Raw genomic sequence first — 72089 nt, 5'->3', positions numbered from 1 at the left:
TGAGATAAGCTGGATACCCAATGCCATTGCATCCTCTATTATCAAAGGATGTTTGAGTTATCCAAGCGATGGGGACTGAGCGCTACTCTGTCCGAGATCTAGCCATTGAAATGGTTCTAGTTATAGAACATAGGACAAGGAACACCGCAATATTAGAACTGGCCCTATGGCCCACGATGTCTGTGTCAAACATGATGCCAAGACCATTGCTTATAGACTTGTACATAACCCATATTCCTCCATTCCCTGCGCATTCCAGGCACTCACCACGCTCTGTGTAAAAATCTTGCCCCGCTCATCTCCATTATACTTTGCCCCTTTCACGTTAAGCTATGCCCTCTAGTATTTGATTTTTCCATCCTCGAAATAAGATTCTGACTGTTTATACCTCATAATTAGGTATACTTCTTAGGTATACTTTCATAATTAGGTATACTATCAGGTCTCTTTATAACCTCCAACATTTCAGTGAAAACAATTCAAATCTGTCCGACCTCTCTCCATAGCTAATACCCCTTAATCCAGGTATAATTCTGGTAAACTTCCCCGGCACCCTTTCCAAAGCCTCCACATGCTTCCTGTAATGGGGCAACCTGAACTGCACACAATTCCCCAAAAGCAGCCTAATCAAACTCCTATAAAGTTGCACCATGACTACTTGGAACCTTCTCTACCTCATGGCTGGCTGTTGCTTGGAGAATCAGCTCACCTGGAGAAGGTGAGTCTGAAGAAGGGTCTCGACCCGAAACGTCACCTATTTCCTTCGCTCCATAGATGCTGCCTCACCCGCTGAGTTTCTCCAGTATTTTTGTCCACCTTCACCTGGCCAAGGTGAGTTTGAGAGGCAGCAAGTCCAGTTGACATGCTGGTCCCGCCATACTATGTAGCCAAACGTATTAGTTGCCCAGTTGTTCTCTTGGAAATGTGAAAGATTAGAGAGCATAGCTTTAAGGTGAGAGGGGCAAAGTTTAACAAAGATATTTGGGGCAGGTTTTTTTATGCAGTGGTGGGTGACTGGAACTTGCTGCTGGGGGTGATGCAATTATGGAATTTATGAGCCATTTACATAGGCATGTTGATATGCAGGGAATGGAGGGGCATGGATCACATGCAGGTAAAGACGATTAGTATAACTTACAGTAGCATCGTGTTCAGCAAGGACTTTGCGGTTCTTTTGCTGTACTGTTCTATGTTCTATGTTTCTTCTCTGTCTCTCCAAAAATGCTACCAGACCGGCTAAGCATTTCCTGTTCTAATGTCAGAATTTCAGCCGCTGCATTATTTTGGATTTACTCATTGTTTTCACAGTTTAAATGTTAAATGATTCACAGAAGATTCACAAAGTCATAAAGCCCTTGGCTGCTTCCTTGGAATCAATTGTGGCACAACATCAGTACCGCACTGCTGTGCTGTTCCTCAGAGTTAATAATTAGTGCCTTCACAATCATTTTTTCCACCGACATTATTGTGCAATTTCGTTTTCTCAATATATCCAAATATTCAACTCTTTTGCAAAAAAAGCCCTAGGCATTTGTTATAATGAAAGTTTGGTTTAAAAAAAATATCATTCATTAGAAGAGCATGCTCCCATCTTTACCCAATTAAAATAATATCTCGTTTAAAACTCAGCAATGAATTTCATTTCAAAATTAAATATTAATTCAAAATTAGTACATCTGCAGAGTATACGGTAAAATATTTTTGAATATAATTTTCAGCTCTATGGGGTATTTAGCGTGAGAATGTTTAATCATTTGCTTTTTCTGCTCTGAGGGTGAGAACAAGGGAATTAATAGGAGAAAGCTGCACGGTACTTGAATCTGTTCCACTGCTCAATAAGGTCTCATCTGATCCTTTCCCTCCTCCAGATTCTCACCCAGTCCCCACAGCACTTGATTCCATTAGTCTCCAAACATATATTACTGGCAATTTCATTCCTAACTTTACTCACACACCATTCCTCTAGGACACCCAGTTCCACAGATAAACCCTCCCCAAGCCAAGACATTCCATCTTTGCTGACCACTTTTTCCAAGAGCATGTTCCTCTTGTTCTAGACTCCGCAACCTCTCAGCCTCTACTCTATCAACCATCTCCCTGAATACCAATCAAAGTGGGCCAGTCTTGTTCAATATTTCTCATGAAGACAATCCCTTATCACAGGATTTGTGGGAAGGAACTGCAGATGCTGGTTTATACCAAAGATAGACACAAATGCTGGAGTAACTTAGCGGGTCAGGCAGCATATAACCATATAACCGTATAATAATTACAGCACGGAAACAGGCCATACTCGGCCCTACAAGTCCGTGCCGACCAAATTATTATTTTTATTTCTTTTTTCTTTTCATCTCTGCAAAAAAAGGATGGGTGACTTTTCTGGTCGAGATTTGTCTGAAGAAGGATCCTGACCCAAAACGTCACCTATCCTTTTACTCCAGAGATGCTGCCTGACCCACTGAGTTACTCCAGCACTTTGTGTCTATCTCCCTCATCACAGGAACCAGTCAATGGTGTACAGTGTCCATAGTGAATACTATGTTAAATCTTAAGGATAGAAACTAAAACAGCACACAGTGCTCAGTGTATGACCTCCCCAGAACCTAGGTCATTCCTTTCTTTTCCCATTTCAGCTTTGAATCGATTTGATGTTTCCTACATTTAAAAAATAAGATCTACGGACACCTGGAATTTAAAGTGAAAGAAACAATGACACTATATAATTCACCTATCTATGGTTGACTTAAATGTTCAGTGATAGTAAACAAAACAATAAGGTGACATCTCCTTTTGTTCGTAATTTGAACTCTACAATCAGATATACTTATTGAGCAAGTGTTAGTCTTTCACCAGTGTTCAGACTGTTCGAAGACATCACTGGCTTTGCCGCCTTGGGTAATGTGTGAATGAGCACAGCCTATTTGAAGGCCAATGCTGGTCACAGATGAATTGCGGGGTGGGTTGGTTGTATCTGGGTAGAATTGAATTGAATTGAATGAAACTTCTTTAGTTGTCATTCAAAAACAAGTTTGAACGAAATTTTGTTGCCATGCAGTCATAATAGTAAAAAAGCAACAAAAAACAAAATTAAACATAATGTAACACAAACATCCATCACAGAGTCTCTCCTCCAGGCACCTCCTCACTGTGATGGAAGGTAAAAAAAGTCTTATCTCTTCCTTGCTTCTTCTCCCGCGGTCAGGCAGTCAAACTGCTGCATCGAGGCAATCGAGGCTCCCGATACTGAAGCCCCCGCCGGGCGATGGAAGATCCTGCGGCCGATTTTAAGCTGTGCCGTGTGTTGAAAGGCCCTGCGAACGGGCCGATCCAAGCCTCACGATTCGGGGCGGATGAAGCTGCTGTTGCTGGAGCTTCCGAAAATCGGTCGCCAAGCAGGGACCCGCGAGCTCCCGCTGCCACCGTTCACAGGGCCCGAGGCCGAAGACTCTGAAGTCGGGTCGCAGCTGCAGTGCCACTGAAGTTAGCCAGCTTCACAATGGTAAGTCCACAGGCTCTGTGACCAGAGCCCTGAAGGTCGATTCCAGTTGGAGGCCGCCACCTCCTCGTTGTTAGGCTGCAGAGCTACAGAGAGGATGAGGTAGAAAACTAGGTTTGAACTAAAAAGAAAAATGACATCAAAACCAAACGTTATGTTGACTTTTTTATGTTCGTTTAAGCAATGACCATAGATGACAATATTTGCCAAACCTCTGGAACAGAGTCTGGGTGGACAGCATGAATTAATTGATTTAATGTCAGTAGGTAATCAGTCTCACAGCGGGGGCTCAACACTCAACGTCTCTCTGCCATTTTTATGGCTCTGAACCATTGCCTAGACACCATCAGAACCATCCCCTTCATCAATATTCACCTAATTGAAACCGCCAAAAAGTAGGAATACACAAATAAATAATGATAGCTTTCAGGTTGTAACAAGGGGTTAGTAACAGTTAAATGCTTAAGCAGATATATATGCACAGTCAAGAGGATCCCACCGCGTTAGACACGATGACACATGACAACCTGGAACTGAAGTCCCCCAACCAATGTGTGCTTTGTTTAAAACTTAAATCAGGCAAACGTGGTTTAAGTTGGTGCAGAGAATCGTGGCGCCACCCGCTGGTGTCAATACGCCAGTGTATAACAATGGGATTTTATTTTTGGAATTGCTGAGGAACACAAGTTTCTTTTTATAGTGTCAGAATGAAATGTGAAAACAACACTTACTTTCCCAGCCTGTGAGCCATTTGATGATTTGTGGGGTTTATGTTCACTGAAATTGACAAAATGCGGGGTTGATTGTAGCCATTTGTTGCTAGAAAGAACATTGATTAAAACCGAGTCAACTTAAAAATGACTAACCTATTTTGATCCATCATTGCAGTACTCTTGACGGCCCAGCCCTTGTAATTTTCATGGTCAGATATACTGCGGTGTAATAATTGCCACAGTGGTCACAACGGTATTGTCACAGGCTCCATGCAGGCTGTGTCAACAGTTTGTCATTCTGATAACTTTAGAGAAATTTTCAAATGGGAGTGAATAATCCTGAAAAATCCACAAGATATTAAGCAACAAATGAAATGCTTGATATAATTGTCACACTGCTTAATAGACTGGTACAGCAAACGTATCAGAAATATATACCGCACACAATACAAGTAATCTTTTTCCTAAACAATTAATGTAGTAAATTGCCAAAGAACAAATATTTGCTATTGCATTTCTGCAGAAATGAAATTAATATTAAACGTAGTTTTCAGAAATTAATAATCCCGTCTTTCCTCAAAAGGGGGAAGAGAGACTTCATTTCTATAATTAAACTGAGTAAATGTTCCATTTAACTTTAGTTAAATATTTTATACTTTTTAAATGACGTGCTTTATGCAATTAATCATATGTAACTGAGATATGCTCATTTACCTTTCTAACCTAACATAAAAAGTACCAATCTGTACAGAGGGATTGTTAAATATGTGTGGCTCTATGAGCAGCAACAATAAGTTGTATTTAAGAGATGCTTCTGACTTAATATAAATGCTCCCAAGTGATTCTTTTGGATCTAATCAAATGGTATTTGACACTGAGCCACATTAGAAAATTCAATGACCAGAATATTGGAACCTTAAATAATGTTTGAGAAGTAGAGGTAAGTTTAGGCAAGGACTTCCAGAGTTTAGACCTTTGGAGCAAAAGGTCAATGTTTCTGAAGTTGAGTTTCTGCTCGTCCAATACTAGATGATGGACAAGCATTTGACAATCTGGTGGTAGTGCTTCGAGAAATGTTTTGGTGAAGTGGAGATGAATATCATCAATTATATGTGGAATGTGTTGGATGATATAGAAAGGGACCAAGCATAGTAGAGTTATAGGGCCATCGAATCAAACAGCATAGAAATGGGCCACCACATCGATGCTGACCATTTTGTCATCCACACAAATCCCATTTGTCCACAGCAGATACGTATCGCTCAGTGCCTGTCTAAATGTCTCTTAAATGTAGTGATTGTATCTGATTTCACCACCTCTTCTGGCAGCCAATTCCAGATATCAACTGTGCCCTTTAAAAAAAAACCTCTTCTTCAAAACTCCTCAAAAATTATAGATCCATTGACAGAGTGGCACCAGAAGAGAATATAAAGCAAATGATTCTTTGGCTGTGACAGAATGAGCAAATTGCAGTCCCGTCCAGTTGGATGACAGTGAAGTGATGCTTGAGGAGAGTAGTGTGGTCAATAACCACCAATAGTCAAGCCAACTGGTGGGAGATACATTACTTTTGCCACAATTTCATTGAACACCATTTATGATTTTGGTTAAATGTTTCAATACAATGCCAGATCGGTAATCTGATCAGAGACATTCAGACAATGGGTCCAGGTAAAGAAATGCATAAATTTGAGTCTACAACATATTCAACGACATTGGATAGAAATGGAAATTCAAACAGGCTGAAAATCAACCTGAAAATCTAACTCTGATTCTCTTTCCAAGATGTTGCCTGACCTGCTGAATGCTTCCAGCATTCTGTTTTTACTGTCATATTGGAGGGTTGTCTTCTTGAGGAGAGGGGCAGTGATGGCAGCATCTAACAGTATCAATCAGCATGGGACTCAGGAAGAGAAATTTGGAGGCAAGCAGTTTTGTTAAAATGTTGTCAGACAAGCCAGAAAACTTGCCATGGCAAAGATAAGCTTAATGAGATAGCCGTGGAACTAGATAAAATGTAAATGTGAATCTAGCTGAATAGGCCTTAGGTGTTTTAGCTTGGAGAAAGACAAGCAGCAGAGCCAGGAGGCTGCAGCGTCAGTCTTAATGACATTACATTTCATAAGCTCTTCATACATATCACAGAGGGGCAGAGGAGACTGTTTTGTGGCAGAGAAAGATTGTTTGTGGCAGAGAAAGGAAAGATTCTACAATGAGCAGCTTGACATGTGACTGTATAATTTGATTAAGATATCCAAGGTAGTGGTTAGGTCAACTAGATTTGACTGTAAATAGTTAAATTGTTGGTCTACTTTATGCATTTATATCTGCATCCTTAAGGTCATGGGGATGTGTACCATCCCTAACATGGGAGCCAAGGGGATGTGAATTAATGATTTTATTAGGAAGAAATGCAGAGGCAAGCTTACAATTGAGAAGATCAGTAATTGCAGAAATGATGTGGCGTGGAGGACCAATTATGAAAGATAATGGAAGTGAGTGTTTTAAGTGAAGTCAGAGCAAACACCTTCCAGAGAGGGCACAAGAAGAAATGGGATGGAGAGGAGGAAGGAAGATGTGCAGAGAGTGACATAAAATGTGATTACCAATCCTCCTGCCTGTGAATGAATGGTAGCAATTTTGACACAAGATTCTTTAGTCAGAGTGTGGTGAATCGGTGTGATTCATTGCCTCAGAAGGCTGTGGAGGCTGTCGATGGATATTTTTAAGGCAGAGATAGGTAGATTATTGATTAGTACGGGTGTCGGGGGTTATGGGGAGAATGCAGGAGTATGGGGTTGAGAGGGCAAGATAGATCAGCCAAGATTGAATGGCGGAGTAGACTTACTTGATGGGCCTATTGGCCTCATCCTGCTCCTATCAGTTATGAACATGAAGATTCAGCCCCCACCACTTGCCTTCTCCCTCCCCCTCCCCCTCCACACCAGCCTAAAAATGAAACTATTCCAGTTTCTCCCATTTCTCAGCTCCTGATCACCATCGTTGTAGATTATGCCTTTTTCAGCAGTTCATGCAGGAGCCTTTTCAATGTTTTAAGGAGTTTCCTCTCCACACAACATCAGCAGTGACTTGCATTTGTATTATGCCTTTACGGTGAATAAAAATGTTTCATCTCTCTAACCAAATGTAATCTATGTTTTCCGGTCACTCTAACAACCTGAAAACAACATCTCTCTGTTCATCCTGTCTGGGCAACTCAGAATTTTATACAGCTCAAATCAATCCCTCGCCAGTCTGCTTGGTTTCAATGGAAAAAAAACACCACTTACTCAAACTCTCCTCATAACTATAAGTCTTCAAACCTGGCAACATCCTCACAAGGTCAAAGGAATGGCCTTGAAAATGTACTGGGGAATTTAAACGATACTAATGCGTCCTATTGTGATATTGATTGTGCATCAGCATTTAATGGTGATTAGCGACATTCTATTAACGTCCTGAGTTAGAGCTGACGGGTTTTCATGAACCCGTCGCAATGATTCCACCCCCAATAGGTCATTCATCCAGCTTTACACCGCACTGTTTTCACGCTGCTGTATCATGATCATGGTAAGTTCATACACACCGCTTTCAAAAGAATCAGAGATTCTCCATTTTCCAATAGCATTTAAACAGATTCTTTCAAGGTTCGTCAATACATGTCCCTGATATCAGGTCATTGGGCACGGGACTAACCTTTCGATTTGCGGAATTGGTGCCAGAGCAGGATCTGGTTTGATTTCTCATTAAGAGAAGGATTGCGAGTAAGATATTGATGACATATATTAAGTGTTTGGCAAATGTCTGGGTATCCGTTTCCATTCCTCCTGATCAATAAATTGGACAGATCGAGCGAGGTAGAGAGAGCGTGCGTTTGAGGCCAAGCCCTTCTTGCTTGTAGCCTTTCTTTCAACATTCTTTTCTTTCCAACCCAGAATAACACTTTACACACATATTTTCAGGCCACTTTAAAGCGAATTCAAAGCGCAAATGCAACAAAAGAGGGAGAGAGGGATATGAGAAAACAACAATGTCGTTCCACTATATAAATTGCTGTCCTGTCATGGGTGATTCTATTGCAATCAGAAAATGAACATTACATAATTATATGTTAATACAACAGCCGTTGTCACGAACCGTGCATCGTAGCTGTAGCGTTTGAGAGAAAATGTCTCGGTTCATCAACACTGAGTAAACAAGTCATTTCAGAGAACGGACATCTTACTTACTGCTAAGTTAGTTTGTGTTATGGTGTAAACTACCCCATAACAATGAAAGGAAAACCCCAACCTCTGTCAAATGGTTGATGCCAATGGAACTGACCGGGCCTGAGGAATAATATCGAAGTTAACATTCGCCCACTGACTCAATGCTTTCACTCCGGACATTCATCATAGCTGAGCAAGATAATGAAATAATATTTAATAATTCACATGGACTGAAAACTGTTTTGGTCGGATATTGCCTTTTGCGGATAAAGGAATTATGACATTGTTATCGACAGCATTTTGAACCTCTCCTAATTATGATGATAAATATTATAAACTTGGAATTCAGAGTTAACTGTGCAAACGCTGACATTATTATTGACAAAACATGTCATATCATTTCTGCCGTGTCTGCCAAGACGTGTAACCACCATATCAGCCACATTGTGCATTATCCCCTGTGCAAATAAAGCAGAGAATCAGGAGACATCAAGATTTCTATCGCTATGTGAATGGCTTAATATTAGCATGACCGCTGAAACTGTTGAATAGCTTATCTATCTCAAACCCATTTAGCAAACTACTTAAATGCCGCTGTCATATTCATTGGGAATGAGGACTGATGTGACAAGACCATACCGAGTTGCCCGCGTCCGGTTGGCCTACAAAAATAAATAGCGTTTTCAAACGTTAACTCTTGGAAGTTAAACGGTATTAAGGACTGTATTTAACAATAATATGTATGTAGTAAGCTCATCGGAGTGTAAATCTGTCCAGTGGGTAAGATATACACAGCATGGTGTCTACTAAAATAGAATGATTTTGCTTGCATCCCAGATTGGTTGCTGTTCCTTCCAATACTTCTTGCTTATCTTTGAGATCTGCATTTCTCTTGCTTTTTCTAACATTATTTATGGTTTGATTTGCAACAACTTCATCTAACCCACACAATGGGAATGAGTCGGCCGGCGCTCCTTTTCTCTTTCACGAACAGCTTCTTAATAGCAGACTCGTGCGAGCAAACGCATCTCTAGTCTATATTGGTTTCACATAAATGGTTGGTTTAATAAAAGGGGGGCGACCGTATCTTCCCAAAGCGCGCTGAACAGTCTGAGCTTTGATATGTCCTTTCATTCAGTCCACACAAACCAGAGAGCTGTCAATATATTCGAAATAATAGCTCCAAGGCAGGATGCAATTCATTCCCTTGCTATTTAACCCCCCGTTTCAGTATTTTAATGCAAATGTCGCTTGCTTTACATTCTTATCGGTATCTTGAGCGATGAATCGAGGTTTCCAGGGTTAAATCAGAAACAACGTGGTTTTTCCAAACAATGTCTGGGTATCTGCTGAAAAGCGACATATCTAGATGGCAAGGCATCGTGTTTAAAGAATTATAAGTTGAAGAATTCATCCCTCCTTCCTTTAATTCTATTTTTTAATTAGCCTTGTAATAATTCACAAGTTAATAATACCGACCTCATTTTCGTCGATCTATAATACTGAGTTGGAAGCAGAATTGCAATTTCAGTCATAATCTTCTCCAAGTGCTTTAATTGTTATCGTCAACTCGCATATATTGCGTTAATAATCTATTAGAATTTTGTTCTCTTTTTACATCAGTCTTGATTTAGTTTGATTTGAGGTTTCAGGAATTTACTCAAAAGTGATGTCAAGGTTTAGATCTCATTTTCAAACTCAAGAGACTGGCAACTGTACTATCTAGTAGCGGTTTGTATATATATATATATATATATATATATATCTATATTACTAAAAGTCTGTTCTTGACCGGTTTTGGCGATCTGTGCTGCGATTTCTGAGAAAACGCCGCCGCCACCTACGGCCATCATTTTTGGCCACCTTGCTCAGAGCCCCCCTCCGCCGCATGTGCGCTGAGGATTTTTCCCGTCGATGAAAAATGACGGAGATATTTATGTTTTTACAAAATTCCCCATTCTCTCTGCTGCCCCTGCTGGCGGCAGGGGGGAGGGACTATAACACCAGGAAGTGGTGTGCCTCAATCAGTGTCTGCAAGCTGGAGGAAGGCAGAGCGTCACGTTTCTCTGAGCTGTGAATAACACTGAACACATGTCTACTCAAATGTAAGTGTCCTTAGTGGTTCTAAAACGCTTGCAGAATGTGTCTATTGGTTCTAAAATGTTTGCAAAAAGTGTTTATTGGTTCTAAAATGTTTGCAAAAAGTGTCTCTTTTGGTTCTACAATGCTTGCAGAATGTGTCTTTCTTGGTTCTAAAATGTTTTTTAGGTTCTCCCCGCCTTTCCTCTCCCCCCCCTCTCCACCCCTCTCTCCCCCCTCTCCTCTCCCTGCCCTCTTCTCTCCCCCACTCCTCCCCCTCCTCTCCTCTCCCCCCCCCCTCCACACACCCCCTACCCCCTTCCCTCCACCCTCCCTGCTCCCCACCTTTCCCTCCCCTCTCAGCACAGCCTCTCCCCCCTTCTCTCCCCCCCTCCCCCCTCCCTCCCTCCCCTAAACCCCCTCCCCCCTAAACCCCCCCCCCTCTTCCCTCCCTACCTCCCTCCCCCCCACCCTCCCCCCCCCCCAGCACCCCCCCTCTCTCTCCCCTCTCTCTCTCTCCTCCCCCCCACCTTTCCCCCCTCACCACCCACCCTCCCTCTTATCCTCCTCTCCATCCCCTATCCCTCTTGCCTCTCTCTCTCTCTCTCTCTCTCTCTCCAACTGCAGTAGGGCCTTCTTGCTCTTGAACTCAAATCCTCTCGCAATGGAGGCGTGCTTACTTTCAGTGACTGATGTACAAGCATGTCCAGCTCTCTTTTCACTTCCCCTTTTTCAAATCTGACACCATTCAGTCTGAAGAAGGGTCTCGACCCGAAGCGTCACCCATTCCTTCTCTCCAGAGATGCTGCCTGGCTTGCTGACTTACTCCAGCATTTTCTATCTACCTTCGATTTAAACCATCATCTGCAGTTCTTTACTACACCATTCAGATAATAACCTGTCTTCCTGTTCTTGCCACCAAAGTGGATAAACTCACATTTATCCACATTATACTGCGTCGGCCATGTATCTGCCCACTCAGCCAACCTATCCAAGTCACCATGCAACCTCATCGCGCCTCACACTGCCACCCAGCTTTGTGTCATCCGCAAACTTGGAGACCTCTTTCTCTCTCTCTCTCTCTCTCTCAAATATATATATATTATAGAGCTATATACTGTATATATAAACAGCCATTGTGGAAATACATAAACCTGTTTAGTATCCGTTATTATTTTCAGTATTTTGTTAGCAAATCAATACCCCCATTGATTTGCGTCAGGTTACAAAACAAAATACATGAAGGTACGTGGTGATCACCTGTAATTGAAGAGATTGCGATGCAATAAATATATGTCGACAGGGGGTGCTGTATAGAAAGCATCCAGAGCATCCTAATTTGGATTTCGCTCAGTCCCATTATAAATTTATTTTCTGATTGCTGTGTTCAGCTTTCATGACAATGCTTTCATTCACCATATTAGAAAAGTTAAGCGATGACATTAACCCTGAGAACTATTAACCCAACCCCCCCCCCCCCCCTCCCCCCCCCCCCCCCCCCCCCCCCCCCCCCCCCCCCCCCCCCCCCCCAAACCGCCCACCTCCCCAAACCGCCATTCTGCCGACCAGTTGTTACTCAATGTACCCATCTCGCATGTCTACTAGGATTGTTACCCAATCCTAGTAGACATGTATAAACAAAACGAAGAGAGCTTCTCAGAGACAGCTAAACAGAGCGGTGAAGAATAATGGCATTCAGAGGTAGGCTTTCACTGCGGCAGGTAAAAGGTTAATTTCCACTCGCTTCTGTCCCTGCGCCCCTCCTGTGCCGCGGCGTCGCCTCTTTAAAAGGAAACTTTTTAAAAAAATGCGGAGGGATAAAGGATCATCCCCTAAACGATATAAGTCTTCAGCGTTCAGAGGCAACACCTAAAGTATCAAGCAGCTCGTTTATCTCTTGTTGCGAGACTTCATATTACAAAGGAGCTCCCTGATGATAAGTATCTGCCGTCAGCGAGATTGACTGCCCTGATGGACATGTTCGCGGTTTCTGATGTTTTCTCCTCAGGGGTTGTTTTATGACCTCGAAATGTGTACCTCTCTGATCTGTCTTCTTATAACCTAAAGGGAAATAATTAGCAAAACAAAAAAAAAAAGAAAATCAGTTTGTAACAAGGGAAAGGGCGAACCTGATCTCAAAGGAGCGTCAGAGTGACAATGCATTCCTTTAGTGAAAGTCATGTCTTTAATAAGTTAATGACTGCTTAAAAAAATATTCGTCCAATTTGGACTAGTAACGTGATTTTTAGATGCTTATTGCCACACATGAAAGCGTCAAATTAAAGTCGTTTTATGATGCTTTTAAACATAGTTTATCGTATTGTTAGGGTGACTTTCCCAGCATATATGTAGCGCTTAATAATATAGGGTTCGATTCATGAATTTACATCCGGATAGCAAATTAAAGGCAAAACAAACGAAACTTAAAATTTCCCCTTTATAACGGGATAATGGCGACCGTAAGATTGTGGATTAACTGGACGCCTGGATCCTTGCTCTTGAAGGAATGATCCAGGGGTGATTTGAGAATTTTGCGTTGTGTGTCTGAATACAAACACCAAGCCGGTCGTGGTGGGGTGACGGGGGACAAATTGTTTTTACAACTGCATATAATAGTGCTGACAACTGAACCATTGAAATGAGGACAAGAGTACTGGTGATTTAAAACAGAAATGTCAGGCTGTTATACATGACCACTTTATAGCAGCCTTTAGTTCAAACATCATTGCACAGCAATGTCGGAAAAATAAGTTCTATAAAGCAATTCCAAACTTTTACACCCTTTGAACCACTTTAGGTTGGAAGAATGTAACCAGTGTGAGCTACATGAGTACGCTCAAAAACTTTAAAATAATCCTTACTTTTTACGAAAATAACATTTTTAGAGCTACTTAAATGTAAAATCTAGAGTGGGTTTTTCGACTAATCTGCAGCAATCTGAGTTCATAGCACTCTCTTTCCTTTAGATTACTCAACAGTTGTCCATTTCACACCCTTCCATGCAAATATATGAATGCTAATATAACAGATATAGATTTTTCTTATCATGATGATAATCATATTCACCCAGATTGCAAAATGAATATGAAATCGTTTCCAAATGATAGTAATTGCTGAATTATTCCCAAACTCATGCACTGGCGACCACACGAACTGAGATTAATATTTTGAGGTTATTTTCGGTACTTCTATCACGAACCGGGATGTGAACGATGATGAAACTCTTTGCTTTCAACAGTGCTGTCCGACGCTTGGAATTTGGAGAAGCAGCATTCAGACTAAATTTCCTTACATATCAACGTGTTATTAAGTGTGGGGGGTAAGGAAGAAATGCAATATTTCAGATCTGAAATCTTTTTTGGATCACCCTTCTATCAGGGTGTTCATTGGGCTTCTATCTAAAGTTTAAACAATTCACAATCGTGGAAAACTTCGAAAGGAACCTGGTCTCGATGTTTAATTTGCCCCTTAATTCATATTAAACACTTAACCATTCATTGAGCGAGTGGCTTTAAATAACTGACTCTAGCCTGATTCCCCCTCCCCCGCGCCGTATGTAATCTCACAAACAACTGAAGTCAGTCTCTTTCAGTTCGGCAGGCAAATTTGTGCAACTGTAGAACAAAAGAGCTTTATAGCGTCGTAGTAATGGGCCTCGAACTTTAGAAGCAACTCCACTCCCCTTCATGATGAAAATAAACACGACATTGTCCTTTTGTGCGTTCAGGTGATTCTCTTTTTGAAAGATAAATTAATTACAGATGCAAATCATGAATTATTCCGGAACCTGTGGGGAAGTGCATTGTAGTTATCATTATCCTCACAGTAACTACCTCTTTCTGCCCTGTGTATCGTTAACTTGTATTTTTCTATCCAAAGTTATGACTCATTTCCCCCAATAGATTTGAATAATTATGTTGTTTTTGGATGTCACAGAACGTAGTGTTGTTTAATGCGAGTCGACGAGAATGGATAATAATGCAATTGTAATATGAACCGAAAGATGTTACGTAGCCTGTGATTGAGATGTGGACACCGATAATCATCTTGTTAAAAGAGTCAACTTTATGTACCTGGCTCATTAGCCTGATCGTTTAGAAGAAGATAGAAGCTAGCACCCGCTGGAATAACACGAAGGTGTGAGTGTTGTCACTCAATTGAATGAAACGGAAGATTACATTGGATAAACAGCAAAGGTCAAAGGTAACAACTAAGATGCGTGTTTCAATTTCCATGGCACACTCATCCAACTATGTTGACAGGTTCCTAGTGGCATAAATTATCTGCATTATAGTTAAGAGCTGGACTGTTGCAATCATTGCCTATTATGTACTGTAGGACAAAACAGCAAATTGACGACCGGTCTGATTACAATTCTGCTAAATTATGTAAATAACTAAACAATGCCCGTGATGTGCTGTGTTCAGTACAATGTAATGAAGCATATTAGCAAAGTGCAGATAAAGATAAACTTAAATGGAAACCTTAATTAAATCTTTCAAAACAAATTTGCTCTGTTGAGGCTTTTACTAAACTGTGCGGGCGAATCTGTGAAATAAACGGTTTGTTTTGAGATTGCCGCAGTTTAAATCTGGTGGGGGAGGGAGGGAGGGAATGGGAAAAATATCAGTCCTTGCCCACCATTTACCGAAGTGATATGAGTACATCCAACGTGTTAGTGCAACACTAAACAGCTTTGTTTCGCAGCCTTATTTCCTGAATTGTGGCTCTTCTAAATTAGCTCTCCAGTAGGTGTTCAACTTGTATTGCCTGTATTATTGTTGATGGTATATAAAACCGCAGTTTAATATATTAGGTATGTTTATGTTTTTCTTTCATAAATCATAAGTGCTCCATGGCTTCACGACTTTCGCGGGGGGGGGGGGGGGGGGGGGGGGGTGGGGGGATGGGAATGGGGCGATGTCGGTGAAATCCATCAGGCAAAAAGTGAAAATGGTTCGTCTCTATTAAACGAACTCATGAGAAATACAGTACAACATTAAAATGACATATGCGAAATCCCGCTTGAATCGGAGGTCACAGCATATCCGTTCTACATATAAATCTTCATATACAAATTGGGCTTGCTTCCATAATAAAATTATTGCTATTTCTTGCGGTGCTACACTTCATAAAATCGCGTTTTAATGTGCAATATATCCCTGGCATATAATACTTTATCAGGAAAACCTCACAAATTGAACGTCTCTGTTTAAAATCGCATGGAACATTGCAGACGTCTCTTTTCGCACCTGGCTGTTTCATACACGGGTAAGTTTTATTTTCTCTGCGCACCTACCAGCCGAGCTGGAAACTGGACTTTAAAAAAAAAGCCAAATCTGTAAAATAATACATTTATAGAAACAAGGCTGTTTGTTTTCACATTTTAAAGTGAATGTTTCCTCAACGGGCAACCAGTGTTGGGGCGCTCAAAATGACAGAGGAGCAAGAGGCTCTGCGCTTTAAACAAATTCCCCCCACAGATGGAAATGAAATAGCGTTTTGTGCCAATGGACAAGAGTAAGTCATTTGCTTACTGGTCGTCTAGTGGTGGTTTGCAGGACGGGTTTCTTTTGTGGTATTAGTCTCGTCCTCATTTGCTGCCTAATTGGACTATATAAAGCCAATAACAGGCGAGCTCTTATAGCCTTAAGCGAAGCGCAAAGTATAGGGAGGTGGACTGCCATCCTTTTTTCCCCTTCGGTAATCCCATTTGCCATTGTGCGTGCCCAATCGCCGTATACTTTCTGCATTTAACTTGTATGACATTTTTATTTCATCATTATCATCTGCCGCCAGATTGACGCTGAATGCCTCCTACTTTGTTCCAGATTGCCGTGGATTTCCACTGTACCCATATGCGAAAGTTTGGGGCGTTTCTCTGAACTCGCGGGATTCTGGCCAACACCACTGTTTTCCTACGAAGCTTCGCGCCGTTCGTGCTGTTTATGATCGGAGTCGGGCCACCATGCCCGAGACAGCAGCTCAGGAGAACCCCACTCCGCCCAAAGAATCATCCTTCTCCATCAAAAACCTGCTGAACTGTGATCGAAAGCCTTCCAAGCCCAAGACTTTGCTTTCGGCGGTGAAGGGGGTGGTTGAAGGCGCTGCTTTTTCCTTACCTCACTGCAGGGAGCCCGGCTTCCCGAGGTTTGAAATCCCGGCGCAGAGGTTTGCGCTCCCAGCGCACTATCTGGAGAGGTCACCAGCCTGGTGGTATCCCTGCACGCTGTCACCGGGTGTCCATCTCCCGAGGACAGAAGGTAAGGCATCTTTAAAGCACCGTTGTCCTTTCTTGTGCACGCCGGTCTGACCGTTTTAAGCTCTGCAACACTTCTAATGTGAATCTTTTTGTTTTAATTGTTCCCACCCCAGCTATTGATAAGAGCAGTCTGTGTGCCAGAGACTCTTCACCGGACAGAGACTCCCCGGACTCCCCGGCGCTCAAAATCGAGGCAGACCGCAAAGGGAAGGAAGATGCCAAAAGTCTGGAAGAGATCGTGCTGGAGGAATCTAGTGACGCCGAGGAACAAAAGAAGGACGACAGTAATAACGAGGACTGGGAAAAAAGGGCAGAAAGTCCGGAAAGGAAGCCGTGCAGGAAGAAGAAAACTCGCACGGTTTTCTCCAGGAGTCAGGTTTTCCAGCTGGAGTCGACCTTCGACATGAAGCGCTACCTGAGCAGCTCGGAGAGAGCGGGGCTCGCCGCCTCTCTCCATCTGACTGAGACGCAGGTTAAAATATGGTTCCAAAACCGCCGGAATAAGTGGAAGAGACAACTGGCCGCCGAGCTGGAAGCAGCCAATCTGAGCCACGCGGCTCAAAGGATAGTCCGAGTGCCCATTTTGTACCATGAGAGCTCGGCTTCGGAATCTGGGAGCCCGGGTAACGCTCCGGTCACCCAGCCTTTACTAACATTCCCACATCCAGCCTATTACTCGCATCCTGTAGTCACATCCGTGCCCCTCCTGCGGCCAGTCTGATTTTATTTTAACCTTAATCTTGCATTAGTTTTTATTGTAAGGCGAGACCTTGTAGTTTTTAAATAACGACCCACAAGACCAGCTGTAAATTTCCAGGTTGCCCCACATCCACTAACCTCATCTGTACCCCCGTCTAGGTTTATCATTTTATTTATTTTTCTCCTTTGTTTTGTGGGATCGACCCATGTAGATTGGAGGAATCGTGCCTACAGGAGGACCCGCTGTAAATGTTTCATTTTATGTTTGTAAGTACTTAAAAGGGGTGGTGAAAATGTTGTTCCTTATTATGGTTTCACGTGCCTGTGCAATATTGTACTATAGAAGTTAAAGCACTGTTTAGAGGAAAATCATCCTGGCCGGACTAACGTGACGAATAGCACTGGCGAGAGTGAACATTATCCGGGTTCTGAAGGCAAGGCGCTTTAACTGAAGGACAATCAGAAAAAAAATAAGATTTGGTTTCTTTATTTATTTAAGAAATGTACCGTTTATGTGGTGACGTATTTTGATTTACCTGGATTGTAAATTTATTGACGAAGGTCGTAAGCTTTAGGTTCTAATATTTTTGCCAGACAATACTCTGTGTTTATTATTTCTGATGGTTTCCCCAGATGTAAAATAGTTATTTACTGCGAAAATAATGGTGTTCTGTATGTTTTAGCTAAAAAATAAATAAAATATTGGCGTTTTTTGATATTGTAATGCTGAATTTTGTTGAACAGATTTGTTGTGAACTAAAATAAAATGTGAACATTCCTTGTTATTCAGTTGTGTAGTTTCATACAAACTCTAGCTCAAGAAAGAGTTAAACAGCTGTTTTGTAAATAAAGTATACACGTTCCATCTGTGGCATAAAAAAAACACACTCATTCCCAAATATTGAATCGCGATCAATTGATAGGCCTACCATATCAGGGCGCCCATACAATTTAAAGAGAGACCAGCCAGACTTGTACCTCACACAGTGGTTTTGCTCTTTTACCTAGAGGGACACTTTTTTGTACCTAACCAACGAAACACTACGTCAACTTTCAAATAAATATTTGGTCTTTCTTATTGTTCATCAATTATCGTTGCCCCTATATTTCACGTTCGCTGAAGATTGCTGCCGTATGGTTTTGGAGCACTCTCCGATTTAATCTTTACCTTCACAATAATGAAATTTCAGACACTAATTAACAGCAATAAGAACATTTCTTTGAAGTGGCTCTTTTAAAATGAGGAACTGCAAGGATAGGAAGGAGTAGTGGTGGTATTAATTTATCAGCTAAAGACTTGCTGAAATGAAGCTGTAAGAGGTTGTTGGAAGAATCACCTGTGGATAAATGCATGTCGCAATAGTTGGAGCAGTCAGTGACTACACAACAACTGCCAAGTGCCTGTACACACAAAGGATAAGAATGTATTTAATTATGCATCAAATAATTCTCTTTATGTTAAGTGACAATCACTGCTATTGAAAGCGTCGCTCCAGCAAGTAAGAGGACAGTAGCTTTTCTGACAACGGTGCGAAATTTCAATGGCTCGTTCTAAACAAGGTGAAACAAACATGTCAGATTGCATTGCTGAATCAAGTGCCGGCCGTCCGCGTTTAGTAATCTGTTGATTGCAGAAATAAATGGCGGTGCTTACATACGGAACATGTATTTTAACTATTCCAATTTTTTTGCAGAAGGTCACAGATAAAGTCCTTTAGAGATCAACAACTACAGATAATTCAATTTGTGTTTTTTATGGTTGACGTAAAAAAAAAAGCACCGTAGTTTGATTTCAAGATAGCGCCGCTGTTGGTTTTATAGCGTGAAGATCCCTGTCAACGGTCCTGTCACCTGATTCACATATGACAGGGCACTAAATAGGTGTCCCTGTGCTTTGATTTTTTTAAAAATATTTGTTATGCGTCCTGGTTGAAAATAAACAAAGCGCAGAAGCCAAAATATGTTCCCCTTTGTATAAAGAGGCAACAAGATCGTACCTTCTATTGTTGGCGATACTAACTTTATGACAACATTGTCAGTATGAACTCTCAAGCCGTTTATATAGTAAACATTAACCAGTTGAATCAACAGAAAACAGCAAAGAAAATGCAAAAGTATTTTCATTCTATATTGAATATCCCGAAAGAACCAAGCGACTCTGCTCTTTGCCAAGAGCTAAACTGCCCAATATAAACAAATATATATATAATATTTGAGTAGCATTACAAAATTTATCAAATTGCAAAACATTTACTGACTAAACTACACTCTTGCACAAAAAGGCATGGATTTGCTGATGTAATTTCACCGATGCAAATATTATATCTGATGCTCCATTAATTAAAAAAATATCGACAATAGCTCACTATCAGTTTAATTTGGCTCATGATTTCCAGATTTTGATTTGTTTTTAGCTACGTGAGCTCCCCTTTCCACTATCCCAATTCTATCTTCACCCACCCACCACACCCCTTCACCCCTGCAATATTTGAAAAATAAACTTGTAGCCATTACAACAATGTTTAAAATTACATTTCGCTTGTTAGGCCACACAGTATTGTGATATGATAAGATTTAATCACCCTTTTGTATATAGGGGCCATTTCACATATGTTTAAACCGTCCTAACCAATTTGAAAAATACTCCATTGCAGCCACGCTACCGCCCTTTCAGTACATTTTGAGTAATATCATACGTTTCGCCGTTGGATTTTTGTTTTTCCTTTTCACACATATTTTGATTTTTCCTAACAATAGATTGTCTTTTCTTCAAACTTGCTGCACCATTGTAGGTACAAGTCATTTATTTCTGCCTTAGTTTTACATTAAACGGAATGCAGTGATCATTGCTGTGGTCACCCAGTGATTACCCACTCAAAACAGAGAAAATTGTAGGCTGATATCTTGTGCTTTTCTTTCTGACCTTTACATTATTTTCTCTTCTCACCAAAACCGGCCCCGCCACCAATTTTACATGTTATCCATATAAATAATTTTCTTGGGCGTTACTGAATTAACGGCCCGCTAAGACTATTGAGGGAAATTTGAATTTTAATGCAGTTTCCAAAAAGCCACTTCACAATCCTGCAGAATCGAAACGATTCTTATTCAGAATATTTATCTTGGAACCCATTAAATCCTCCCGAACCCCTCCAGCTAAAACCAATGCCCTTTTGATTGGTATTTCAACTTTTACGATATTTTGCCAAACTTTTTTGCATACAATAAAAAGACAAATGATACGTGGATTTAAGACGACTTTATTCATTGTTTTATGGAAAGTAGGCAAAATTATTGTGCCACTACATTGGAAAAGTATAAAATATGCATCTTTTATATAAAACAACAGCCAGATTTAAAAGTCATGTTGATGTATAGATGGGACAAAGAAACCATTGTTATTGTTACACAGAATGGCGTCTCAGAAATGAGGGACCGCTAACAGTGCAAGGACTACTGATAAATATGAACCGTTCCTGCTTTTCATTTAAGCGCTTCAGGTTCCAAATCTCTGCTATTGTTTGATAAATGGTGAACCCTTCCCACTTCTGTAAATATGGCTGCTGCCGTGTTTTAACCCGACACACACATGTATTTCTTTTATTTGGTACAAAACACGGGGAACTTTTGTATACCAAACACTCCAATCATTCCAAACAGATATAACCTTTCCATTACTGCCAAGAGTATTCTTCGGAAGCACCATGCAGATCAGTCGTGGATGAGCTCAGCGCGACTGCAGTGGCCTGCGGCTATTTTACAGTGTAACAACTGCACTAATTTGCGTCGAACTGTCCGAAATCTGTGCTTAACTCTGGCACTGATCTGATTCCATTCGACATTTCGAAAGGAAACGGTATTTTTAGCAGGTCAGTATGGCGTATGTGCGAACTTTTATTTATCTATAACTGTTTAATTTAATAAATGGGCCGACCGTCAAAGTATCTTCGAGATAATCACGTTCCTTTATTGACTGGAGCGGTGCAAACTCAACGAGGGGCCATTAAAGAGCATTAATAGATTGGCATAGCTTTATGCTTTAGTTCGTATTGATCACAAAATGTCTGCAAAATATAGTTTCAATGAGTTACATTGTTCACCGCACGACCCTGGGTGGTTGTGACCTTGATTTGCTACCACCATTAGTAATTAGGGCATCTTCAAACTTCACCCGAAAACTCTAGATATATGGCGAGATTCATATTAGGCGAATAGAATGCAGCATAGATGCTAAATATCTTCATTCGCACTGTGCATCTCGAAGCCTAGTGTAAAAGACAGCTCTGAAATCGGTTTACTCGGTAATTAACCCTAATTGGAGCTTTGTAACGGGCCCGACATTTTATTCACAGGAACAACTTCATCACTTGTGCATAATAAACAGCGGAATCGAAGCGCACACCGCTCAGTTGGTAACCGGTACCTTGCTCTACCTGGTGTGACCGTGAACTATGCAGTACATCACACCGGCCTATTATTTTTTTTTAGAAATGCAGTTTAAAGAATCCTTTGGACCTCAGAGTCCCATTCGCTTCAATGATGGAGTGCAACCATCAGATTTTCATCAAAGTTCTATTAAGTGAAACATAGGTTGCAGGGCACCTCTGATTGAAACAGTTTAAATTTTAATTGTGTTTTTAATTTGACATATAGTTGCAGAAAGGAATGACACTGCACGCTACGGGGCGGTCGATTTTCTTAATTCATCCCCGAGGAATTGATGAGTCTATCAGTCCAGTAGATTGGAAACCCATTAACGCTCTATGGTTTACGCGTCTTAGGTTGTTAATTGGAACTTGATGGATTGTAGCCCTTTGATAAGCTATGCTGATCTAATCTCGATGACTCCTGTTTTCCAATAAATTACACAATTCATTTTCCAGCCCCGATTACATAAATTGTACACCTCCAGGCTCCCGTGGAATAGGGAGCCCTTTTTGCAGCCATTGTGAGATGTCATTTGTACCAGAAACAGCAAGCTTTTGAATGAAAATCGAAACATAATCAACGTTTATACTTAGAAAATTTATTGATATCATTTTCTTCGGTAATTTCCTTATTTTAAAGTTGGACGCGCCATACATCATAATACACACGTGTAAAGGACTGTGTTTAATATTTATTGAAGCTTGATTCGCAGATCAAACTTGTTTATGACTTCATCTGTCACTGCAGGTGGAACCTTTGCAATATTATAGGCGGTCAGGAGGCTATTTTCGAGCAGCATAAACCTACTAAAGATCAATTTTCATTAGGGACAATGCGCGCCTGACATTTTCTATACTTTTTTGAGCTGGGGGTGGGGGTGGGTGGGGGGAGAATGCTTCAATTTTCTGCGCGCTCTTACAATCTGTGCTTATAAAGCATTAACATACATGATACAGTGGCTGTGATTACGGTCCAGATTTATTTGAGGTACGTTTTCTCCAACTGTATTACAAAAGAAAATACTTGATAGCACCTCAAACCTCTACATAATTGAGAATAGCAGAGGTGTCGTAGAACAATCCCGTTTTATAATAATCCAATGTTATGAGTTCTTTTCGAGCAGATGTGAGCATTTAGCATGCTCTTAAACAGTCAATGTTAGCAAAATGTGCCTATTTAATACGTCAATGTAGATTTCACGCCTTATCTTTATTGCCTCTAAACTCCATTCAAACCCAGTGTCCTGCTAGGCTGTCGGCAATATATCACGGAGCAAAATGTTTGCTTCTGTGCCCATATGCCTAGCCAGTCTGGGTTTTTAGCTGGGCAACTCAAAGGGGAACATAATCATCGGTCATTGTATGCTGTGGAAGCACATCTTTAATTTGCCCAACATTATCACAAGGCTTATGTTCAATGGTCGCTTGACGTCAATACGTTGAACACTTGAACAGTCAGCGTGATCAAAAGAGGGGCAAATGTATATTTTTGGCGAAATGGGTTTTGTTTTATAAATCGCGCTTTTGGAAAATTACCAATGGATTAAATTAAACTTTGGTTCCTGACACGATGCCCACAACAAGTTGTACCAACCACATCGTTGTTTAGTGCCTGCATTAAGGACACGCAGAATCATTCCGCCCTGTTTGTAACTTTCTAGAACCGATACTGTTTCCTTTTTGTGGTTTAAATACTGGCCGCAGTCCAGCGCTTGACTAAGAGTAGAATGAAGACTGATCATCCAGCGCTGTTTGCAGGGGCGCGCAACGTTAACGAGCTGACACTATGATTAAAGCTGACCATTTGTAATGTGTCGCGACCCTGTGAAAGCATGAAAAGGTTAATGTGGTAGAACGGAGCAGGACTCTCACACCTGCCTCCCCGAGCAGCACAAGAGCGCAGCCCCTGCCAATCAATCAATTAACGGGCCCCTTCCATCCACAGCTTTCAGCAGGCAGCTAAATAATCAAGTAAATACAGTCGAACTCCAATAAGATCGATTCAACTTTGCCACGAAAAGTACTTTTAGAGGAAAAGTATTAGCAGAAGCGACATTTAATTTGATACACTTAATGGGGGAAGTAGCGACCCTATTAGAGTTAGCTTAAAATAACAACTGTATTTGAATTAATATAAAAAGACGCGTTTGTAACAGGGCCAATCGATCTGTATTTGTGAACCGAGATGCTTTTGTTTTGCAATTGTTAATATAAATGTATGGGACATTCATTAAAAAAAATGTCTGAAGTTAATCAGTGAAGGAATGGAAGCGGAGTGCCTTATCATAAAATCATAGGGATAAAAATGTACTTTGGCACAAGAAGGCTGTTGCCTTGCTGGCTCCACTGCGGACTAATGCGGAATGAAGATTGCTAATATTTCAACAACCTAATAACTTTATGACGAACCTGAACCCGGCAGTTAAATCGCAGACGTTGTGGTGGTTTGGAGAGGATTGTGCCATCATTCTTTCCAAAACAGACAATTTCTAGCTTTGTTTATTAACCAGTTACTTTAAATACAGATCAAAATTACATGTCTCGTTCATTCTGACTGGTCACGTGTTGATGCCTTATTGTAATAGCTCACCAGCAGTACATCAAGAAATACTCTGAAACCTGGATAGCTACATCTTATTTCGATCAACCGGTTAACTGGCTAGTTCCTTAATTAAACCTAGGATTCAATTAGACAGTCATAAAATAATCCATTTCTTAATGGTACATCTACCTCAACTGATCTAGGAGCGATGTTCGAGGTTTTATCATTGATCAAGGAGCTGATTAATTTATTCACTAATCAACTGTCGGTCCAATGAACGCTAAATATATTGTCTGTTACTCTCGCCTGTCTTTCTGTTGTCCGTGGTTCATAAACGAATTGTAGAAACGTTCAATGTCTCGGATCACAACTGCATATATGCTGCAACTTCGCATCTATTACAAAACATCAGCGATATTTATGGTGCCGCGACGATAAAGAGTTGGGCTAAGGATGGATATTTAATATATGGATATTTTTCGAAAATGTACTTTACATGTATGAACGCATTTTCTCCTGCACACCTGACACCACGTCGTATTCTTTCATACATCAGTAAATACTGTAGGTATAGACAGGACACAACTCCGGACAAAGCATTGAATGAATAGAGAGGTCCAGGTGCTTATGTCTGTCATTTTGTTTCTACACCCAAACATATTTTCAAAATGCTTTTATGGCACTCCCATTCCGGAAACATAATTCCAACCATCTTTTCTTTGTCCCTGATCTGAAGAATAAAGAAGTGAAGTAGTTAAACACTATACATCTGTGGCGTACTAACGATCGATTTAAGGATAAAGAGGGTTCATTTGACATACATTTTCCAATCTCGCCTATTCCAATCGGAAAGTCAGGTAACGATGCCCGGACACCTCTAATCACAGCCCGATTGACTACTAATGCAAAGTTTAAAAACACTGACATCAATTACGTCTACTAAATTGTTTATCTTAGTTCATTTCCTGTCATATCAATAATTAGTTGAACGTCTGCTGTGATCTCGTGTTGCATCTCTTTCGACGTCGCCATTGTGCCTGGCGCCAAGAAATGAGCATCCTATTTAGATGTTGTACTAGGTACATGACCCATCCAACTACACTTAACCTTGTTTTTTAGTCAATTTAAAACTTAGATCAACTCAATCCATTCAGTCTCATGTGCCAAAGTGACCACAAACGAAAGGCGAGTAACCTTCAGTTGTTCAAATCTCAGTCTCTCACTAAAGCGGGATCTGTTGCCTCCGACTATTATAAGAACAGATACATCAATCCCTGGTCACCATACCGGTTTAGTCTAAAGTTTAGATAACCTAAACATATCCAAACTCGTCCGCGGAGATCGATTTTAAACCATTGCGCATTCCAACCAATATTATTGCAAAGATTTAACTCAAAACTTGGTCTTTATAAATAATACGGTTTAGCAAACCTTTTGCTTTTTAAGAAAACAACAACGAGGGGTAAGTAAGTTCGTGGCTCTCGGGGAAGCCAACTCTATCTACAGAAGGGTTTCGTCCCGAAACGTCACCCATTCCTTCTCTCCAGAGATGCTGCCTGTCCCGCTGAGTTACTCCAGCATTGTGTGACTATCTATAACCACCAGAAATCATCAACATCCGAAATTAATCATAGTTTATTACTAGTTTAAGCCTAATAGCAATCCAGCCAAAACCGCTCAATCTTCTACAGACCAGTGACCAAAGTACCAGTTAACATGCAACCATTCGTAACCCCAGACAAAACCAAACTGATTCAAAATATCGAATTGCTTTATTCGTCTGCTGAATGTGTAGCTAGCCTCACCATAGTCCTGGAATGCCTTGAATAATATCAGTGCACCCCCCAAGCAACACCCCAAATACAATCAACCGCCATCAAATGAGAAAATCGCAGAAATAAACATTTTAGAATTTAGTTCCATATTGAAACAGCATTTGCTGTTGTCAATGAGTCGCTAGGTTGTTCCATTCACAGCCCTGTGTTGCTCGGGTCACGAAGCATCGGGGTGACTGTAAAAATGGAAGGAACAGAGAAACAGAGAGATATGACAGAATGAGATGAAGAATCCTTCTAATGTTCATATTATCAACACGATAATCCGAAGGAAGCTTGCAATATTGATTCCCTTTTGATTAGATTCTTTTTAAATTTTGGCATACCATTTTACAATTGTTCTGATTTGTGGCTATCCCACGCTATCAACTTAATCTAACTTATTCCATAACTCCGCAGTTATTAATGGTCCCGTTTTGTGATTTCCACTGAGCAGAAACTATTTAATACTCGGGAAGACAATCACATAGTCAAGTGACCTACACTGCAGCCTATCGTTCATTAAAACATAAAACAACCAAACACATCAGTGTCACCACGTGCGCCCAAATGGGCAGCGTCTTTTGTCGCACTGTATTGCATCATATTACTCCAAAGTAAGAATATGTTTATAATGTTACAAACATCAACAATCAATCAGATACTTCGGTTTAACCTAATCATCCCTGAGCTTGTGCAAAGTTCAAAAATTTCCGGCAGAGACTGCTGTTTTGATTGGCTGCAACTCAAACCTACATGCAAATCAGCCAACGCCAGCGACAAGGCAGGAGATCAATACAGGTTTACGGGGCACAGAGAATGCATTCAGCCCGTGCACGCTCAGGGAAAACCACCGCTGAACAAAGCCTGAAGATTATACCTTCTGCACGTCCACTGGCACTTCTGCAAGCAGCAGTGAGGCAATTAAGTTTGTGTTCTTTTTTTATGAACCCAGAATGAGCAACAAAGACGACATTACGAAGTGTCCCCCAGCCCCGATATCCAGCTTCACCATACAGTCCATCCTTGGGACCTCGTCGAAGGAAGAACGCACAGGTTGCAAAGACAATGCAAAAGTAAATGCCAGGAAGCGATGTTTGTCCGATTCCTCGGATGAAGAGTTAACCGAGGAAGGATACAAAGATCGAGACTGCTTCTGTTCCGACTCTGGCCCCGGAGAACCTTGTCGTAGACACCAGACTATCAGCTACACGTGTGTGAGTAAGTAAAGCAAAAATGTTTTACATTTAACGTGCACTATTATCCTCTGGTCATTTTTTTTGTATATAGGTTTATATAGTTAATTTATTTGAGAAAATATTGCTTTCTCTACTATAATATTAAAATGGAAACGTTTATGCTTGTTTGTATTTAGTTTTAGATAGTGTCGTGGTGTAACTCATAGATGTCGCTTACACGATAACGCCCACGCATATAACAGCATTTTAATAACTTATTATAAAATACCAAAATAATTATAACACTCGGTAGATCATCCGTACACGCTGGCACTTTGGGTTCATGTAGTCAGTGCAGTCGTATTAAATGCATATAAAGAGCAATAACCACAAATTTGTTGCGGATAGGAAGCGTTCACGCGATTGATTTTTGAAGCCTGTCATTTGGTATTTCATAAATCTATACAACAGTTTTGTAAAAAGAATTAAAGGATTTGATTGCAGCAGAGCAGACACGTTGTGACGGAATCCCCGGTCCCAGACTTAGACTGCAGCCTTGGTCCTGACATCGCTTACACCACATTGGTCTTGAGTTTTAATGTACTTACATGACTATTTATTTTCATCAACCGCAATTTCGTGCATTACTGCACAAATTAGGGAATGCGTTTCATTAAGAGTTTACTGTGTATTAACAGTGGAACGAACTAGCCGCTTATAGCCAATTATAATAGTCAGCGTTGCGCACACAGGTGAGACTTATGAAAGGTTGCATATTAATGTAGAAGAATTTTCAATATGTTGGCCTACGGATGACAGTTTAGAGATGCAAACTGTTTCCTTGCCCCCACCCACCCCCGGTATTTTAAACGCGGTTCACATTGGTCTCCTATGTCACCCAATGCGATAATTTTAATTATATTTACTGGCAGTTTAAAGCAAAGATGTTAAAACTAACGTGCATTTTAGACAAGGAATAATACACGTTAACAACGGTATTGTTCCATTATTGTTGACGTGTAGACCGCAAGAGTTTTATTTTCATGTATACGTCTAGTGGAAATATGAGTACTGCAAAGATCAGTGACAAAATCTGAAGAAAACGTGTCTCGTTTTTCCACATTTCAGATAATTCTAAAGGAGTTGGCACCGCGGGGCAGGAGAGCACGGAGAGGAGACAGCAGTACCTGTCGCAAGATGGTCAGATTTACAAGGAAGAAAAGGAGAAAAACTGCACGCAGACATCATCAGATAGACAGAGGGAGACGGACAGACAAGGGAATCCGGCCAAAAAGAAGACGCGTACGGTTTTCTCCCGGAGCCAGGTCTACCAGCTAGAATCCACGTTCGACATGAAACGTTACCTGAGCAGCTCGGAAAGAGCTTGCCTCGCCACCAGCCTCCAGCTCACAGAAACGCAGGTCAAAACCTGGTTCCAGAACCGCAGGAATAAATGGAAGCGACAGCTCTCAGCAGAACTCGAGGCGGCCAATATGGCCCACGCGTCAGCGCAGACTCTAGTCGGAATGCCTCTAGTCTTCAGAGACTACTCGCTTTTGAGGGTTCCCGTACCCAGATCAATTGCGTTCCCAGCTCCTTTGTACTATCCAGGCAGCAACATTGCAGCTCTTCCCTTCTACAATCTCTACAACAAAATTGAATACTGACATTTTCTGTCCACGTCTCTTTATAATTGTTTAACAATTAAAGTGTATATTTATATAATATCCGTATCTGTTTAAAATATATCTTTCTTATATGCAATCACTTGCATAATTATAAAGACATCGTGCTTCTCTATAAATTGTATTAAATATACAGTGTATATATGGATTAAGTTGTAGTTTCTTATTTGATAATTATTTATTTCCTTTATATGAAGATGAGCGCGTTAGGCTAAAATGGTCACACCAGAATGGATAGTGCAAAATATAATAACACAAATAAAATGAAGTTGGATATTCATCATCGAAATATTGCAGAAATCACAACAAATCACAACTGGTCTGAATGTATTGTACGCAATTCATAATATTTCATTTTTTTTGTCATAACGACAATCGCTCTTATGGCAAGGAATATTAACAGTCAGGAAGTGTCAGGGAAGGAATAATGTACATGCTAGTGCTGCGCATGGCGTGCTTTCAAAACCGGTGAATGCTATTTTATTTGCGGCATTCTGAAGAAGGGTCTCGACCCGAAACGTCACCCATTCCGTCTCTCCAGAGATGCTGCCTGTCCCGCTGAGTTACTCCAGCTTTTTTGTGTCTATCTTATTCGCGTAGTAAAGCTTGTTTGCACAGACACGCTTGTTTCAGGATATTTTTTTCTCCATTGGTAAATTAATAATTTGAAAAGATGAAGCAGAAAATGTAACTAGCGTGTTTCATGCGACGTTGTCGAAACTTGATCAAGCACAATTATCGGAATATGAAGTTATTCCCTTAAGATGAAATAGTCTGTACAATACATTCTTATAAATAGCAGTTGAGAATATCCTAACTTGTTATGAGACCCTAAACAATTATCAACAAACTTAATTGAAAAGTTAACGCAATTGAAAACATTCAAAATATATTGCAAGATTTTAAATCTGATGTTTTTAATGGGAGTAAAACATTTTGGATGACATTATCGTAGTATCACACTGAGCAAAGATTAATTCGGGGTACTTAATTAAACTATTAGGAAACGAATCTATAAAAACACATTTTGGCGTCACTTAATCTAGTTGCAAATAAGTTAAACACCCATTTCATTATTGACTTCAACCGAATGACTTCGTAAATAATAGAATAAAGGCAATGTCTGTATTTTGAAGTAACTATTTGAAGTGAACCAGTGGTAATAATCAAACTCATTGTATGATAACTAGCATATCATTTGAAATAATTTCTCAGAAATATTTTACAATCATTCACGAGTGGTTCTTTTTGATGCAGAAAATAATCAAGAGCGTGAGATAGCAAAAATACAGAATATTTCCGTGTTTTTACGGTCATATTTCAAGTTCACGCTACAACGGATATCATATCCACTTCTTGAACAATCAATCCTATCAACTATCGGTGAAACGATGAACACACACGGGCACATAAAAATATTGAAAATTCACATGTTCTGCCTGCTGTTCATAGAAATATATTTCACCAGCAATAGCCAAACTGGTACAACATTTATTGTCCAAACGCAATGTAAGATTGTTTAACCAACTACAGGAAACATGCAGGAGCTGTCCTGAAATGGACATTTGTACTTACAAAAACAATCAAAATTCGGATGTGGCATTATATTTTTAGTTTTGTTGCGCGTTTGCCTTCATTGTGAAATTATATCTGCAAGTTTTACCTTCACCCAATAGATAGTGTGAACTCCCACCTTGGCATTGCGTAATTGTACAGCAAGGTGCACCAAAAGTTAATTTATTTGAATTAACTATTGAGGTTCCCACTAGAATATTAACTCATATTTTCAAAGTTTCACATAATCGGCGAAATCATTGGAGGTATTAATCTTTTAAAAATATGTTAAAGATCGCAAAACACAATACTATTTTAATTACACAAAACTATGCTTAATTATAATGGTGTTATGGTTTAATAATTATATCAAAAGGAAATTCGATAGCATTTAATTAAAAATAATCTTGAGGCGTGTGGGGGTAGCAGCCAGGAAATGAGATTGACGGACGGAGAAGGAACTGCAGATACTGGAATCTTGAGCGAAACACATAGTAAGTCGGCGTGTCTAGCAGCATCTGTTGAGGGAATGGATAGGCGATGGTTCAGGTCGGGACCCTTCTTCAGGCTGAAGTGTCCCGACCCGTGCAACCCTGTGCAGTAACGAGTATTATATATATATATATCACAGGAGAGGTTTATTGTATTTTCTCTTTGCGGATCATTACTCAATTAACTGAATGTCTGGGCATTTATGGATGACTAAAGTAAGTCATAAATATGATCATATAGGAGTAGCACTCCAGATGTAAAATATAGTAAGGATTTTTTTTACAAAACGCATCTCCCATTTAAATAAAAATGCACAAACAAACGAACTACTTGCAATATTTATAAAGTTCAGTGAATCATTTTCGAGAAGATTGTTGTGTGCAAAAATTACAGAAAACGACCCACACTTGCATTTATCACTGATTGCAAATAAAAACATAAATTGAAATAAAGAACATATATTGTAGACTAAATCAAGTTATGACCATTACATACTCATAAGTAATGTGAATGTATTAGTGAACTACGTTGAATATAATGCATAATTAAAATTGCACATCGTGCTTCATGTCCAGATAACACCAGATAACAACTTTCTAAGGCAACCTTCATCCATAATGTGTGCATGTTACGTTTTAATTACTCTTCTACAATTGACACCGCCAATATACTCTATGCATTCACGCTACGCTGCTGCAATTTCATTAAAACCTTCCTGGTTTCCTCCGGAGGCGAAATCGAAATGATAGTGCTGTGACAGTGTCGCATCTTACGAGGTTATATCATCTGTATTAGTATTGCAGGTCTACAATTGTTACGCTTTTATAATTCTCCAAAGCTGCAAAACATTACACATTTCTATTCCTGTTCTAAACAGAAAACTGTAATGCATTTTACCTTACAAAAGTGTTTGAATGCAACCCTATCCTTCATTTTCAACTTCCCTTGTTCAAGTTGAAATTGAAATTTTTGCAGCTTTGAGGAATAAAAACCCTCCGTACAAACTGCAGGGGTCACGTTACGTCACCGGTGAACCGACGAGGGGCAGCGACGTCGCGCGCCGGTTTCAAACTGGCCAATCAGGAGGAGAGCTAACGGGCGGCGGCGGCGGCGGTGGGATCGGTTGCAGCGCGCGTGCGTGAGGATCGGATCGGCGTTCGATTTCGTTCAGTTAGAATTTGAAAAGGGAGTTGGCGGAGAAGAGGAACGGCGAGGTAGGTGGAGGCACCGAGTGAGGTCGCCGGCGGCGGAGGGAGGTGGTAGAGTGAGGTCGCCGGCGGCGGGGGGAGGTGGTAGAGTGAGGTCGCCGGCGGCGGGGGGAGGTGGTAGAGTGGGGTCGGCGGCGGCGGAGGAAGGTAGTCGCAGTCGAGTGAGGCCGGTGGTAGCATGAGGTCGCGGGGGCCTTGTAAGGCCGGCGCGGCCGCTTGGCAGCAACAACAGCCGGAGCCCGGGGGGGCGGCGGCGGGTGTGGGGTAGTTTCTCCAACTGCAGTCGGAGCTGCAGGCCGGTGTAGGCCGCAGGAGTGAGGCAGGCCTTGTCTGTGGGGTCGGCTCCCCAAGTGGTGGCTTTTGGTGAAAGTGTGTGTGTCTCAAGCACATCGCGGCAGTAATGGGCCTTTGACGGGCGACCTCGCGGTGTAGGGTTCGGCGGGGATTTGAGCCCCGGTCGGAGTCAGAGGCGGTGGCGGCCGCCATTTTAATAGCCTACAGTTGTTGCAAGTTATTGCTCGCAATCGCCGTGCGCGCTGCTCCGTAAAGTCAACAAACAACATTTTCGGTCACGTTTCTGATTTTGTTTTTAGATACACCTTTTTTTGGTCGGTTCACTTATGGCTTTTAACCATGGCCAGCGGTTACAGCCAGTTAAGGCGTATCTACTACATTCGGTGTTCCCGATGTGACCTCTTTTGTAGTTGCACGACCAATGGGTAGACTCGGTCTGTTGGCCTTCCTGGTCTTTGCTCCTGGTTACTAATCATTTTAACACCCATTCACATACTGACCTGTCTGTCCTGAGCCGTCTCCAGTGCTAGAGTGAAGACACACGCAAACTGGTTGCACAGCAGCTTGTATTTTACATTGGATTCTCCTGTTTTAGGTGATTGACCTAAACCCCCCCCCCCCATCCAACTATATCCCTTCCTCTGGCTTTATACCTTAGCCCTCTTGTTTTTCCATCTTTCTGCCTTTGCCCAACCATCATTCTAAAAAAACTTACGTTCAGCTGTATCCAGTTATCATTTGCCAGGGTTTGTCCTGACATGTTATACAGCATGGAAACAGGCACTTTGGCTCAACTTACCCATACCTGTTAAGGTGCCCCATTATGCTAGTCCCACCTTCCTGTGTTTTGGCCCTCGAAGCTGTTCCAATCTATGTACCTGTTCAAATGTCTCTTCATTGTTGTTATAGTACCTGTTTCAACTACCTCCTCTTAACTTTTAGCCGCATCTTCCCACCTCCATCCCTTTCTGCAGAGACAGTTCCCACTGCAACTCCCTGGTCAATAGACAATAGGGAGGTTGCACGGCAGTCGGGTCACGACCCATGACCCGTACTGTTGCTACGCTACTCCAACTGGAGTACACGCAATGAACTGCAGGTAAGCATTGACCATTGTTTCCAGCATTAAAACCGGCCGAAATTGTCAATTTTTGTGCTGTAAATAATTATGGAAATTGGGGTAAGCATGAGAGACATTTAGCCTACTTCAGTATTCCAAAAGTGTGGCGAAATGATGGTAGATAAAAGCGAGAGCTGAAGGGACAACAACAGCCAAAGTTCTTGGTGAACATTGGCTGTTTGCTCACTGCATTTCATCAACAGTAAGGCATTATTTGTGTTTTTTCTTGATTCCTTTGGTATCTAAAAAGTTTCAGAAGTGATAAATCTGGCTGTAAAATGTTAAAAATAATAATAATAATAATAATAATATTTATTTATATAGCACTTTTCAACAAAACCAGTATTTGAACCAAAGTGCTTTACAGAGATTGATTAAATTAATTGAACAGATCAATGTAATAAATCCATACAAATCAAAAAAAGAGAAAAAAGAGAAAAAGAAAAAAGACACAGAAACAGTACACTATAGAAATCAACATGAAACGTCCCTCCACAGCAGAATTCACTGTGAGGGAAGGCACCAAAAATATCCAGTTCTCCCCCTCATAGTCCACCCGAGGTCGGGGCCTATATCTGGCCTCCTCAGCCAGCCCGGTATCTTCAGGCCCTCCTGCCGTGAAGCTGGACCATCGGCGTCGGTGAACGTCCATCAGCGGCCAGGACTGAAGCGGCCGCTTCCCCCCCGAAGACTGCAACGACCAAAGTTCACAGGCCGCGCCGGCCGAACCCCCGACACTGGCGATCTCGGATCCCAGGCTCCGCGGTGCTGTCGACGGTCACAGTGCCCCGGAGATTACCGCAAGGCGACCCGGTAAGGCATCGCCCGCTCCTTGTAGATGTCCCAGCATCTACACCGCCGTCGAAGCTGCAGTCCCCGCAGGTAACGCCGCTCCAGCGCTGCTCCAGTTCGACTAGGCCGCACAGAGAGGACGAAGATGCGGTTCGGAGAAAAACCGCATCTCCGACCAGGTAGAACTGGGGTTAAAATAGTTTCCCCCTTCCCCACCCCCACCCACCACATAAAAGAAGTCCTCCAATAAACATTTCATACGAGCAGGACTAAAAATAAAAATAAAAAAGGGTGAAAGGACGGACAGCAGGAGGAGCAGCCATACACAACGGCGCATCACCCCCGCTGTCCGCCATCTTGATATCAAATCACCCATGGTTCTCGTGGGTTTTTGCATCCAAAAAGAAAACGCCTCTGAAGCAAAATTTACAACCAGATTTATCACTTCTGAGACTTTTTAGATACCAAAGGAATTAAGAAAAAACACAAATAATGCCTTGCTGTTGATGAAATGCAATAAGCAAACGTGATAATTCCCAATATTTTCAATTTTGATATCTGCCCAGCCAATGTTCGCCAAGCAGTTTAGCTGTTGTTGTCCCTTCAGCTCTCGCTTCTCTTTACCTTCATTTCGTTTCACTTTTGGATCTTTGAAGTTGGGTACATGTCTCTCATGCTTACCCCGATTTCCACAATTTTTTACAGCGCAAACATTCACCATTTTAGCGGTTTTTAATAGGTAGGAAAGCACGCGTTTCGTGTATTAAAAACATATACCGGAAGCTGCGATGTCCTCCAGATGGATTGAGGGGCTCTGTGCGTCAAGCCCTATGACCCAGTGACCCGCCCTAGAGACAATAGGTGCAGGAGTAGACCATTCGGCCCTTCGAGCCAACACTGCCATTCAATGTGATCATGGCTGATCATCCTCAATCAGTACCCTGTTCCTGCCTTCTCCCCATATCCCCTGACTCTGCTATCTTTGAGAGCCCATTGTACTTCCCCTTTTCCCAACTTGACGCCATTTAGATAGTAATCTGCCTTCCTGTTTTTGATACCAAAGTGGATAACATCACATTTATCCACATCAAACATCATCTGCCATGCATCTGCCCACTCCCCCAACCTGTCCAAGTCACCCTGCATTCTCATAGCTTCATCCTCACAGTTCACACTGCCACCCAGCTTTGTGTCATCTGCACATTTGCTAATGTTACTTTGAATCCCTTCATCCAAATCATTGATGTATATTGTAAATAGCTGCGGTCCCAGCACAGAGCCTTGCTGTACCCCACTAGCCACTGCCTGCCATTCCGAAAGGGACCCGTTAATCCCTACTCTTTGTTTCCTGTCTGCCAACCAATTTTCTAACCATGTCAGCACTCTACCCCCAATACCATGTGCCCTAATTTTGATCACTAATCTCCTGTGTGGGATCTTATCAAATGCTTTCTGAAAGTCCAGGTACACTACATCCAGTCTCCCTTGTCCATTTTCCTAGTTACATCCTCAAAAAATTCCAGAAGATTAGTCAAGCATGATTTCCCCATCGTAAATCCATGCTGACTTGGACCGATCCTGTTACTGCTATCCAAATGTGCGGCATTTCATCTTTTATAATTGACTACAGCATTTTCCCCACTGCCGATGTCGGGCTAACTGATCTATAATTCCCTGTTTTCTCTCTCCCGCCTTTCTTAAAAAGTGGGATAACATTAGCTACCCTTCAATCCACAGGAACTGGTCCTGAGTCTATAGAACATTGGAAAATTATCACCAATGAATCTACGATTTCTAGAGCCACTTCCTTAAGTACCCTGGGATGCAGACCATCAGGTCCTGGGGATTTATCAGCTTCAGTCCCATCAGTCTACCCAACACCATTTGCTGCCTAATGTGGATTTCTTTCAGTTCTTCTGTCACCCCAGAACCTCTGGCCGCTACTATATCAGGAAGATTGTTTGTGTCCTCAGTGAAGATGGATCCAAAGTACCTGTTCAACACATCTGCCATTTCCTTGTTCCCCATAATAAATCCACCTTTTTCGGTCTTCAAGGGTCCAACTTTGGTCTTAACTAATTTTTTCCTCTTCGCATACCTAAAGAAGCTTTTACTATCCTCCTTTATATTCTTGGCTAGCTTACCATCGTACCTCATCCTTTCTCCACATATTGTCTTTTTTGTTATCTTCTGTTGCTCTTTAAACATTATCCGATCCTCTTGCTTCCTGCTCATCTTTGCTATGTTGTACTTCTCTTTTATTTTTATACTGTCCCTGGCGTCCCTTGTCAGCCACGGTTCCCCTTACTCCCCTTGGAATCTTTCTTCCTCCTAGGAATGAACTGATCCTGCATCTTCTGTATTATTCCTAGAAATATCTGCCATTGTTGTTCCACTGTCATCCCTGCTAGGGTATCTTTCCAGTGAACTTTGGCTAGCTTCTCCCTCATGGCCTCATAGTCCCCTTTATTCAACTGTAACACTGACACCTCCGATCTACCCTTCTCCCTCTCCAATTGTAGATTAAACCTGACCATATTATGGTCACTACCTCCTAATGGCTCATTAACCTCAAGTTCCTTTATCAAATCCGGTTCATTACATAACACTAAATCCAGAATTGCCTTCTGCCTGGTAGGCTCCAATACAAGCTGCTCTAAGAATCCATCACAAAGGCACTCTACAAAGTCCCTTTCTTAGGGTCCAGTACCAACCTGATTTTCACAGTCTACCTGCATGTTGAAATCTCCCATAACAACCACAACATTACTTTTGCTACATGCCAATTTTAACTCCCGATTCAACATGCACCCTATGTCCAGGCTACTGTTTGGGGGCCTGTAGATAAGTCCCATTAGGGTATTTTTAACAATTCCTTAGTTGTATCCATACTGACTCCACATCTCCTATTTCAATGTCACCCTTTGCAAGGGACTGAATTTTATTCCTCACCAACAGAGCAACCCCACCCTCTCTGCCCACCTGTCTGTCTTTTCGATAGGAGGTATACCCTTGAATATTCAGTGCCCAGCCCTGGCCCTCTTGCAGCCATGTCTTTGTAATTCTCACAACATCATACTTGCCAATTTCTAACTGAGCCTCAAGCTCGTCCACTTTGTTTCTTATACTTTGCACATTCATATACAACACTTGACCTCCGTATTCATGTCCCCCACACACCGCTCGCAATTGGTCCTGACCTTACTCTTTTATCCCTTCTCGAACTTTCCTTCCCATTAATTCGATAATCTTTTGTAATTTTTCCTGTACTCACTTCTCCTTCAACTCCATTTTTATACTCCCAATGTGTCAATCCCCCCCCCCCCCCCCCCCCCACCCCCCCCACTATATAGTTTAAACCCACACGTGCAGCCCTAGCAAACCTGCCTGCCAGAATGTTGGTCCCCCTCCAGTTAAGGTGTAACCCATCCCTTTTGAACAGGTCACCCCTACCCCAGAAGACATCCCAGTGGTCTATAAATCTAAATCCTTGCTCCCTGCACCAGCCCCTCAGCCACACATTAAAATCCTCTATCTCCCTGTTCCCGTCCTCACTAGCATGAGGTGCAATCCAGAGATAACCACCCTAGAAGTCCTGCTTTTCTTCTTCCTAACTCTCTGAACTCGCGTTGGAGAACCTCCTTCCTCTTCTTCCCGATGTCGTTTGTGCCTACGTGCACAACTACTGCCGGCTGTTCACCTTCTCTCTCTCTCTCTCTCTCGAATGTTCTGAATTTGGCTCATGACTTCCTGAACCCTGGCACCAGGGAGGCAACATACCATCCTCGCGTCTCGTCTGCCGCCACAGAATCTCCTGTCTGCTCCTCCGGACAATGGAGTCACCCACCACTATGGCTCTGCCAGACGCCGGTCGAGTCCCATCTCAAGGATTGGAGCCACTGACGTGTCCGGAAGCATCGTCTCCCCTGACAGTTTCCAAGAGAGCGTACGTGTTTTCATTAGGCACAGCCACCTGGGTTTCATGCACTCCACGGTTACCACCCTTTCTCTCAGTCACACACCTTCGTTCTTCCCGTATCATCGGCGTGACAACCTCACTGTAGGTCTTGTCCAGGAAACACTCGTTTTCCCCCCATGGCCCTGAGGTCATCCAGCTGCTTCTCCAGTGCCCCAACACCGTCCTTCAGGAGCTGAAGCTGGATGCACTTGCCACAGTTGTAGCAGCCAGAGGCTCTATCCGTGTCCCTGGGCCCCCACATTCTGCAAGCATCACATTGTCTCATCTGTCCTGTCATGTGTTCACCACGTCCCATCCTCTCCAGCTTTTTGCGTAGTTTCCTCTCGGCCTCCTCGCCAAAGACTCTCTGCCGCTCCTCTAGAGCAGCTTTGCTTATATTGACTGATAAATTGCCTAATTTACCAATTTACAAACCCAATTCCTCAGTTTTAAAACTGTTTTCCCCCTGTGACTTATCTTTCCCAAAGGTTTCAGTCAATAAGCTCTTCTCCCTGCTTCTCTGATTGCTGTTTGTCCAAGATCCACGTAAGCACTGGGCTAACACTGGCTTTTGGCGCTCTTTTTAAACTGTTTTTCCCCCACTGACTCCTTTCCCACAGGTTTCAGCCTATAAGCTCTTCTCCCTGCTTCTCTTTGATTGCTGCTTGTCCAAGATCCACGTCAGCACTGGGCTGACGTGGTCAACTCGTCCCTTCCCACCCAAACCTCCCCAGGGACTTTCCCCTGCAACCACAGGAGATGTAACACCTGTCCCTATACGTGACCCCTCGACTCCGTCCAAGGACCCCGACAGTCTTTTCAGGTCAGGCAGCGGTTCCTTGCACCTCATCCAACCTCATCTCTGCTGTTCCAGGTGTGGACTCCTGTATATCAACAAGACCAAGTGCAGGCTCGGTGATCGTTTTGCTGAGCACCGCCCTTCAGTCTGTCTAAACCTACCTTATTTCCCTGGTTGCTCAACACTTTAACTCCCCTTCCCATTCCCACACTGACCCTTCTGTCCTGGGCCTCCTCCATTTGTCAGAGTGAGGCCCAGCGCACATTAGAGGAACAACACCTCATATTTCGCTTGGATTGTATATTAATGATTTGGATGAGGGGATTGAAGACTTTGTGGATGATACGAAAATAGGTGGAGGGGCAGGTAGTGTAGAGAAAGCAGGAACTCTGCAGAAAGACTTGGATAGGTTGGGAAATTGTGCAGAAAAATGGAAGATAGAATATAGTGTGGCAAAGTGTTGACTCGTGCATTTTGGTAGTAGGAATAAAGGGGTAGACTATTTTCTAAATGGGGAGAAAATCCATAAATCGGAGGTGCAAATGAACTTGGGAATCAAAGGCCGTTCTTTTAGAAAGGAGATGAGGAATTTCTTTAGTCAGAGGGTGCTGTATCTGGAAATCTTTGCTTTAGAAGGCTGTGGAGGCCAAGTCTCTGGATATTTTTAAGACAGTGATAGATAGATTCTTGATTAATAAGGGTGTCAGGTTATGGGGAGAAGGCAGGAGAATGGGGTTGGGAAGGAGCTATAGATCAGCCATTATTGAATGATGGGGTAAACCTGATGGACCGCATGGTCCTATCATTTATGATCTTATGATTTAAAACTGAGATGAGTAGAAATTTCTTGAGGGTAATGAATCAAGAATTCCCTGTGGGTGGTGGAGGCCAGATCGTTAGATATGCTTAAGGTGGCCATAGATATATATTTCAAGGAATTCAGAGTAATTGTAAGCTGGCACAGAAGAAGACTTAAGGTCAGCATCGATTAGCAATGACTATATTGAATGGTAACTCATGTAGTTTGAGCATTTGGCCCAACTTGGGATAATACTGTTGAGAGGTTTTGCCTAATTGACTAATGTATATGTTTTGGGTGACTTACAAATTGCAGATCAATTAGATTCTCTTTATATTAAAATATTTGATATTGGTTGCAGAAACTGGATTTGGAATATGATGTTATAATGTATCTGGAATTGTTTCATTTCTTGCTTAAAGATATATGACTGGGAGCCATAATTGAGATATCCACAGTTTATATCAAATAACTTGCCCAGAAGGCAAATGTAATGAAACCTTTCATGGATGCTCCCAAGCCTGGAAGTGACAGCATCTTGCCTGTGAAGGGTTATAAGGGAAATGTCTGAATCAGCAACCTTGCAGGGGGGGAAGAAGAGATAAATGGTACAATGGTGTACAAGATAAGTGGTGGCACAGGCAGAAAGAGGGTAATAATGCAGGGCTGGAAACTGACCGCCACCTCGCTGCGATCGCTCAAAGCCAACGCCGAATCACCCCCTGGAGCTGGAGTAACTGGCTGGAGCAACTCTTGCTTCTTGGTTTCCTAGTCCTCCAAAAATATTCCAAATGGAATTTGGAGGTGGTGGAGGGTGGACTTAAGTAAAGAGCTACCATAAATTTCCCACCAATGGCTTCCAAACCAGGGCATCGGAGATGTCCTCATTCTTTAGGGAACGGGGGTCTTCCCCTACTATTGATGAGGCTCTCACCAGGGTCTCTTGTGTACCATGTAACTCTGCTCTCACTCCCTGAATAATCCACCCAGATTTTTGTATGGAAGTGGAAAGAAATAATAGAAATTGCAATGTGTAAAAAGAGTTGAGATACTGTATTGTAATTTTGCTGCATGTCATTGTGGTATATATCATGTCTTCATTGTTGAATATGTTTAGTTTGTGACTTTATTTGAAGCAGAAATAATATGTGAATGCTTCATTGAGCATAATTCCGACTGGTAGCTATGCACTTCGTCTGAGCATATTATTGCACGCGTCATGCAAGCCGTCTTGAATGACCACCTAAGCTGTCATTTGGCAACCTAAAAAGCTGCCAAGGTTGCCCGACTGGCAACAGGGGAAAAAAAGTTAAGCGAGAGCCCTGAAAGCACTAGTGCATTCCATTGCAAACCCTGTCTTTGCTGTTTTCCCCAAAGTACTATTTAATTCCTCCTCGAGGGAAGTAATAATTTATTTTGGTGACTGTAATAATTTCCTTCCTTGAATTTCTTAGTTTGTCAAGTTTTAGTAAACCCTTTTATTGAGATATTTCATATTTGTGTTTTCAGATGACTGGCTCAAATGAGTTCAAACTAAACCAATGTCCAGAGGATGGAATATCAGCTATTAAGTTCAGCCCAAACACTTCACAGTTCCTCTTGGTGTCATCCTGGGACTGCACTGTCCGTTTGTATGATATCGCATCGAATAATATGCGGCTAAAATACCAACATTCGGGGTCTGTCCTGGACTGTGCTTTTCATGTAAGAGGCTATTTAATTTGCAAATTAATTGTGATTACCGGAGTTTGAAAATGTATTAGTATGAGCAAACGGTAATCTTTCCTGTGAGAGGTAACATTCAAGCCATATGATAACAAACATGTTCATTTATTTTGTATAATATAAATAAACTTGCATATTTACTAATTTTAATCCACACTTGATTTATTCCCCCCCTCCATTTTTTGCAATTACCTTTACCTTCTTCTAAGTTATTTTTCTTGTTCTGCTTTTCTAATTCCTTTTAAGAGCACGGGTTCAAGCTTTGGGGCACATTCTACCCCTTACTATACCAATATTCCAAAATTATATTTTCTTGTCATCAAATTATTTCTCACATTTTTCATTATTCCAATATACATTTTTTCATGCATCAGGAGCACTTGAGAATTATTTATCTTTAAATTCTTTTAATCTATATTTACAAAGACTAGAACACAAAAATAGACTTCTGTACATTTCCATTGTTAGAGGTCTTGTATTTGGATGAGATGATAAATTATAACCAATCTATTGGGTAGCAGTAAAAAGATCTTATTAAACTTTTGAGGTAGTTTATGGGATTAACCCTGGAATTGTGGATTTTATATCTCAGTGAGAAAAAAGATTTTCTTGTTATCATATTTGTATTTGTGAGAGTTGCCTATTTACAATTTGGTTTCAATGGCCTTGCATCCCTACCATAATAAATTTCAAAAGATGTATTTCATTGCTTGTAATGTGTCCTGGAATTGTTAAGGTACAATATAGAAACAAATAAAATGCTGAAAACACTCATCAGGTTAGACTGCTTCTGTGGAAAAGGAAACAAGAGTTCACGTTTCAGGTCAGAGTCTTTAGAAGTTCTGACTGTCAGGCTCAATGATTTTAGCACCTTTTTCTTTTTGGTGGGGAAGATGCTGGAGTCAATTATAAAAGATGAAATAGCCGAACATTTGGATAGCAGTAACAGGATGGCTTTACGAAGGGGAAATCATGCTTGACTAATCTTCTGGAATTTTTTGAAGATGTAACTAGGGACAAGGGAGAGCCAGTGGATGTAGTGTACCTCTACTGTCAGAAAGCATTTGATAAGGTCCCACATAGGAGATTGGTGGGCAGAATTGGGGCACATGGTATTGAGGGTAGAGTGCTGACATGGATAGAGATTTGGTTGGCAGACAGGAAACAAAGAGTAAGGATTAATGGGTCCCTTTCAGAATGGCAGGCGGTGATTAGTGGGGTATCGCAAGGCTTGGTGCTGGGACCGCAGCTATTTACAATATACATCAATAATTTGGATGAAGGGATTCAAAGTAACATTAGCAAATTTGCAGAAGACACAAAGCTGGGTGGCAGTGTGAACTGTGAGGAGGATGCTATGAGAATGCAGGGTAACTTGGACAGGTTGGGGGAGTGGGCAGATGCAGTTTAATGTGGATAAATGTGAGATCCACTTGGCTGGTAAAAACAGGAAGGCAGATTACTATTTAAATGGCGTCAAGTTGGGAAAAGGGGAAGTACAACGCGATCTGGGGGTCCTTGTTCATCTCACAGAGTGGTGAGTCTGTGACATTCTCTGCTTCAGAGGGCGATGGAGGCAGGTTCTCTGGATGCTTTGAAGAGAGAGCTAGATAGGGCTTAAAAATAGCGGAGTTAGGGGATATGGGGAGAAGGCAGGAACGGGGTACTGATTGGGGATGATCAGCCATGATCATATTGAATGGCGGTGCTGGCTCGAAGGGCCGAATGGCCTACTCCTGCACCTATTGTCTATTTCAGATTTGTAATTTGATTTTCATTTTATGGTTGGGTATAGTTCAACTTTAAACTCCCTTCTGGTATATCCATTCTAATTCTGCTTACTGCTTTCAATATCATTCATTGATTGTTTACTTTCTGAAATAATTTGTACCTGATCAATTCTTTAAATATCTGGCCTCGGGGAGTGAAGGGGAAATGTCCCCTGCATGGCTACAAACTGCTTGTCTACAGCTCTGATAAACTCCCTATCCATGTAAGCTATGAAGTAACCCGAATGACAAGAATCAGTTATGTGATTAGCACTCAATATTTGAGTATATTGTTCATTTGTACCATATTGCTTTTGCAATCTAAGAGCTTTGGTGCTTTACCTAAAAGGATTACACAGTGTTCTTGCACATACAGCTGTCATGTTAATTTACCTCCATTCGGTACCTGTTTATACCGTGAAAATTAAAAAAATTGTGACGAATGCTTGCATTTTTCATGTAACTACAGTTTAAATACTTTTGCAATTCCATTTTGCATCCTTGGCCTCTTGATAGTGAAGTAACCGATATATGGTCTTGGCACTTTGGAAAGTGAAGTAAACATATCCAATTTGTGAGAGGAGTGAGTTACGTAGAGGGGCAAATTAGTTAAATTTTCTCTGGAATGATGCAGATTCACATCTCATTTTCTTCCACTCCTTTGCACTGCTATTCTCTCTGATTTTGGCCATTTATCCCTTGGGGAATTAAATTAATCTCTGCTTCTCCTGTGCGCTTCCCTGTAGCTGACATCCATGTGACATTAAAATTTGCTCCTGCAATAGGTCACAACTTTTAATAATATTCAGATCAAATGGTGTGCTTGAAATATGGCTTCAACAACGAATGGAACGCTTTGCCATTCTTGACCAATTATTTTGAGTGCAGCATTAGGAACAGTAATTTAAATACTAATCATTGTTTTTGAATTCTTAATGCATGAATTAGCAGGGGATGAGCAAAATGTTAAGGATAAATAGCAGGTATTCATTGAATCCTTTACAAGAATGTCATAAAGTGACATTCTGTATTTATAGTGTTTTAGTTAAATTGAGGTAGGCACATTTAAAAAAGTACAGAACTTTTAAAACAAAGCATGGATCTTGGTACTGTATTGATAATGTTTAGTTTAACAAATCCAATTAGTTTGAATACTAAATTAAAAGCAGAGGCGGGGAATACTCAATAGATCAGGCAGTTACTGGAGAGAAAAGGACTGGAAATGTGAGGTACAAAATGTTGCAGATATTGGAAATCCATAACTAATGCTGAAAATGCACAACGGGCCAGGCCGCTTCTACATGTCCTCCCACATACGGAGATTGTTGGTGAAATGTAGGAAGTTGAAGATGGAGATCCTAGAGTGAGTGGGATAGAGAATTAAGATAATAGGAGACTGGAAGCTTTGTAGTCCACACCGACTAGATAGAAGCAATTGCTCAAACTACAGTTGCCTTATTTTAGATGGTACTATGTCAAGAATGCATTTGACTGAATTGGGAATATCCACCTTTTCCTTTGTTTGGATGAGAGTTTGATTTCTAGATGGTCGAAGGAAGAGATAAGAGGGCAAATGTTTCTCCTGTAGTTGGGGAATTTGCGACGGAAGAGGAGTTGGGTTTTGTTTGGAAATGGAAGAGAGAGTCACAGCAATATAGCCCCTTTGGCCCATGGAGTCTGCACCTATCATCAACCTCGCTTGGGTCAATCGCGCAATAACACAATTTTTATTCTGACATTCTCATCAACTCCCTCCAGATTATAGCGCTCGCCCACACATTACGACATTTGATGATTCAATCTTCTAATTTGCACATCTTTGAGGTGTGGGAGGGAACCAGGGCATCTGGAAAAACCCTCACTGTCATGGGGAGAACATGCAAACTCCATGCAGACACACGGGGTTCAAATTCAACTTGGTTGATGCCATTGCGAGACAGAGTCCCTTGTAACGACACTGCTGTGCTGCTTGAGTTGTGGAGCGAATTGCCTCCAAGGAATGTTTAAAAGATGAGGGAGAACATGTCTGGCTGGGGAACTTAGATGGAGATGGTAGAAATTGGAGGATAATTGTGTGAAAGGGTAGATATTAGGGATGGTAAATAATGAGGGCAGCTCCATCCTATTATCTCCTGTAAGACTTCTGTTCAATTTTCATAATTTTTTGCAGCTTTGTCATATCTCATTAACCGTGACACCTTCCATATTAGTGTTTCTGTGACATCTTCTTTTCGTTAATTATGGTTTTGAAGTCTTAACGGTTCCATTTCCTGTATTTGTTTCTGCTTATTATTCACTCACTCTCAAAAAGGATAGGGTTCCCCTTGTTCTTGCCATCTCATCATAGTGTTCTTGCCATCTCATCATAGTGTTTACTGGATAATCGTCTTTCCTACTATCTCCAAACAGATACATCTTGCCTCTCATAATGCCATTCTCATGATTGTCCCCTCTACGACTCAGTGGTTCTATCTCTACTAATACTGCAAACTACTATCTCTGCTAACATTCCTCACCCACTTTCCATTGCAGCTGCAGGCGATACAACACCTGATTCTTTACCTCTTTCCTTCCCATCAGTCTAGAACCCAAACGGTCCTATAGGTAACACAGTGAATCATTGGCAAATTCATGCGTACATTCTCTGCTCATGATATAGCTTATTTTGCATTGGGGAAATTCAGTCAGATTGGATGACCACCTTTGCCAAACAGATGTCAAATGTTCCTATTATTTGTCATTTTACTACTTTATCCTACTTTCATTCTTCACTCTTCTTTCTAGCCTTTTGGTTTGTTGCAACATTTTATCTTTTATGCATATTACAGCCTGCAGGATTCAATTTAATTAAAGTTATTCATTTACCAATTGCTCAAACAAATGTTAACTGTTTTCTTTTCTCAGAGGTACTGCCGTACCTTCTGAGTATTTCAACATTGCTTAATCTCACGTATCGTGCATTGCAATATATCTCAATTTCAGTATTCTTTAATACTCCAGCCCTCTCATCATTTATTAACATATCCTCCATAAACATCAACCATGATCAACAAATAATCTCTTGGGTGTTATCACCGCTACCACTTTTATTTATTAATTCTCTTAATCTCCAGCCTATCATATATTCTGTTTTGTTCTCTTCGCCTCTTTCCCCTTGTTTGTTCCTTTAATCATGTTAGATTTCCTTGTCATATTGAAATGTCATTGACCTGAATTGTTAATTGTTCCTCTTATCCCCGACTTCCCTGAATTGCTAAGAATTTCCAGCATTTTTTAAATTTTGTAATCATCATTTCTTCGAATCTCCTTTTAAATAGGATCCAACTCATGCGTGGAGTGGCGGATTGGATCTAACACTGAAAATGCGTGATTTAAACACTGACCAAGGTGAGAACTGTTTATTTTAAACATATTGATGTGATAGAATACACTTTTGTAGGTCTCTGTCTATAGTTCAAATTAATTATTGCACCAGCTCACCAGTTACATTAATCTAGGGACCTTATAAGTACCTTTCCTCTTTATATAACTTTTGGGAATTCTGGTGGTCTGCTTGTCCCAAATATTATGTTTATTCAGTATAAACCAAAAGCCTTTATCATGACCATTTTACTTGCATACACCTTCTTTCCTTTGCTTCAATCAGTAGCTAGACTATTCCTGGGTTCAATAGTGTCTTTCAGTAATTGGCAATACATTCAACAGTCTGACTCTCAGACTTACCTGTATTTAGAAAAACGTTTTTAATATGAACTTGCCTCTATGGCGCATTTTCCAAGGTCCTTAATGCATATCTGCATGATTGTGCAGCAATTTTGCTACATACATTTAAAAAAATCTTAAACACCTCTAACAGTTTGATTATGAAGTTTTGAATTGAAACATTTTCTTCAAAGAGATTTGGTTTGAAGTCCTAAGTATTTCCAGCACCTTTCTTTTTGTATTCCCTTTGGATGCCCTGTTTGACTATTCCAACCACCCTTACAGGCAGTAAGTTACAGATAATAATTTTATGCTGTAAAATATCCTTGCATAAACTTCTTTCCCACGACCCTCAGTCACCCATCTCTATGATCACTAATGGAATACATTTTCTCTCTAGCTTATTTAAAGCTACACAGACTTATTTGCTCCAGGTGGAGGTCCTCTACTTTTGCATTCTGACTCCCATAATTGAAATCAATGTTCCTAAAATCATTCTTGTAAATATATTCCGTACTTCCTAGAGTATTCACATCTCTGATAGAAGTGCTATTGGGCCATTTTTTGGCCAAACTGATATGTTACAAATGCTCAGTTATAACTCTCAACCTTCCTACCTACAGGGATTCCACCTGTTCTCTCCATTTGCAACCTGGGATTTCCAAAGATTTATGAACATTTACAGCCAGATTTATCTTCCTGTACATCCTTTAGAGTTATGCCATCCGGTCTATATTTGGTTCACAAACATTTTTTTCTGATTTCATTAAAAATGGGCATTAAAGGCATCTATATTTCCTACTATTTCCCCCAACTATTCTGTGCTTACTATAAAAAAACATGGGGTATACAGAGCTGCCAAGTAGTACGGATTTTCCGTATTTTGAACGGAAATGCGATTAGAACACGGATGTACGATTTTGTGTTGTTAAATACAGATTTTAAATACGGAGTTCAGTTCAGTATGAAGAAGGGTCCCGACCAGAAACGTCACCCATTCTTTCTCTCCAGAGTCGCTGCCTGTCCTGCTCCAAATTTCAACAGAGGGCTGTCCGTTTTCACTCGTGGGAATTTTAAATGAAGAGCTGTCGGCCACAGCGCTATGGGTTCTAAAAATAGCGCTACCAGCTGGAGCGCTATGGGCGTTAAACATAGCACTATGGGCTTTACACAGGAAAATTCTTGTATAACAATGAGTCTTTGGAATTCTCTTTCTCAGTAGTTGAGCCTTTGATTATTTTTCAAGCAGTGATAGAATTCTGGATAAGCCTAGTGGTGAAAGGTTACCAGTGGGGTTGCAGTTACATTGGGACTGGCCTTGATTTTACAGAACGGTGGGTGGGCTCAACGGGGAGGGGGGTGGAGAGGGAGGAGAGGGAGAGGATGGAGAGGGGAGGGAGAAGGAAGGGGAGGGAGGAAGGGAATACGAGAGGGAGGGAGAAAAAAGGAAGGAGGGTGGGAGGGAAAGGGGGAGAGTGAGAGGGAGGCTTCCAAAATGGCTTCTGCATCATCATCATCTGGTGCTAAACGCAAGAAGCAGCCGTTCAAACAGCAGTATATAAAGAGATGGCAATGAATGCACTGTCAAGTAAGGTGCATAGAGGACGTGTCAATTGGTAGCAAAGTTATGCATTCTTGTACTCTTACATGGGTATGACTGCACATTAAAAAAAATCAGCAAAATGGCACTGTAAAATACTGATTTCCTCATCAAAATAAGTACTAGAATACTGAAATGCTCTGACAAAACTTGGCAGCTCTGGATATGGTGATAACATTCATGTCTGCTGAAGTAGAGATGAATCTGCGAGAAGAGTCGCTTATCTAACAGCAAATAGGATGTCGCTATAACTTGTATGACAGTAACTGTCACTGTGTACAAGCTGCCTTGCAGGTAGTTGGGGTGATTATTTCATTTGAACCCCAGTGTTGAGCTTTAAAAGTGAAAGATGTATAAGAAGGAACTGCAGATGCTGGTTTAAACCGAAGATAAACACAAAAAGCTGGAGTAACTCAGCAGGACAGGCAGCATCTCTGGAGAGAAGGAATGGGTGACGTTTTGGGTTAACCCTTCAGACAGGTGAAACAGGTTGCCCCTTGAATGAGTGATTTAAATTGATTTAATGATAGTCATGATATTCTTTATCATAAGTAAAATGTAGAAGAATCTTTGAGCAAAAAACTATTTAGCCGAGTTGAATTAAATTCCAAATCTCTAGCCAATGTCACTATTAGCAATGCAATTCTTATTTGCTACTTATTTGTGTTTTAGAGAGAGCGTGGAAACTAGCCCTTTGGCCTCCCAAGTCCAATGATCACCCATACTCTAGTTCTATCCTAGAAAGGGACAATTTACAGAAGCTAATTAACTTACAAATCTGCATGTCTTTGGAATGTGGGTGGAAACCAGAGTACTGGAGAAAAGCCACGTGGTCACAGGGAGAACATACAATTTTTGTACAGACAGCATCTGCAGTCAGGATTGAACCTGGGTATCTGGCACTAAGGCAGCAACTCTACTGATGTGCAACTGTGCTGCCCTGATGGCCAAACAAATTGTGAATAAAAACACCTGCTAGCATCAGCAGCTTGCAATGGGTAAATAATATCAGAAGACTAATTTGTATTAGTTTGGATTTTTTGAAATCCCATGGTATATAACTGTATTGGCAGTGCAGATGGGAAAATTGAATGCTGTATCTTATACACGTGTACAATTGGATGGGTCTATTCCAAGAACCGTAAGAATGTGACCCATATTACAATTGGGTTTTTATGGTTTACTTTTCTTTACACTAAAATAGTCACAGTTTGTGACCAGGGAGAAACAGTGTTTTCCTGATGTGAATTTTGCTGTTTTTTAAAATAGAATCTATTGTGGGTACCCATGATGCTGCAATTCGTTGCGTTGAATACTCTCCAGAAGTGAACGTAATGGTCACGGGAAGTTGGGATCAAACAGTCAAGCTGTGGGATCCTAGAACACCTTGCAATGCTGGGACATTCGCACAGCCAGAAAGGGTAAGCAGTACTATTGTTTTAAAGTAATGTTTTAGATAGAAGTTGGCTCAATGGTTAATTGTTATTTTAAATCTTGATTTTAGAGATGCAAGTTGGATTTTTATTCTTTATCAATCTCTGTTCTGATTCAAAGGTGAATATTCCCCAGGTACGGAAAATAATTACATGATTTTGTTAAATGATTTAAAATGTTAAATAAATTGTCATGTTTGAAAAACTTTGTCCTCTGTATTCAGAACGGAGACATTTTGAAATTTGATCTAATTTCAACGGGGATTATGTCAGAAAGTCAGGGCTCTCACTTAACTTTTTTTCACTGATGCCAGCCGGGCAACGTAGGCAGCTTTTTAGGTTGCCAAATGACAGTTTAAGTGGTCACTTAAGACTGCTTGCATGACGCGTGCGATAATGTGCTCGGACGAAGTGCGTAATTACCAGTCGGAATTATGCTCAATGAAGCATTTGCATATAATTTCTGCTTCAAATAAAGTCACAACCTAAACATATTCACCAATCAAGGCATGATATATACCACAATGACGTGCAACAAAATTACAAAACAGTATCTCATCTCTTTTTACACGTTGCAATTAATGCAATTTCTATTATTTCTTTCCACTTCCAAACAAAAATGTGGTTGAAATATTCAGCGTATGATCAACATCGGTGAGACCAAGTGCAGGCTTGGCGATCACTTCGCACAACACCTCCACTCAGTTTGCAATAACCAACCTGATCTCCCGGTGGCTCCCCACTTCAACTCTCCCTCTCATTCCGAATCCGACCTTTCTGTCCTGGGCATCCTCCATGGCCAGAGAGAGGCCCACCGCAAATTGGAGAAGCAGCACCTCGTATTTCGCTTGGGCAGTTTACACCTCAGCGGTATGAACATTAACTTCTCTAATTTCAGGTAGTCCCTGCTTTCTCCTCCGCTTCCCAGCTCTCCCTCAGCCCACTGTCTCTGCCTCTTTGTTCCTCCTGCCCCCGCCCGAGGTGGACAGTGCCCTAGGACAGGATTGATCACAGATCTCTGGCATGTGAGGCAGCAAGTCCACCAACTGTACCACTATATATTTTTTTCCAACACACAAAAAAATTATACGTTGATAACTTTGGTTACTAAAAAAAAAAAGAAACTCCATTTTCAGTCTTAAATCTCTTAAGTGGCGCTATGTCCCCCTTTACAACTACTGTATGTTTTAATTCAGTTCAAGACTACGGGGCAGTACATTGACCATAAAGTTGCTGCCTAAAATTGCCGGAGACCCAGAATAGATCCTGATTATGGGTGCTGTCTGTATGGAGTTTGCTCCTTTTCCCTTTGAGCGCATGGGTGTTCTCCGGATGCGTGCGTGTGTGTGTCTTTCAATCCTCGGCACCTGATGAGCGGAGGGGGACTCTGAGTAAGATGGCCAAAAATCACAGCCGTATGTGGTAGTGATTTTTTTCCTATGAAGCGCAAACAGGAAGTGGTCAAGGTTAGACTTATAATTATATAGAAGGCAAGGCAGCTTTCATTAGGCAAGGCAGCTTTCACACTTTCAAAACATAGGCAAGGCAGCTTTAGTACTTTCAAAACATAGGCAAGGCAGCTTTAGCACTTTCAAACCAAAGGCAAAGCAGCTTTAGCACTTTCAAACCAAAACACACTTTTGCATTTCCAAACTCTATTTTCAAACCACATTAAGGGCACTGACGGGTCAGTAAAACCACTCGGTTTAGTAGACATGTGTTCAATGTTATTCACAGCTCAGACTGAGAATTGCGACCTCTCGCTCCCCCGTCTTGCAGAGAACTGAGGCACCGCCACACTTCCAGGTTTTATAGTCCCTCCCCGAAGGGGCGTGGCCTTCAAAAGAGAGAAACTCTCCTAATACTGGCAGGGGGAATACTCACTGATGGGCCGAAGGGGCTCTTTAAAAAAAAATTCTGAGTGAAATCTCAGTGAAAGGCACTTTTACTGGCCCGGCACGGGTCTTTTGGGGGCAAAATGCTCCTCCTGGGGCTAATAAGGGCATTTTTGGGCAAAAGGGACTGATTTCTCCGCTAATAGGGGCATTGTGGGCCGAAATTAATGGTTTCAGGCAGGCCAAACTACTCCATTTAATTTCCAATTGCATTGCAGTTTCAAGCACAGGGCAGGCCAAGCCAAACAGCTGATTGCATTTTCACTTAATTGCCATTGCACTTTCAAGCACAGGGCAGGCTCAAGCCAAACAGCTGATTGCATTTTCACTTCATTTCCATTGCCATTGCAGTTTCAAACACATGGCAGGCTCAAGCCAAGCAGCTCATTGCATTTTCACTGGGTCCCAGCATCACACAGGGGGGCTGGTCACCAACGCAATATTCCACCTCTCCACCAATTCCAATATTGCTCGCCAGTGTGTGGGGTTGGGGGGGGGGGGCTTTCTGTTGCGCTAGTATGGGTGTTGCGGGCCGAAGGTACTAGATTCCAGAGGGCTAGTATAGACATTGTGGGCCGAATGGATTCTTGGGCTGGCATCCAACTGTTGCAGCGATTTTAAAAGCCAAGCCAAGGCAAACAATTTGGCTGCAGCCACCCGACAACCAAAATTCATTTTGTGAACACAAACTTTTAAAAAGGCGAGGCAAACAATTGGGCTGCAGCCACCTGACATCCAAAATTGATTTTGTGAACACAAACTTTTTAAAAAGGTGAGGCAAACAATTGGGCAACAGCCACTTTACAGCCACACCGTGGAGTAGACACGCGTTCAGTGCTATTCTTAGCTCAAAGCCGTGACCCTCTCGCTTCCTGGGTCTGGCAGAGACTGAGTGAGGGACTACACTTCCGGGTTTTATATTCCCTCCCCCCTGTCGCCAGCGGGGGCAGCAGAGGGAATGGATGATTTTTAAAAAACATTAATATCTCTGATTTTTCATCGATGGGAAAAATCCTCCGGTCCCGGAAGGCGGAGGGGGGCTCTGAGCGAGGTGGCCAAAAATGACGGCCGTAGGTGGCGGCGTACTCTCGGAAATCGCAGCACAGTGGGCCAAAAGCGGTCAAGATCAGACTTTTAGTAATATACTAGACCAAGTGCAGACCCGTTGGGGTCTGTTTCCCCAACGGCGTTTGTGGGGGGGGTGCGGCATCACACTCGCATTAACCACCACCCAAACACACAGGTGGAGGGAGGGGGGGGGGAGAGGAGAGGAGAAGGGAGGGGAGGGAGGGGAGAGGAGGAAACGGGACGGATTTGGGAGAGAAAGGAGGGGGGGGGGGTAAGAGGGGGAGAGGGGGGGGGGGAGAGAGATGTGGGGGAGGAGGGGGGGGAGGGGTGGGGGGAGAGAGGGGAGGGAGAGTGGAGGAGGAAGGGGGAGAGAAGTGGAAGAGTGGGGAGGGGGGGGGGTAGGGGGAGTGGTGGAAGAGCGGAAGGGGGTGGGGGTAGGGGAGAGAAGGAGGGGGGGGGGGTAGAGGGGGTGGTAGGGGGAAGGGGGGTGGGGGAGGGAAGGGGGAGGAGGGAGAGAAAGAAGGAAACATAAGATTCTATAAGATCCCCCCTCAATCTTCTAAATTCTAGCGAGCACAAGCCGAGTCTATCCAGTCTTTATTCATATGAAAGTCCTGACATCCCAGGAATCAGTCTGGTTAACCTGATTGGGGGGGGGGAAAGGGGGCTGGGGCTGGTGCTGCTTCTAGGAGGGGGGGGGGGGGGGGGGGGGGGGTAGAGGGGGGGGAGGGGGGGGGGGATTCTGGTCTGGTTTCGGAGGGGGAATCAAAGAGGGGGGGGGGGGGGGGGGGAGAAGTGGAGAGGGGAGGGGGGAGGAGGGGTAGGGGGGTAGCAGGAGAGGACAGTGGGAAAGAGGGGGTAGGGAGGAGGGGGTGGACGTGGGACAGAGGGGAAGGGGTGGGGGAGAGAGGGAGGGGGTGGGGTAGGGGTAGGAGAGAAGTGGAAGAGGTAGGGGAAGAGGTAAGGGAACGAGTGGGTGGGAGAGGGGGGGGGGGGTGGTGTGAGAGGGGGGAGTGGTGGGGGAGGGAGAGGGGAAGGGGGTGGTGGGAGAGAGGAGGGAAGGGGGGGGGGGAGAGGGAGGGGGAAGAGGGAAGAGTGAGGGAGGAGGAGAGGGCAGGGGAGGAGGAGAGAAGAGGGAGAGGGGGGAGGGGGAGAGGGGGGGGGGAGAGGGAGAATGGTGAGAGGGAGGGACAGAGGGGAGGGAGGGGAGGGGGGGAGTGACGGGAGGGGGGGAAAGGGGGGTAGAGGGTGGTGGAGAGGGGGGGGGAAGAGGAACAGTAGTGAGAGAGTGGGGGAGAGAAAGGAAGGGGGGGGAGAGGGGGGGTAGGGGAGGGGGTAGAGTGGGAGGGAGGGGTAGGGGGAGTGGTGGAAGAGGGACAGAGGGGTAGAGGGAAGGGGGTGGTGGTAGAGAGGGGCGGGGGGTGGGGGAGAGAGTGATGGAAACATAGAAACATAGAAATTAAGTGCAGAAGTAGGCCATTCGGCCCTTCTAGCCTGCACCGCCATTCAATATGATCATGGCTGATCATCCAACTCGGTATCCTGTACCTGCCTTCTCTCCATACCCCCTGATCCCTTTAGCCACAAGGGCCACATCTAACTCACTCTTAAATATAGCCAATGAACTGACCTCAACTACCTTCTGTGGCAGAGAGTTCCAGAGATTCACCACTCTCTGTGTGAAAAAATGTTTTTCTCATCTCTGTCCTAAAGGATTTCCCCCTTATCCTTAAACTGTGACCCCTTGTTCTGGTCTTCCCCAACATCCGGAACAATCTTCCTGCATCTAGCCTGTCCAACCTGTTAAGAATTTTATACGTTTCTATAAGATCCCCCCCTGTAAATGAATCCATTCCGATTGGACATATGTGAACATTGGGCATTGTGACATCACACAATGGAACGTTCACCAGGGGCTGGGGCTGGTGCTGGTGCTGGTGCTGCTTCTATGGGTGAGATACCAGTTTATTTTTGAAATATTGGGAAGGGGGGGGGGGGGGGGGGGGTGAAGGAATTTGATTAAAAACGTGTACTTAAACACGGCGAAATGTAATGAGGAGCGGATACTTAGAAAAGTGAAATCTCTACCGAAATGGAAAAGATGTCGGCGATTCTGCGTCTGGTTTCGGAGTTGCAGGGAATCAAAGGAAGAAATGCGGCCGGAAGCCGTACATGTAAATGGATCCATTCTGGGGAAGCGGGAGAGAAGTGGAAGAGTGGGGAGGGAGGAGGAGAGGGGTAGGGGGAGTGATGGAAGAGGGACAGAGGGATAGGGGGAAGGGGAAGGGTAGAGAGGGAAGGGGGTCTGGACGTCTGCGAGCATCGGGCATTGTGACATCGCACGGCGGGAACGAATCGAAAGGCAGGAAGGGCGCTGGACGGCAGGCGGTAGGATGGGACGAGAGTTTTATATATTAACTAGACCAAGTGCAGACCCGTTGGGTCTGTTTCACCAACGGCGTTTGCGGGGGGGGGGGTGATAAGAGTGCAGGGAGGGGAGAGGAGGAGGAAATGGGATAGATTTGTGAGGAAAAGGAGAGCGCAAGGTTAGGGGGGAGTGAGAGATGTGGTGGAGGGGGGATGGAGGAGGGAGGGGAGGGATGGGGAGAGAGGGGAAACAGTGGGGGGGAGAGAGTGGAGGAAGTGAAGTGGGGGTGAGAAGTGGAAGAGTGGAGAGGGGCCTCGGGGAGTGATGGAAGAGGGACAGAGGGATAGGGGGAAAGGGCAGGAGGTAGAGAGGGAAGGGGGAGAGAGGTAGATATTAACTAGGAGGGGGGGTGAGGTAGAGAGGGAAGGGGGTGGGGGGGGGGAGGGGAGTTGGCGAGAGAGGTGAGTGGGAGAGGGTGGGGAGAGGGGGAGGAGAGAAGAAGGGAGAGTGGAGGAGGGGAGGAGGGAGGGGTAGCAGGTGTGGTGGAAGAGACGGGGGGAGTGGTGGAAGAGGAACAGAGGGGTAGGAGGAAGAGGTGGGGGAGAGAAAGGAAGGGTGGGGAGGGAGAGGGGTGGGGTAAGGCGAGAGAAGTGGTAGAGTGGGGAGGGGAGGGGTAGGGGGAGTGGTGGAAGAGGGACAGAGGGGTAGGGGGAAGGGGGCGGGGGGAGAGAGGGAAGGGGGTGGGGTAGAGAGAGAAGGGGGGTGGGGGAGAAAGGGATGGATGGGAGAGGGGTGAGGAGAGGGAAACAGAAATATAGAAATTAATTGCAGTAGTAGGCCATTCGGCCCTTTGAGCCTGCACCACCATTCAATATGATCATGGCTGATCATCCAACTCAGTATCCTGTACCTGCCTTCTATCCATACCCCCTGATCCCTTTAGCCACAAGGGCCACATATAACTCCCTCTTAAATATAGACAATGAACTGGCCTCAACTACCTACTGTGGCAGAGAATTCCAGAGATTCACCACTCCCTGTGTGAAAAATGTTTTTCTCATCTCGGTCCTAAAGGATTTCCCCCTTATCCTTAAACTGTGACCCCCTGTTCTGGACTTCCCCAACATCTGGAACAATCTTCCTGCATCTAGCCTGTCCAACCCCTTAAGAATTTTGTAAGTTTCTATAAGATCCCCCCTCAATCTTCTAAAATCTAGCGAGTACAAGGCGAGTCTATCCAGTCTTTCTTCATTTGAAAGTCCTGACATTCCAGGAATCAGTCTGGTGAATCAAAGGAAGAAACGCGGCCGGAAGCCGTACATGCAAATGATCCATTCCGATTGGACGTCTGTGAGTAGTGTCGGGCATCGTGATTGGACGTCTGCGAGCATCGAGCATTGTGACATCACATGGCGGGAACGAATCGAAAGGCAGGAAGGGCGCCGGACGGCAGGCCTTCCATCCTGAGATGCTGGCTGCTCCATGGAGTTCCCCTGCACAATTAAAGTATGGAATAGTCTTCACCCTACCATAGTTACCCAACCAGATGCAACTAAATTTAATGTAGCTCTTTTTTTTCCCAAGAACCCGTAAGTCCAAGTCAAGAGACCCAGATAGGACAACAAAATTCTTGCTTGCTGCAGCATAACAGAATATGTAAACATGATGCAGAACAGGAGATAAAAGTTCAGTGTATTAATATACCATTGACAAGAGTTACTCCTGGGAGTTACTCCAGCTCCAGGGAGTGATTCTGCGACGGTTTTCAGCGGTCGTGGCGAGGCAGCGACCAGACAGCAATGGCGGCCAGATCTACCACAATGCAAAGGGAGGGAGAAAGTGGCCAACACCGACCAGTTGCCAGGGCTGTGTGCAGGGCGGCCGATATGCTGGCCGTGGTTGTGCGCATGTGCAGGGGAGGATGTGCAGGTCGTGGCAGTGCACATGTAGTTAGGTGGCCGGCCATGCTGGCGGATGAGGAGCAGGGGGAGAGCGGAGAACCGGCTGCCCCGGACATGCCTACCAATGGTGGACGGAGAGGTAGAGAGAGGGGCCCCAGCCAGAGCTGAATGATAGGTGTCCCCGGGTGCTTCCCAAGCCGGGCAAAATGGCAGGGCTCTTGGGTTGCCTGGTGGGGTTTTAGGTCGCCATTGGCACCCGGGCAACCAATAATTTCGAGCCCTGAAAGTGTTCCTTCTTGCACGGTGAAGAAAATCAAAAACATTTGTCGTCTAAATAGGTATTGTGGCATGATTAATATACGTTTTGTAACACCAGTTTTTGGCAAATTAAAGGTAATAGATATAATATGACTGGATGTTATTGATCGCCAATAATGTACTGAGTGGCCAAACTAACTTGAGAGACTAAATAATCTACTGCAACTATGTAATGTTTTGTTTGGAATGAAAGCACATTTTACTTGGTATATTGAATATTATACTTATCTTTGCATCAAGTAATAAGTATAATTTTGTTATATTCCCATTTTCAAGTATAAAAAGGTTGCCGTTGGTAACTTGAGTCTGTTTTCAGAATGAGGTAGTTTTGTTTCATGCAGCATTTCTGGAAAATATGGATGGGTGACATTTCAAATCGAGGCTCCACTCGAGTCCCGACCTGAAATGTTGCCCATCTATGTTCTCCAGAGATGCTCCCTAATCCGTTCAGTTACTCCAGCACTTTTTTTTTGAAAACCAACATCTGCAGTTCCTTGTCTAAAGTTTTCATTCCTAGGAATAAGTTTGCTTATGGGGTTAAAATGCCTGCAGTTTCAACGGCAAAGCTGAAAATAGTGCAGATGCACAAGAATACAGAAAGATAAGATTCCAAAGATAAGATAGACGTTCCTTAGCGCTGTAGAAGTTTATTGGACCCAAAATATTCTCACTTTTCTTTAGCATTCTAGTGAGTTGGCAAATATCTTTATCATTGAGAGGCACAATTTAGCTGAAATCTTGTTTAGTCTCATTATATATAGTTTATTTATTTTAGGACAACAGGGAAACGGTAAATGTTACCAGCGCATATGCATTTTCAAATGTTCACAGGTAATTTTCACCTTTTGCATGTTGTAGTATATGGTTAAATCTTGTAGTTATAATGGTTACTAGACCAAGTGCAGACCCGTTGGGTCTGTTCCCCCAATGTGCGTTTCGGAAGGGGGGGGCGTGTTAGGGGGTGGCATGCGGCGTTACACACACTAACCACCCACACACACAAGCGAACTTGATATTATATTAATATTCATTCGGTCCTTTTACCCCATAACTGCCCTATCCACTGACGCATAGCCCCCAACACGCAGGCGCATCTAGAAGGGGAGGGGGGGGGTAGAGAGTGAGGGCAGAGACAGAGAGGGGTGGACAGAGAGGAGAGGGGAGGGGTGGAGGAGAAGGAGGGGTGGGTGAGGGAGGAGGGAGGGAGGTGAGGGGAGGGGATGGGGAGGGACTGTAGGGGAGAGGAGGGTTGCAGGGAAGGGTGTGGATGGAAGGGGAGAGGAGGGAGGGTTAGGGGGAGAGGGATGGGGGGGAGGGAGAGAGAGGCAGCAGGGGGGGGGGGAAAGGGGGGGAAATTGGGGAAGGATGGGGAGATGGATAGGGTGAGAGAGGGGGAAGTGTGGGGAGTTGTAGGGAGGGGGAGAGGCAGGGGGAGGGGGTGGGTGGAGAGAGAGGGGGGAAGGGGTGGGAGATGAGGGGGGTGTGGGGGAGGAGGATGATGTGGGGGAGGAGGGACAGGACGGACAAACTTGGACGGGGCGGACTGAAAGGGCAGCGAGCCTCGGCAGCTCTCGACCTCGGGTGGCGTGGGGAGCCTCGGCAGCTCTCGCGTGACGATTCCCCGTGTCCCTGCGATCAACGGAGGAATTGCAGGTTTCCACAGAGGGAGTAATGGCCGCCAGGGCCAACTTCTCATTGCGTGCCCCGCGGTTGGGGGAGACCAAGAGGATTCGGAAGCAAGCCGGTGGCCTTCGGCTGTGAGCGCCGCCGTAAGGGAGTGGCTGTGAGCGAGACAGTGGCTGTGACCTCCGGATCTGGAGAACCTTTCTCAATCTTTCTGTGCCTTCTGAAGAACTAGGGGGTGGATGGGCGAACGTACCTCGTGGAAAACTGCGCATGCGAGTTGACAGCAACTGCATTAATCCACAGCGGCGGGGGGGACGGGGCCAGGAGGCAGGTGGGCCTGGATTGGTGGGCATGTGTGCATTGTGACGTCAGCAGCTGGCAAGTGGCGATTATTTTTGAAAAAGTGAGTTTTGTGAACAACTTTATTCAAAATCTGGGAAAATGATCGACCGAATTTTTAGAGTGGATTTATGAAATCATAAGTTTTACTTATGAATCCCCTACTGCGATTTTGCGTCTGGTTTTCGAGGAGATACGTTTCAAAGGCAATATGCCGCACACGCACACACACAATTTTAAAAGTACATATAGATAACATGTTGAGAAGTTAAGCTCCTGCTTGAAGCACCCTATTGCTACATCATGATTTATTGCAATATCTAATAACTGGCCATGAAACTATTCCATTACTCTTAACCTAATTTTTTTTATTTTAGTAAGATCTTTGTTTAGCGAAAATGGGTTGTGGTGAATGAAGGTATGATTTATAGCGTGTTAAGTTCCAAGAGCCAGTGATGAATCTGTGACAGAATGGAGTGGAACAGACAGGCATTGTCGATGAAACTGTTTATTGGTTCACTGGGATTCATTATGACATCAGGTTTTTTATCTGATTGAGTAATACTATTCCTGATGAATGTGTGCACAGAGTAGACTGGCAGAATCTGCATGACCCATCAGCTCTATCATTTGATTGATGAGTGCATAGGAGTTGGGAATATCAAACTTGCAATGCGGAAAATACCTGACAACCAGTATTTCAAAGAAGCATGTGCATTATTTGCGATTTGTATCAACAGTTTAAATTATCAGCTTGAATTCAGGAAAATTAATTTTCTAACTACTAATATATGTGTGAATATATCTTAAAGACATTAGTTCTTCATCCTAACTGAGTGAATTATGCAGTTTCGGTCTTTTAAATGTTGGTATTATTCCTTAACTAGGCCTAGTGACTGGATTTATTAATGCAAGCTGAAGAGCAGTATTCTGGTCCAACTAAGTGTGCTCTGAGAATTCTTGCATTGGTGTAGTTTCTAGCAAATATAAAATTAAGGTGGTCTTAAGCAGATTTTGATTAGTCCTTTGAGCAACCATCGCACTTTCTCAGCAAATACAGTGCCCTCCGTAATGTTTGGGACAGACCCATCATTTATTTATTTGCCTCTTTACTCCACAATTTGGGATTTGTAGTAGAAAAAAAATTACATGTGGTTAAAGTGTACATTGTCAGATTTTATTAAAGGGTATTTTTACATATTTTGGTTCTACCATGTAGAAATTACAGCAGTGTTTATACATAGTTCCCCCCCATTTCAGGGCACCATAATGTTTGGGACACAGCAATGTCATGTAATTGAAAGTAGTCATGTTTAGTATTTTGTTGCAAATCCTTTGCCTGCAATAACTGCTTGAAGTCTGCGATTCATGGGCATCACCAGTGCAGGGCTCAAAATTAACGGTTGCCTGGGTGCCACTGACCACCCAAAGTGCCGCCGGGCAACCTAAACACCGAGTCATTTTGCCCAGCTTGGCACGGAGATACTGGTTTATACCAAAGATAAACCCCAAAAAACTGGAGTGACTCAGCGGGTCAGACAGCATCTCTGGAGAAAAAGAACGTGACGTTTTGTGTCAGCGACGGCTGTAATGCGTGGGAAAGATGCTAGGTGTGGTGTGACGGAGGGTTGTAGCGAATGACAGGCCCCGCACAGCAGCGACGGCGACAGCGGTTCCATCTCCTCCTCCTCCCGCCAATTCTTGAGTGGCCAAGTCAATCACCCGATCTGAACCCAATTAAGCATTGGGTTCAGATCGGGTGATTGACTTGGCCACTCAAGAATTGACCATATTTTAGCTTTGAAAAACTCCTTTGTGGCTTTAGCAGTATGTTTTGGATCATTGTCTTGCTGTAGAATGAACTGCTGGCCAATGTGTTTTGAGGCATTTGTTTGAACCTGAGCAGATAAGATGTCTATACACTTCAGAATTCATTATGCTACTACCATCAGCAATTGTATCATCAATGAAATAAGTGAGCCAGTACCTTCAGCAGCCAGATATGCCCAGGCCATAACATCCCCACCACTGTTTCACAGATGAGGTGGTATGCTTTGGATCTTGGGCAGTTCCTTCTCTCCATCACTCTGATATAAGTTAATCTTCGTCTCATCTGTCCACAAGACCTTTTTCCAGAACTGTGTTTGCTCTTTTAAGTACTTCTTGGCAAACTGTAACAGGGCCATCCTATTTTTGCGGCTAACCAGTGGTTTGCATCTTGCCGTGTAGCCTCTGTATTTCTGTTCATGAAGTCTTCTGCGGACGGTGGTCAGTGACAAATCCACACCTGACTCCTGAAGTGTGTTTCTGATCTGTCAGACAGGTGTTTGGGGATTTTTCTTCATTATAGAGAGATTCTTCTGTCATCAGCTGTGGAGGTCTTCCTTGACCTGCCAGTCCCTTTGCGATTAGTAAGCTCACCAGTGCTCTCTTTATTAATGATGATCCAAACAGATGATTTTTATTAGCCTAAGGTTTGGCTGATGTATCTTAACAGTTTTATTCTTGGTTCTCAGTCTCATAATGGCTTCCTTGACTTTCATTGGCACAACTTTGTTCCTCATGGTGATAAACAGCAATAAAAGTTTCCAAAGGTGATGGAAAGACGAGGTGCTGAGAGCTCTGTTATACCTGCATTCAGGAGGCAATTAAACACGCCTGAGCAATTACAAATACTTGTGAAGCCATGTGTCCCAAACATGGTGCCCTGAAATGGGGGGACCACAGCTATAATTTCTACATGGAGAAACCAAAATGTATAAAAATACCCTTTAATAAAATCTGACAATATGCACTTTAACCATATGTGATTTTTTTTTTTCTATTACAAATCTCAAATTGTGGAGTGCTGAGGCAAATAAAAAAAATGATGGGTCTTTGTCCCAAACATTATGGAGGGCACTGTATTTGCTGAGAAAGTGCTATGGTTCCCTCTGGAGAACCGATATACTACCTTGTGTGTTTTTTCTGCAATCTGATGGCAGATATCCCTTTAAATTGCAGGATCTTGTGTCTGACTACAGATGTATAACATTTCTGGATAGGAGCAGATCATCTGGCTTGTCAAGCTAACGGCTTGTCATGAGGCCCAAAATGCAACTGTCCTATCAACTATGCAATCTTCCAGGAGAAATGTAAAGTTAAGGGTCATTAAGGAAAACAGTTCTGCAATATTAACAGTTCTGCAAAAACAGGAATGTAGATTATTATCTAAATGGTGTCAAGTTGGGGAAAAGGGGGAAGTACAATGGGATCTGGAGGTCTTTGTTCATCAGCCAATGAAAGTAAGGAAACAGGCAGTGAAGAAAGCAAATGGTATGTTGGCCTTCGTAGCAAGAGGAGTTGAGTATAGGAGCAAAGAGGTCCTTCTCCAGTTGTACTGGACCCTAGTGAGACCAAACCTGGAGTATTGTGTGCAGTTTTGCTCTCCATATTTGTGGAAGGTTCTCTGGATACTTTCAAGAGAGCTAGATAGGGCTCTTAACGATAGCGGAGTCAGGGGATATGGGGAGAAGGCAGGAACGGGGTACTGATTGTGGATGATCAGCCATGATCACATTGAATGGCAGTGCTGGCTTGAAGGGCTGAATGGCCTACTCCTGCACCTATTGTTTATTGTCTAATCTCCAGGAAATTGCACTATAAATATTATCATTAAAGTGACTCCCTTGCGTTGTGAACCTGCTCCCACTTGAGGTCATAAAATGCAACCAGTAATGGAAAATATACTACATAAGGATCACCTTGGCAATAAGAACATCTCTATCAGGATGCTATTCATTAATTGCAGCTCGGCCTTCAATATCTTAATGCTGAATAAGCTTGTATCCAAACTCCTTGGCCTTGGGGCATTAATCTACAACTTGTTTCTAAACTTCCCCATAGGCTGATTTTAGTAGTTTGTGTGGTGGGTGCTTGTATTTACCCAGCATAAAATGTGAAAGCATAATTGATGTTTGTTGCACATAGTAATTTGAAAGGATGATTATTGAGCTTCTTTGCCTCTTCCCCATCCCCTGTATTTTAGGTGTACACACTTTCTGTGTCTGGCGATCGTCTAATTGTTGGAACAGCTAGCCGTCGTGTACTGGTGTGGGACTTGAGGAACATGGGCTATGTTCAGCAGAGGAGAGAATCTAGTCTGAAGTATCAGACCCGCTGCATTAAAGCATTTCCAAATAAACAGGTAATATTCATAACAGTGCCATCTATACTTGTTTGAGTTTAACTTAATTGGTCTGTAATATTATAGTCGAATGTACTCTGAATACTTAACATCTGAAACATTCTTAAAGAATGAGAAACTTGACTTTCGAGACTTTAGAGATTCAGTGCAGAAACAGGCCTTTCTGCCCACCTAGTCCGTGCTGACTGGCGACCACCACATACACTAGCTATCCTAAACACTGGACTATTTACAATTTTATCAAAGCCAGTTAACCTACTAAACCTGAGACGTGCAAAAAGCTAGAGCAACTCAGCGGCTCAGGCAGCATCTTTGGAGAGAAGGAATGGGTGTCTATCTTTGGTTTAAACCAGCATCTGCAGTTCCTTCCTACACATTTAACCTAAAAACCTGAATGGCTTTGGAGTATGGGAAGAAACCAGAGCACCCGGAGAAAACCTACAGTCACATGGAGAACATACAAACCTGCCGGGACGTAACCCGGATGTCTGGCACTGTAGGCCGCAGCTCGACCACTGTGCTGTGCTGCCCTTTGAGCCATTTAAAATCAGTGTACCCAGCAACTTGTATAACTACCTAAGCTACTCCAGATTCCCTCAATGTGCTATTACCTGGCTAGAACCTAGCCCAAGCAAACTATGCTAAATAAATCAAGCAAGCTCCAAGAGACTCATTTTCTTTATCTGTGTCGCTCTGCTAATTAATGCATCCTTAACTGGTTCTTTAACCATGGGATCTTACCATGCAGAAAATAGCACAAGAGGAAGCCATTCATCTCTATCTTTGCCAGTTTAAGATGAGTTTTTCACTCTTGTTGGCCCTCAGTTGATTAATCTGTAGGTTACACCAGCTCAGGTGCTCTTTCGGTTACATTTTAAATGGGATGATCTCTGATTCCAATCAGTCAAGTGAGTGACTTCCAGATTTCCATCTCTTAAGTGACATTTTTTCTCTCAACTCCTGTACTACAAATCAATTTTGATCGGTGTCCCTCAGTTACAGATGCTTTTGCTGACTAAAATAGATCCTCATTATTTGCCTTCAAGTTTCTCATTATTTTGTATACTTAAGTTAAATATCTCATCAAGTCTCCTTTCAGTCAAAGTAAACAATCCCAGAGAGGAACCAGCGCTAGAAATAATTTTCATATGCAAAATACGTTTTGTGCAGTCTAGCATTTTACTACCTACACTAAAGATGTAATTTACTTTTCCTATAGCTATCTCATCATCCTCCTGCATCTTATAAAAGATCAACTGTTACTCTTAATTATTTTTCAATAGATTCTTCCAAATGAATTCCAATGTATTTGTGATCTCCATTAATAGATCACCTTCCATTTCATGTTATTAATTTTCAGAGTGGTAATATTTCTAGTTCTATTGCTTGGAATTTATTGAGGTGATTGGTCACTACCTGCTGCTCCAGTTTTGACACCATCAGCTTCTCTTTTTTTCAAAAAAAGATATCATAGCAAGTCTTAATTTGTTCTTAAATAATGTTTAATCAGCATGTATTTGGGTGGAACACATAGGATCATTTTTAAATAGTTTTAAATTTAAATGCTACTAAGCTAAATGTTGCCAATTGACAATCTGGTGACATCCCTATGCGACTTTGTTCCCACAATTTGTATTAGAAGGAAAGCTATCGTGATGGTTAAATCAGAAAAACTACCAAGTGATGGCGCAGTTTTACGGTTTTAAATGTTAGAATTTGAGATTTATATATTTGTATAAATATATGCATTGTTTCATGACTAAGCAGCAGAGTGGAATTCTAGGTCTACCTAAATCAATGTTGTAGATGATTCCATGATCCAATATACCTTTTTAAATGTGGTATAGGGCACCAAATAGTAGGAGGAGAGGTACTTAACAGATGTGTGCGTGAAAGTGAACAAAGATTCATGCTCAAAATGCAGCAGTGCTTCTCTACTTACTTGCACTTTCTGGGTATAGTCTATTCCCTGGTTTTTCCAATATTTCTTTTTTCAGAGTAAGGTAAGTACAGTTACAGGCAAATTACAGTATGAATAACATCTCTTGCTTTTTCTTGAAATTGTAAGGCATTGGGAGAATCAGCTTTTGATTAATGAGTTTTAAATTCATATATTGTAATGTGTAATTTATGAATTTTCTTTTATTTTCTCCTTATTAGGGCTATGTTCTTAGTTCAATTGAAGGAAGAGTTGCAGTGGAGTACCTTGATCCTAACCCAGAAGTACAGAAGAAAAAATATGCTTTTAAATGTCATCGATTGAAAGAGAACAACCTTGAACAAATCTATCCCGTCAATGCCATTTCATTCCACAGTATCCACAATACATTTGCTACAGGTAAGATATATATAAATATTGCTGTATTAATGAATGTTGATAAAATGTGTTCTATTATTTTGGCCCCAAAACTTGAGTTTTTGATTGATTGGGCTTGGTTAAAAAAAAAGCATGCAGTTAACTATATACCAGTAAAATCTCAATACATGAGTATTTTATATGCAGGCTTTTATTTGTCCGGGTCTGATTCTTCTTTTTCCGTGACTCCCCCGCTAGTTTCTCTTTTTGTTAAAAGGATTCATGGCAGAATTGATTTAACTTGTAAACTGGAAAAGTTGTAACTTGCATGTTTACTTACCACCATATGTTTGCTTTGCTTTCTTCAAATAACAGCTAACAGTTTCAAGTGACAGAATGGTTACCAGTTTTTTGTATTTGTTGTCCAAAGGATATCTGACATGTCAAATCACCACATGTGTTCCATTTTGTTATTAATTACAATAACCCAGACTTGTATTTTATAATGTTTTGGAAATTATGCCTGTTTAAAGTTATTTAGAAACATTTTAACTCCAAGATGTAAAATGTAAACAATCTAACCATTGGCAGCACGTTTGCACAATTGAGAGCCGCTATCTTGCTGCGCCAGAAAACACAGCCAATCTTAAATGGGTATTTGAGCTGCCTGAAACAGCTGTGATAGTGTATTTTGAAAGTTCCTCAATCTCTGGAAGCCTGGAAATAAGATAAGTTAGAGATTTGAGTTTTGTTTTCGGAAGCCAGAGAATAAAAAATGAAAATGCAGGGTGCTGGAAATCTGAAATAAAATCAGTAAGTGCTGGAGACATTCAGCAGGCCAGGCAGCAGCTGTGTGAAGAAAAACAATTCATATTTCAATTTGAAGAGCCTTCAGAACTGGGAAAGAAAGAAAAATAAAGTTTCAGAGTGAGCAAGGAATAGAAATGTGCAATGAAGCTGTTTGTGCTTCAAGGACATTAGGCATGTTTAAAAACTTTTGAATTATTTATTTTCTTAACTGACTTCAGTAATGTAACCAGAAAATGGCAGTTTTTAATTTTTCAGTTATTTATAATGGTTAATGATTCAATATAGATCCACGCACTAAATCACCTTTAATAATGCCAGAGCAAAATCTTACATTAAATCAAACCAGTAATGCTGCCTTTTTTTTGGCACAATTTAGTAATCAATGGTAAACAAATTGATTTAAAACATAGAAAATAGGTGCAGGAGTAGGCCATTCGGCCTTTTGAGCCCGCACAATCACTCAATATGATCATGGCTGATCATCTAAAATCTGTGCCTGCTTTTCCCCCATATCCCTTGATTCCTTTAGCCCTAAGAGCTAAATCTAACTCTCTTGAAAACGTCCAGTGAATTAGCCTCCACTTCCTTCTATGGCAGAGAATTCCACAGATTTACAACTCTCTGGATGAAAACGTTTTTCTTAATCTCAGTCCTAAATGACCTACCCTTTATTCTTAAACTGTGACCCCCTGGTTCTGGACTCTCACAACATGGGGAACATTTTTCCGGCATCTAGACTGTCCAATCCCTTAAATTTATATGTTTCTATAAGACCCACTCTCATCCTTCTAAATTCCAGTGAATACAAACCCAATCAACCCATTCTTTCATCACATGTCAGACCTGCCATCCTGGGAATTAACCTGGTGAACCTATGCTGCACTCTCTCAAAAGCAAGGAGACTAAAATGCACACAATAATCCTGGTGTGGTCTCACCAGGGCCCTGTACAACTGCAGTAGGACATCCTTGTTCCTACACTTAAATCTTCTCGCTATGAAGGCCAGCATGCCATTTGCTTTCTTCACTGTCTGCTGTACCTGCATGCTTACTTTCAGTGATTGATGTACAAGGACATCCAGGTCTCGTTGCACCTCCCCTTTTCCTAATCTGACACCATTCACATATCTGCCTTGTTCTTGCCACCAACATGGCAAGAAGGGAGGGGATGTTAGAGGTGGGGAGAGGGGAGGGGGAGAGAGGATGGGGTGAGGGGTAGCGGGGAGTGGTGCGAGAGGGGAAGGGGGAGTGGGGGAGATAGGGGGAGAGGGGGAGAGGGAGGGGGGGGGAGGGGAGGAGGGGAGGGGAGAGGGGAGGGGAGAGAGGGGGATGGGGGAGAAAGTTGAGGGGGGGGGGGTTGGAGCGGGCGGGCGTGCATGAGTCGAGCCGCGGGCTGGGAACGCCTGTTGTCTCCAAAGATACTATAGCTGCTTAGCAGCTATGGGATCTTTGGTTATTTCAGTGCAATTTGAACAATGGGGAGGGTTGGAGCGGGCGGGCGTGGGGACACGGAGGCACATAGAGAGAGGCACTGAGTCCTGCCTTTTGGAGCGGAGGTTTCTGATTTGCGGTGTCTATTGAGTGGGCGACCATGCTGGTGCGAGCGGAGCGAACGATCAAATGCAGCAGAGGGCCGGCCGATGGGGAGAGAGAGAGGGGGGAGAGACAGAGAGAAGACAGAGGCATCGTTTGGAGACCCCTGGTATACAGAGTCACTGGTTTGGCACCATTTCCAATTCCCAGTTGCAGAGGTGTTGACCTGACCATGAAAGTTTGTTTTCTGGGGGGGGGGGGTGAGGGGCAGAGAGAGGGGCAGAGAGAGACAGAGAGGGCAGACAGAGAGACTGCTGGCGGGCGTGGGCCAGCTCTTTTTGGCCCCGGTCACGGCCCCATCCCAAAGCCCGGGTTTGGCCCCCACTCCAGCTGGTTAGAGAGTGTGAGGCCTTGCATCCTCGGCACTTGTGAGACGTCGGTTCTGTCGCGCTGGCTGTTCCCCCGCTGCTGGAAAAGCAGCGGTTGAAGATGCGAAGTTTGGCTTGAGTCAGCGTGACAGGGCCGGGCACCAGCGGCAGGGAAAATGGCGGCGTTTTTGGAGGAGAGGCCATTGGCAGCAGCCGTTAAGGTCACTGGCCAGCAGGAGGCGACAAAATGAGTGAGTGGGGGGGGGGGGGGGGGGGGGGGGGGGGGGGGGGGGGGGGAGGATTTTATTAAAAAAATGGGTACATAAAAAGAAAAAATGTTTTGAGGAGTGTAAAATTGAATGTAAAAGTGAATGAGCTAGCGACACATGGGAAAAATGACGGAGTGCTGGCGTAGCAGGGAATCAATGGCCAAATCTCTCTCTCTCACACACACACACACACACACACACACACACACACACACACACACACACACACACACACACACACACACACACACACACACACACACACACACACACACACACAGTTTTAATATATAATAGATAACTGAATTGATTTAAGATAAGACTACATTTTAAATGATGGATAGCTGGAGTTCATTTTTTTAATAATATATAGTCCGTTTAAATGTATTGAAAAATGTTGCTTCATGGTGACTCAAATTAAGACGATATTTAAAGCGGTATTTTAAGGGCAAAGAATGTAGTAGTAAATTCCAGTATTATTTTTTTTAAATATAGGTGGCTCTGATGGATTTGTGAATATCTGGGATCCTTTCAATAAGAAAAGATTGTGTCAGTTCCACCGTTACCCAACCAGTATTGCATCACTTGCCTTCAGTAACGACGGCTCTGCTATTGCAATAGCATCATCATACATGTATGAAAAAGGTGAAATAGAACACCCTGAAGACAGTATCTATATTCGGCAAGTGACAGATGCGGAAACAAAGCCCAAGTGAGTTTCTCCTCAGCTGGCTATTATCTTTCGACCATTTGTTCAAACATTTATTAATTTTTCTAATTTCACGAATGAAACTGATGTTGAGTAGATAACAGTTGCTAGCAGAGCTAGTATTGATTTTATCTTGTTCTCCCAAGCTTTCAATATCCTTTGGATGATAGACGTCATATTGATAAAAATGTGCCCACTTGTTTTCTCAGACAGCATGTCAAATGTGTCTTTTTTGTGCAATACTGCATGAATCAACAAACATTTGCTCTTTTACATTATATGTTACATTTTACAGTGTAACATTGTTCAATTATGGAAGATTTCTACATTGAGATCTGCAACCTTTCAGCAGTGATCATTGTCATAAAGAGCAATTAAAAATGTATGGAATATTTTAACTGCTCAGATATGTGGATTTTTGGTCTAGCTAAAAGTTCACCAGAATTTCAATCTGAATTTTTGTGGGAAAGGGTTGAAAAGATGACAATCTTTTATCTACCATAATCTGCAGTTTATAACCATTGTCTGTAAATAAAAGTGTTTATGTAACTGATGTAAGTTTACAATTCTGTTAAAGTTCACTTTTCAACTTTGTTTAAAATTCAATAAAGGCATTTATATAAAATATAACTAACTTGGGGAGAGAACTGTATTACTTGCTGTTAAGTGCTGATTTTTACATGATATCAGCTGACATAGATGAGGATATGTGTGTATATATAAAACAAAACCATTGGGGGAATCGGGGTTTGTAATCTTACAAAATGTCCCTGAAGTGGAAGATCAGCCATGATCTTGATGAACACAGGCCTTTACATAGAAACATAGAAATTAGGTGCAGGAGTAGGGCCATTCGGCCCTTCGAGCCTGCACCGCCATTCAATATGATCATGGCTGATCATCCAACTCAGTATCCCGTACCTGCCTTCTCTCCATACCCCCTGATCCCCTTAGCCACAAGGGCCACATCTAACTCCCTCTTAAATATAGCCAATGAAGTGGCCTCAACTACCCTCTGTGGCAGAGAGTTCCAGAGATTCACCACTCTCTGCGTGAAAAAAGTTCTTCTCATCTCGGTTTTAAAGGATTTCCCCTTTATCCTTAAGCTGTGACCCCTTGTCCTGGACTTCCCCAACATCGGGAACAATCTTCCTGCATCTAGCCTGTCCACCCCTTAAGAATTTTGTAAGTTTCTATAAGATCCCCTCTCAATCTTCTAAATTCTAGAGAGTATAAACCAAGTCTATCCAGTCTTTCTTCATAAGACAGTCCTGACATCCCAGGAATCAGTCTGGTGAACCGTCTCTGCACTCCCTCTATGGCAATAATGTCCTTCCTCAGATTTGGAGACCAAAAACTGTACGCAATACTCCAGGTGTGGTCTCACCAAGACCCTGTATAACTGCAGTAGAACCTCTCTGCTCCTATACTCAAATCCTTTTGCAATGAAAGCTAACATACCATTCGCTTTCTTTACTGCCTGCTGCACCTGCATGCCTACCTTCAATGACTGGTGTACCATGACACCCAGGTCTCGCTGCATCTCCCCCTTTCCCAATCGGCCACCATTTACGTCTCCTATTTCCCTGCCGAACATGATCCCAAGTTAAACTAAACTGCACATTATCCATATACCTACATTCCCTGCATATCCATGTGCCCAACTAAAAGGCTCTTGAATCCCATTACCATTTCTGCCTCTACTAACCACCACAGTTGGCAGATTCCAGGCACCCAAAGCACATCTATAAACTTTGCTCCTCACCTTAAAGCTAGTCTTTGACATTTTATTTTAACTCTTGGAAAAAGGTTTTGATCGTCAGGAACTTTCTTCAGACATTTATCTACATTTGTCCATGCCGTTTTGATACATTACAGAGGTCCCAGCATAGATCCCTGTGGACTTTCAGCCACAATACCACCCTTTCTCCATAACCCTCTGTCTTGTATGAGTTAGTCAATTCGGACTCCGTATGACCAAGTCACTGTGGATCCCATACATCTTAATCTTCTGAATCAGCCTACCATGAGTATGCAAAAGCAGTACTAAAATCCT

At 42.6% G+C, this 72089-nt stretch overlaps 3 protein-coding genes across 6 annotated transcripts; all 3 read left to right on the top strand.

The window, feature by feature from the left end:
• Positions 1 to 14555: 14555 nt before the first annotated feature.
• hmx3a (H6 family homeobox 3a) lies at positions 14556 to 18233 on the top strand. 4 transcript variants are annotated; one of them, XM_055646774.1, is made up of 3 exons: positions 14556 to 14699; positions 16328 to 16759; positions 16872 to 18233. In XM_055646774.1, exons 2-3 carry the CDS (start codon positions 16465 to 16467, stop codon positions 17477 to 17479), a joined length of 903 nt encoding a protein of 300 aa, XP_055502749.1. In that variant the 5' UTR covers positions 14556 to 14699; positions 16328 to 16464; the 3' UTR covers positions 17480 to 18233. The 4 variants fall into 4 exon arrangements, with proteins under 4 accessions (XP_055502749.1, XP_055502748.1, XP_055502747.1 ...); XM_055646773.1 differs by lacking the exon at positions 14556 to 14699 and adding an exon at positions 16065 to 16199; XM_055646772.1 differs by lacking the exon at positions 14556 to 14699 and adding an exon at positions 16108 to 16217.
• Positions 18234 to 21120: 2887 nt separating this feature from the next.
• Positions 21121 to 29681, top strand: hmx2 (H6 family homeobox 2). The gene is made up of 3 exons (XM_055646769.1): positions 21121 to 21326; positions 27196 to 27461; positions 28547 to 29681. Exons 2-3 carry the CDS (start codon positions 27197 to 27199, stop codon positions 29083 to 29085), a joined length of 804 nt encoding a protein of 267 aa, XP_055502744.1. The 5' UTR covers positions 21121 to 21326; position 27196; the 3' UTR covers positions 29086 to 29681.
• A 2528-nt stretch (positions 29682 to 32209) lies between these two features.
• On the top strand, positions 32210 to 70663 carry bub3 (BUB3 mitotic checkpoint protein). The gene is made up of 7 exons (XM_055646768.1): positions 32210 to 32363; positions 41629 to 41823; positions 46931 to 47000; positions 50185 to 50336; positions 63891 to 64049; positions 66210 to 66387; positions 69820 to 70663. The coding sequence occupies exons 2-7, from the start codon at positions 41629 to 41631 to the stop codon at positions 70038 to 70040; spliced, it is 975 nt and encodes a 324-aa protein (XP_055502743.1). The 5' UTR covers positions 32210 to 32363; the 3' UTR covers positions 70041 to 70663.
• Positions 70664 to 72089: the final 1426 nt, after the last annotated feature.

Source organism: Leucoraja erinacea, chromosome 15, assembly GCF_028641065.1.
Source record: "Leucoraja erinacea ecotype New England chromosome 15, Leri_hhj_1, whole genome shotgun sequence".
NCBI classification, from domain to species: Eukaryota; Metazoa; Chordata; class Chondrichthyes; order Rajiformes; family Rajidae; genus Leucoraja; species Leucoraja erinaceus.
Note: the sequence above shows the minus strand (reverse complement) of the source record. Positions and strands in the feature narration are given on the sequence as shown.

Coding starts and splice junctions, on each gene's coding strand:
- hmx3a (XM_055646774.1), top strand. CDS start 16,465: ATGCCCGAGACAGCAGCTCAGGAGAACCCCACTCCGCCCAAAGAATCA. Junction 16,760..16,871: donor CCATCTCCCGAGGACAGAAG/GTAAGGCATCTT, acceptor TTCCCACCCCAG/CTATTGATAAGAGCAGTCTG.
- hmx2 (XM_055646769.1), top strand. CDS start 27,197: ATGAGCAACAAAGACGACATTACGAAGTGTCCCCCAGCCCCGATATCC. Junction 27,462..28,546: donor TATCAGCTACACGTGTGTGA/GTAAGTAAAGCA, acceptor TCCACATTTCAG/ATAATTCTAAAGGAGTTGGC.
- bub3 (XM_055646768.1), top strand. CDS start 41,629: ATGACTGGCTCAAATGAGTTCAAACTAAACCAATGTCCAGAGGATGGA. Junction 47,001..50,184: donor TGATTTAAACACTGACCAAG/GTGAGAACTGTT, acceptor TTTTTAAAATAG/AATCTATTGTGGGTACCCAT. Junction 66,388..69,819: donor CCACAATACATTTGCTACAG/GTAAGATATATA, acceptor TTTTAAATATAG/GTGGCTCTGATGGATTTGTG.